The sequence below is a fragment of the Gastrolobium bilobum genome, unplaced genomic scaffold (genome assembly GCF_033153095.1).
Source record: "Gastrolobium bilobum isolate Gb01-03AN ecotype WA unplaced genomic scaffold, APGP_CSIRO_Gbil_v1 utg3166, whole genome shotgun sequence".
Taxonomy (NCBI): domain Eukaryota; kingdom Viridiplantae; phylum Streptophyta; class Magnoliopsida; order Fabales; family Fabaceae; genus Gastrolobium; species Gastrolobium bilobum.
In genome coordinates, this window is record NW_026895608.1 from 49,126 (window position 1) to 121,214 (window position 72,089).

Below are 72,089 nucleotides of genomic sequence, written 5' to 3' on the forward strand. Positions count from 1 at the left end.
GCGCCTGCCTAGTCACTAACTGCTTTCCCTTGCCCTTATCAACAAACCTCCTGTCCTTCCAAGAAGTAGGAGCAGGAGTGGAACCACCTGTTCCCTTGCTCTCCTCAACCTTGGCCCTCTTGGCCTTGCTTGCCACGCAAACATCCTCGATGTCCTTACACTGCTGAACCAGTGTACCAAAGTCCCTCGAAGCAGCACCAGCAAGATGCTCAGCAATCACCTCACTAAGTCCCCTGCGGAACTTAGCTGCCAGAAATAACAGAGTAGGAGGAACCATCCGGAAGTGTGCAAACTTCACTAGCTCATTAAACTTAGCCAGGTACTCATCAACAGACATCGAGCCCTGTACCAAACGATCAAACTCTCCCTGCTTCCTCTCCTGCGCATCATAGGGAAAGTATCGGCCCAGAAAGCATTCCTCAAAGAATGGCCACGTCATGACACGACCCTACCTCTCAAAAGCACGAGAGGTGTGTGTCCACCACTCATGGGCATCGCCCTCCAGCATGTAGGTCGAGAACATCAGCTTCTGTGGGTCTGTACACTGCATAACCCGAAAGATCTTGTCCAGCGACTCTAACCATCTAGCAGCACCAATAGGATCTAGAGACCCCTCAAACACAGGTGGCTTATGCTTTCTGAAAGCATTCAACCGGCGATCGATCACATCACGATCCTCAGCAATCCCCACAAGGGGCTCCCCCGTCTCAGCGGCAAGAGTAGCACTGTTGATGTGACTATGGCTCTCCTCCTGAACACTAGATGGAGGCGGTGGCGGTGGTGGCGGTGGTGGTGGAGCCTGGCCAATAGCAGGACCAGCTCTCATCTCCTCCAACATGACTCTCATCATCGTCATGTTCGCCATCCTGTTCGCCTCGAGGACTTCCTCAGTGGTCCTCCGGTTCGCTTCACGAACCTCAGCTGCGGCTATCCGGTTCGCCTCGCGAACAACTTCCATCATTGCCGCGTTGGCCACTCTAGCGGCCTCCTGATCGGCTAACCTAGCCGCCTGCATCTCAACCAATGCAGTCAGGATAAGATCAGATTGATCCTCAGAAGTCTCTCATGTTCTCCCGGACCTTACCATGACTCTGCACAAGTTACACAAATTATGAGTTGATCAGGCCCACGCAATGTGATCACATATACATCATCATAATAAAATTCGGCGGAGTAAACACAAAGACAGACACAACCAAACATCCTAGCTATTGCAATACATACAGGCTTTTCCCTCGAACCATTGCTTTGATACCATAAATGTAACACCCCGTATATATCCGGTAATGTTATCATAATATCGTATTAAGCTGCGCTTAATTAAAAATGCGGAATTACTTTTTCTTTTCAATTATGATGCCATTAACATTACCAACTTACTTAATAATCAATTAATAAAACATCGCCTGTATGTAATTGCAATAAAACAGCTAACTGAAATACCTCATAACATAGATAATATAAGTGTGGCTCTAGTCACGGAACTACAACAATGTAGACCGGACCATCTAACAGTTTATACAACTCCAAACTACAAGTACTAACAGAAAGTGTCATGGACAATCCCCATGCTCACTCAAATAAGGCAACATGCCCAACATCAGTCTCAACAACAACATATCATAAATAGCGGAAAACATAAACAGCATCCAAATCCAGTCATGCTAACATATAAGCAGAAACAACATAATCAGCTAAGCTCCGGCCTCCCGCCGCCTGAGGCATCAGTACCCATACTACCTGATCCTGAAATAAGCATTCCCCAAACGTGGGGTAAGATCTCTAATCTAGAAATCTCAGTAAGTCAGTGAGTCCTCAAGGATCTTCCACCCCAAGCTGACTTACATGTGCAATATAAGTTCAAAAGCAGTTTATCATTTATCATTTCTAAAACAATGCAATGCAGCAGATAATCATGTCATGTGTGTCAATACTAATCTACTGGCCAGAGACAGTGCAGGTATACGTCTATCACCTACACACCGTGCAAGTACCACTTGCATTCACCCCGGTACACCGTCTTGTATGGCGCTACATACTCAGGCTTCCCGTCAAGATGAAACAACACATGCATATTAAAAGCCATTACATGTAAAGTTCAATCAACATATCAAATATCCAAAAGCATGTACACAGCATGCATAAACCATACCCCCATGGGACATGGTGGAACCACAACATGGCTAAACCGATGACGCGAAAGCTTACCTTGCAAGCTAACTCCAAAAGCCAAGAGTCCACAGCTCAAATTCCAAACACAGCAGATTCACAATCTGTTATGGACCAACAATACATCAACAACATGCACTACAAGCATACAATATTAAGACAACGCATTTTCATTACGTTTTCAAGTCTTAAAGCTTCTAACAAAGTCACAAGCCCTTAATCCCATGATTCTGGCTTAGTCCGTTAAAAACAGAAGTTCAACTTCATCAATCTAGGGTCTACAAACCCCCAATAGCCTACTGTATGCACAGCACAACTACTGTTCTGCGAAATCCCAGAATATCCGGATATTCCTCGGGACCATATCCGGATATGCAATATCCAGATATCTCACTGGACATATCCGGATATGCAATATCCGGATATCCAGAATCCCATATCCGAATATCTAATATCCGGATACTCAAAACCCATATCCGGATATCTAGTATCCAGATATCCCAAAACCCCATATCCGAATACACATATCTGGATATCCCATATCCGGATATTCCACGGGCCGATATCCGGATATTTCACGACAGAATGCAGTTTCTGCATTTTCGTGAAGATATCCTTCCAAGGTTGGGTTTTTACCGATTTTAAACACCTAAACATGCATTTCTAGGTGTGTTCGACATTACCCCACAACAAGTTATCATCTTTTAACCTTAACATGCATCAAGCTTTCATTTTTAAGCATTAAACTCAAGATCAAAGGTTGGTAATCATACCACAGCTCAAAAACAGCAGAGGGAGGTGCTCTTGGAGCTCACTAGAAGCTCCCACAGTTCTGACTTCACAAGGCTACGAAAATACACTTCAAGCTTGTCCCTTTATGCCAAAAGGTGGCTTCTTGAAGCTCAAGAAGCCAAGAACAAGGCTACACAACCCAAACTCAGAACAAACAGCCCCAAAAACGTCCCACAAACAGCAAGCATCAACTCAAAAAGCTCCACCACCCCCTCACAATGCTCTCAAGCTTAGTGTTTACAATTCTCAAGAAGAAGACTCACAACAAAGATGGCTTCTTGGTCCCTTTTCATGAGCAAAGGCCAAGACTTTCAAGAGAGAAGAGAAGGCTGGAGAGAATCAGCAAAAGAGTCACGTAGAGGCTGAGTATGGCCTAGGGTTTTGTGCCCTTAGGCTTATATAGGTCCACTTAACACTAACCACATTGTGTTAACTTTAATTGCTACGCTTAGCATTTTAATCCCAAACTTTGGATTCTAAAACTACACATTTTTCCAAGAATTTACATATTTTTCTTATAATTTTCTGAGCACTTTTCCGGTACGCGCTTTTCCAAGCCAGTACCGGTTTCCAGCACCAGTTCTCATTATCTGGACTTGAAACTCGTTTTACAAGTCCTACATATGATTCTAGTAATTATCATGCACTTACATTAATTTTCCGGGATACTTTTTCGGCACGCATATATACCGACTAGCAGAACCGGTATCTGCACTTTTCTTCCGAAAAGCGACTTTCAGCATTCTTAATCACTTATTACGATTATTAAGCCTCATAAATAATTATTAGGGTCAATTATGGAATCATTTCCTAATTTTGCATAATTAATTACTTAAATACCTTAATTAACGGTGCAGGTTCTTACAAGAGCCACTTTCAGCCATTGGATGAGAAATATATTGGTATAATCCTAATTATTGATTAAGAAGGTGCCACTGATATAAATAGATGTATTCTCCATCATTTTGAATCAAGTCTAAAAGAAAAAGAATATTAACTAAAAATAGAACAAGCCTCTTCCATCCAATGTTGTGAAAACCGGACTGGACCGACCGGGTCGACACGAAACCCGGTGAACCGGTCATCTGATCGGTCCGGTTATCACATTGGATCGGTCAAGTATCAGACCCGATACGACCCGGTGTGACCCGACCGATCTTGGTGAAAAACCGATGACCCGGCCTGGGTTTTTAAAAAAAAAAGTGATTGACATATTTGAGTGATCTTTTACTTATTTGAGTGATATGTTATTTGATTGATCTATTACTTATTTACTTACATAAGTTACGTACCTACAATCTTAATATTATATCAATTATGCACTATGCAGGAAATTTTGATTTGATAATTAAAGATGTCGAACCTGAAACATCAATATAACAAGCATTATGTGTTTGTTTGATCTTTTATTGGACAATAATGTATAATTTATTTATTTTTATATTAAAATATTTAGAATTGATATTATTATTTTTCAGTCATTTGAGTATATTTATAATTTTTTTAATATAAATTATAAATTTATATATAATCATCGGGTCATGCGATTCAATCAGTAACCCACTAATTGAACCAGTGATCCAATACCTTAACCAAGTCATTGACCGGGCCGCTTTTAATAAAATTGCTTCCATCTAAATTTCTTCCTTTCTCTACTATCCTCCTTCGCACATTTTCAACCAATAACTCTATTACTGTAGACCAGTCCCTGGTTGATTGGTTTGAAATTGATTTACCATTTTTTTTTCTATTGGTTTTTGACTTGAGTAATTTATAATATTGTATAATAGAATCGGTTCACCAATTTTTTTTTATCGGTTTTTGGCTTGAGTAATTTATAAAATTGGGTAACTGAAGCGGTAAATTGGCTAGTTTCGTTTTTTGCAAAAAAAAAAAAAAAATGGCAAGTTTCCATTTCAATTGACCAGTCAAATTGATGAATATAAGTCTTATGTATGTTGACGGATGGCTTAATTACATGATTCTCCATTCAATGCTATCATAGTACACATTTTATATATAAGAGATACGTAGACTCATATGACATTAAATATAGAGAAGTGAGTGAAGTAAATTAATTGGATGAGTTATATATTCTTAATAGGTACTGTAGCACTTTCGTCTTTTGAAATTTATCCGCATATTAGAAGATTTGAACGATGGAATATGTAAATAATAAGACATAGATTATTCTACCTACTTTTTTTTCTGTCTACCATTCTAAAATACCGTTAGATAAGAATTTAAAGAGGAGAGAGAAAAATAAATATTAGGTAGGATTCTGATCTAATGGTAATTTAGAGTGGTAGGCAAAAATAGGCAGAAAAAATAGTAGGTAGAATAATCTATCACAAATAATAATATATTTATTTTTCATTAATAATGCAACAAAATTAAACTTCATAAAAAAATAATTTTTGAGAATAAATTTTCGGATGTGACATTAAATCATGGCAGAGGATCTCAGATCTAGCTAGAAACAAACAATTAATTTGTATCTGGATAGTTCAGTATCATACTTTCCAAACTCCCTACATTTTAAATCATAAATCCCACAAATTGGTATCATAAAGAAAATGACTCCAACACTGATCTCCAATAAGAAAGTCCCCAGCTTGTGTGGTCAATGATGTAAGCTCCTGATCATTCCCATTAATGTCTTTCATGAGCTTCCCATCATTATCACCCAAGTGAAACATGTCATTCTCTGTGTTGCCGCCTCCCTTGTCGTCCATTACTGTTTCTACAAGAAAGTCCCCAGCTTGTGTGGTCAATGAAGTAACCTTCTCATTCCAATTATGGTCTTTCAAGAGTTTCCCATTTTGGTCACCTAAGCACCATATATCGTTCTTTACGTTGCCTGCCTCATGGTCATGGTCCTTCACCGTTTCCCACCACTTATCTGAACAATTATTGCACTCTGATTAAGGGAATTTTATTCCCTGGTCCCCTTTTTTTTTTTCTTCTCCCTCTCTCTCCTCTCTCCTCTTTCTTTCTCTACTTTTTTGTGTCTTGGAGGACCAATGGACTGGGAGTTTTACATTTTCTCTCCTGATTAAGCTGCATGTGTTTCAATAGCACATTGTTTGGCCTTACTCTCATCGACTGTTACGATCCAATTTGTAAGGTATGGGACTTGGAGTCCCACATTGATTGTATGGGCAACTAATGTGGAGTTTATAAAGCATTGGGCACTCTCACCTTTTGAGCTAACTTTTGGGGTGGTGCACTTCAAGATTCTTATCAAATGGTATCAAAGCCTTCCACTATGTCTCCCAGTAACAATCGAGCGGCACGGGTGGTGACGTCAGCATTGCAATGATCGCTCGGGGCTAGTAAAAGACTAGCACAAAGCCCATGCCCGCGTGGGCGTCGGGGCTGCGGTGGTGGAATGTTACGATCCAATTTGCAAAGTATGGATCATTGGTTGTATGGACAACTAATGTGGGTTTATAATGGACACTCACATCCTTTGAGCTAGCTTTTAGTGTGGTGCACCTCAAGGTTCTTATCATCGACCTTCACAAATCTCCTTCTTGACAAAGTTAGAGGCTGAGGCTTCATCACTATGTTAGGTTTCACTGTTTCCTTTGGCTTTGCAATGATGTCTTCCTTATGAGAGGATACATTCCTTCGAACGCGCGGATGGGTAATACCCGAAATAGTTATTTTTGATACTATACAATTTGTATAGTATTATTGGTTGTATGGGCAACTAATGTGGAATTTATAATAGACACTCACATTCTTTGAACTAGCTTTTAGTGTGGTGCACCTCAAGGTTCTTATCATCGACCTTCACAAATCTCCTTCTTGACAAAGTTAGAGGCTGAGGCTTCATCACTATGTTAGGTTTCACTGTTTCCTTTGGCTTTGCAATGATGTCTTCCTTATGAGAGGATACATTCCTTCGAACACGCGGATGGGTAATACCTGGAATAGTTATTTTTGATACTATATAATTTGTACAACCAGATATACAAACAATATGCATGGGATTGCAATTTTTGATACTAGCAATGGCGGATAAGAGAAATTCCTATAAATAATTTTATACTTACGTATTTACAAAAAGACTATTTTCAAATTCGAATGTGATTTTCTAATAACAAAGAAAAAGTATTACCACGACTCTAGATCGAGCATGTTAGATAAATACTCTTATCATATATTAATAATATAAAAAGTTCAATATTGTGCTATATATAGAGTTGTCAGCTATGCACAGAATCTCGTGCAGCCTTATACAAGAAGCTGATTTTGTGAATTGAATCTTTGACCTCCGAGGTGACATGGCGTCAACAACAATAATTGTGCCAATGTTCCCTTCTCTTGTCACAAATAATATGAATACTCATACATAGTAACGTGTATGAACCCAACCTGTTTACCAAAAGTTTATGCATTCTCATCGTCAGATCAATTTCGTCCACACTGAATTCTCCTCTCTTGATATTTGGTTTTAGATAATTCAACCACCGAAGTCTACAGCTTTTACGGCATCTGTTTAAGCCAGCATAAATATTCAAGAAAATTTGAGCTTCTCTTAAATAAGTATCTTCTTCATAATCTTACAATTAATGTTCCATTACTTTCATGAAAGCAATATTATTTACCTGCCCTTATAGGAACTAGGTACCATTTTCCTTCTCCATATTGTTGCACACATGCCCAAAGAAGGTCATCTTCCTGTTTAGTCCATGCTCCTTTTCTGATAGGATTGCAGATCCTATGTGGTAACTCAAGGAGAGAACAAGAAGAAACAGAGGTGAATTCAAAAACAAATTTGTATATTCATCAGATAAAACTTCACAAATGATCCGCTTCCTATCTATAAGCCACGGATCACTATCAATCTGTAACTGAATTGGAAAATTGACACGTAATGTAAATGTTGTAACCACTCAATGCATTCTGTAACAGCTAAACAAATGACACTTAAGTCCTAACAAGTAACAGCAAGGCTTGGGCCACCGCCTGATGACATAGAGATTGGGCCGATTACACAAGGTAGTCCTTGGCCCAGGAAGGAGGCCCAGTCATCCTCTTAGGCTTAGGTTCCTCCATCATAACATTGCCTCCACCTGCAGTAAGAACCTTGTCCTCAAGGTTCATTGTGGGAAGAGAAAATTCTGGGTAAAAACTGATAAGATCATCTTCATACTCCCAAGTAGCATCCTCAGGGAGAGAGTTGGTCCACTGAATTAACCACTGCCTTCGATCACCGTGAGTCCCTTGAATAGTCCGAGTCATCACTGCTGCTAAAGGCAACTGGACAGGATGATTTTCCTTATTAATTGAGGGCAAAGGAACAGGAACAACAGACCCATCACCTCTGAATGGTTTGAGAACAGATATGTGGAAGGAAGAGTGGATTTTGCAATTTTCAGGCAAACCAACTTGATAGGCCACAGGGCAACACACGCACAATAGGATAAGGACCAAAATACCTTTTAGAAAGTTTTTGACACTTCCTATGAGCTATCGTGATCTTTCTGTAAGGCTGCAACTTGATTAACACCAGATCACCGACTGAAAATTGAAGATCCTTTCTGTGCTTTTCGGCTTGGACCTTCATGCGATTTTGGGCACTCAGTAATTGATTCCTAAGATGTCTCAATAAACCATCACGATGGCTCAAAGTAGCATCAACTGCCTCCTCACGAACTGACCCTTTAACATAAGTTGGGATCATGACAGGAGCTTTGCCATAGAGAGCTTGAAAAGGAGTCATGCTAATTGAGGAGTGGACAACAGTGTTGTAATGAAATTCAGCCCAGCCCAAGTATACTGCCCATTTGTGGTTCTCATCATGGCAAAAAGCTCTAAGATATTGCTCCAAATATCTGTTAGTTACTTCAGATTGCCCATCTGTTTGTGGGTGATAGGAAGTGCTAGTACGTAAACTTGTCCCACTGCATTTAAATAGCTGAGACCAGAATTTACTCAAGAAGATAGAGTCTCTGTCTGAAATAATGGTCTTTGGAAAACCATGTAATTTGACCACCATATCACAGAATAAAGAAGCTACCTTTACAGCAGTGTAGGGATTAGCTAAGGCCCCAAAATGAGCAAATTTTGTCAATCTATCGACCACCACTAGTATAACATTGAAACCTTTTGACAATGGCAATCCTGTGATGAAATCCATACTCAGGTCTTCAAACACACCATCAGGAATAGGTAAAGGGTGAAGTAAACCCAAGGGAGGAGAAGTAGTGTGCTTAATCATCTGGCAAGTGGAGCAGCTCCTCGCAAGATCCTGGACATCCTTTCTCATTCCTTTCCAAAAAAAAGAAGCAGACAATCTCAAAAGAGTACGAGAAATACCTGCATGACCTCCAACCAAAGTGGAATGAGCCTCATGTAAAAGAAAATCCTTCAATGCTGAAGCAGTGCCCAACAAATACCGATTTTTGTGATATAAGATGCCATCTCGGTCAGTAATTTCTGAACCTATCAATTCCTGATTGTTCAATTTGAGCCGAATGTCAACAAGCTCAGGATCAGATATGTTTTCACCTCGAATCTGATCTACCAAGGAAAATTGAACTTCAGACAATAGTGCCAAATTGAAACTGGGTTGCTCTTCATCAAAACAACGTGACAGGGAGTCAGCAACTACATTAGTTGCACCAGGTTTGTACTCAATAGAAAAATCATAGCCCATTAGTTTACAGGCATACTTTTGTTGCTCCACTGTTTGGACAGTTTGAGTTAGCAACTCCTTCAAACTTCTATGATATGTTCGGATGATGAACCTTGCTCCAAGCAAATAGTGCCTCCACTTCTTCACTGCCTCAGTTAAGGCATATAATTCCCTGACATAAGTGGAAGCCACCCGCATCCTTGGCCCAAGCTTCTTGCTAAAAAAAGCTATAGGATGGTTATTCTGTTGAAGGACAGCCCCTATTCCCAAGGATGATGCATCCGTTTCCACCACAAAGGGAGAGGAAAAATCAGGAAGAGTCAGAACAGGAGTCTCAGTCATTGCAACCTTTAAGGCTTCAAAAGCCTTGGAAGCCTCCTCAGTCCACAAAAAAGAATCCTTCTTCAACATATCAGTGAGAGGTGAAGCTATAGCTGCATACTGCCTAATGAACCTCCTATAATATCCAGTGAGACCAATAAAACCTCTCAATTGTTTGATTGTCTTTGGATGAGGCCACTGTTGCATTGCAGCTATTTTCCGGGGGTCAGCCTTCACTCCCATGCCCGAAACCAAATGCCCCAGGTACTCTACTTCAGCCAATGCAAAAGAGCACTTACTCAGCTTCACCATGAACATATTATCCTGCAAACAACTCAAAGTCAGTACAAGATGGCTATAGTGTTCCTCAATTGACCCACTATAAATCAGAATATCATCGAAGAACACTATAATGAACTTGCGAAGATATGGCCTGAACATATAATTCATTGCAGCCTGGAAGGTAGAAGGAGCATTGGTTAAGCCAAAAGGCATCACCAAGAACTCGTAATGTCCTTCATGAGTTCTGAAGGCAGTTTTGGGAGTGTCATCTGGAATCAACAAGATCTGGTGGTAACCACTCCTCAAGTCCAACTTGGTGAAAATATTGGCTCCTCTAAGCTCATCCAATAGCTCATCTATTGTTGGAATGGGAAAACGGTCCTTGATTGTGATATTGTTCAATGCTCTATAATCAATGCACATCCTCCATGAGTTGTCATGTTTCTTAACAAGTAGTACAGGAGAAGAGAAAGGACTCCTGCTTTCCTTGATAAATCCTGATGCTAACAACTCAGACACTTGTTTTTCTATTTCCCCTTTCTGATGGTGAGCATACCGATAAGGACGAACATTGACTGGCCGAGCCCCTTCTAGCAAGTGAATAGCATGATCACAACTCCTAGGTAGTGGCAAGCCCTGTGGCAATTGGAACACAGATTGGAATTGACGCAGAATGTCCCAAACAGCAATGGGAATTTGCTGTTTCAAGTCCAATAGTTCAGGAAGAATTGTAGGTCCCACAAGGTCAGCTTCCCCTGCTAATCTCAAACACTGCTGGTTAACAGAACTAACCACACCACCAACAGATTCCCCTTGTAGAATAACCCTACCTCCCGAAGACATAAACTCCATAGATAATTCAACATAGTCATGTATAACTCTGCCTAATTGGCTCAACCATGAGATTCCCAAAATAATGTCAAAACCAGTTAACTCAATCACCCAAAGGTCCACAGTAAAAGCATACCCTTGAATCTCCAATGGAACCGCCAAACATTTTCTGTCACAAACCATAAACTCCCCATTCCCCAGAAAAACACGCATTCGAGGCACCTTAAGTGTTGAGAGTCCCATATCCTCCACCAATTGCTTCTGCAAAAAATTGTGAGAACTGCCTGAGTCCACTAGGATAGAGACCATCCTGTTATGGAGCTGCACTCTAAACTGAATAGCTCGAGGATTCTTGTCACCCTTCAAGGAATGGAGAGCAGCTGCATGAGTAACTTCAGGAGTGCCTTCAGGTTGCCAGACAATATGCTCATCAGCCTCCTCAGCAATTTCCTCAAAATCCCCCACCAATAAGAAAAACTTAGATTGACATTTATGCCGAGGGTTCCACTTTTCATCACAAGTGTAACAAATCCCCAACTCCCGTTTCTTAAGTAATTCTTCATGACTGAGCTTCTTGAAAGGTACAGTGGATGGCAAAGCAGGAAGGACAGGCTTCGAGCTGGGCAAAATAGTGGTGAGTGGTTTAGGTTGTTCCACCGTGTAAGAACTCTTAACACAACTTTTCTTAGTCCCTGGTGCAGTGAAAGAGGAACGCAACTCCACAAAATGAGCATCATAAGTGATGGCTAACTGCATTGCCTGATGGAGAGATGTGGGAGAATGAAGTTGAATTGCCCGTCGAAGATCGGGTAAGAGTCCTGACACAAAAAAACTCATGAGTACTGCATCAGAAAACTCAGTGACCTGGTTGATTAAGGCCTCAAAGTTCCTAATGTAATCATTCAGAGTCCTATCTTGTGTCAATTTCGACAGAACACCTCGCAAATCAGTGTACGCAGTACCGCCAAAGCGTTGACGAACTGCTAACTTCAATTGATCCCAAGACTGGATGGAACCGCCATTGAACAGCCATTGAAACCAAGGACCAGCTAGTCCTTCCATGCGCATCCCAGCCAACTGAACCTTCAACGCATCTAGAACCTGTTGCAAGCCGAAGTAAAGTTCCGTGCGAAAAATCCAACTATTTGGATCCGTGCCATTAAAAACCGGTAACTCCATGCGAATGGATTTCATGAGGAAACGTGGATCATCAGAAGCAAATCACGGCTGAGATGTGCTGCCTGCATTATTACCAGTAGAAGAATGCGCACCAAGTGGTTGATTATTGGTGCCAACCACCGCTGCATGTATGTCTTGCAGTTGGGCAGTGATGCTAGTGAATTGATTTTGATGATCGGTGAAACGTTGCTCCACCCGAGTTTGGGACGCCCCAAGCTCATCAGCCAATTCTTGAACGCGCATCGTGAAATCTTACTGAGCTCCAAGGAGATGAAAGCACCAATGATAGGATTGCAGATCCTATGTGGTAACTCAAGGAGAGAACAAGAAGAAACAGAGGTGAATTCAAAAAGAAATTTGTATATTCATCAGATAAAACTTCAGAAATGATCCGCTTCCTATCTATAAGCCACAGATCACTATCAATCTATAACTGAATTGTAAAATTGACACGTAATGTAAATGTTGTAACCACTCAATGCATTCTGTAACAGCTAAACAAATGACACTTAAGTCCTAACAAGTAACAGCAAGGCTTGGGCCACCGCCTGATGACATAGAGATTGGGCCGATTACACAAGGTAGTCCTTGGCCCAGGAAGGAGGGACAGTCATCCTCTTAGGCTTAGGTTCCTCCATCATAACATTTTCTCACTAATAAGGATCCTTCCATTAACTCAATGGCGGACGGAAGTTGTTGCAAGTTGCACACACAAAGTTGGGTGGAAAAAAAAAATTTACATGGAATGTGTGATTCAAGTCAAATGTAAAAAATAAAAAATAAAAAAAAATAGAAAGATTAAAAGGAAAAAGGTAAAGATAGGCCCAACCCAACCAACTCTTACATAAAGCTTAAATTCTAACTCATTGCTTTGTCTTTTTTTTTTTTTTTACATAAACTTTATTAGATCCAAATCTTAATAGACATCAACCGTTCCTGAAATTCAATCTTTACCAAGTGGATGAGAATCGTATGGAAATTTTCACCTCTTTTGTGAAACAAAAGTGGCCAACTTTGTTTCACAAAAAAGGTGAAAATTTCCATAAAAAAAAGTGGCCAACTTTGAATCAAATAGACATCTTTTTTTTTTTGTATATATAGGAAAGAAAATAGACTACAGACATACAATTCTGGGCACCATAGTACCCTTAACATCCCCATCAAACAACTCCTCACACCCAGAAGGCACTCGCTCATACCACTGGGTATCCTAGCCACCAATATTACCAGACACAGCCAACCAGTTAGCTACCGAATCAAATAGACATCTACAAAGATGAGTTTTTGATCGATTAATCCCTTCAATTATACTATATTTTACCAATGTCTTTTTGTGGTGTTTATTTTTTTTAAATTATCATTATCGATTATTTCCTTAAAACTTTGGTTGATTCACCAAAACTTTACTTTTGAAGTAGAAGCAAAAATTGAATCATGATCATAATCTTTTAAAAAAAAACAACCCTAAATGTGCAGACATAAAGAAAAATTTCTGGAGATGCTTTGAACTGCAAACACGCACGCACCTAAACCTGTAAACTAGTGTCCTTCTATCGTTTTCTTTAAAATCTGCCCAGCTCTATCCCCATTCTACTCAACTATTTAAACACATGTTTTCCAAATGACACTCAACCAGTAAACGTGCAACGCCTACTGTCCACAAAACCAAAAGACTTCGTATAAACGCCCGGTACCACAAATGTAGCATATACAGTAAGGGAAAACTGTTTTTCGGTAACGAAGATAAAATTATTTTTAACAACTCAAAACAATGTCATTTAGAGGCACCTGATATAATTTTATGAGTAAATATATTTTTGGTTCCTAACAAAAAATACGGTCATCACTTTAATCTCTTAAAAAAAAAAAATTAGTTAGTTGGTCTCTAACAAATTCAAAGTGGACACATTTAGTTAAAATCGTGGTCCCTCACAATTTTAAAAAATACCCATATTAGTCCTTCAAAAAGACTAAAATGGGTCCATTTAGAATTTGTTAAAGACCAACTGACTACTTTTTTTGTAAGGGACTAAAGTGGGGACCGTGTTTTTTGTTAGGGACCCAAAAAAATATTTACTCTAAAGAAGAAAAGTTAATAGTTAATCTCATACAATAATTAACATACATGAAAAGATGATGCTAGATATACCATAATTAGGAAGACAAAAAATTGGGATTAACATTTCTCCAAGAGAAAAAGTTATCTCTTGCGACCCTTAAAGTTTGGAAAAATAAATATAGGGTATTTTAGTAAAAATTTTATACAAAAGTTACCTTGGATGTATTTCTTAGCTCAAATTTTAACAAAATTCATAGGATTTGCTAAAAAGTAAAAACTTGGTCTTATATTTTTGTAAGTCTCGGTCAATCAAATTTCGATTTGTAACAACTGCAACAAAATCGATATTCAATTGAAGCTGATTTATTAAGACAGTTAGTTGAATAATCGCAATGACTATTGCATAAAGCTTCTCCATCTTTGAAATTTGAATCCTCGATGGTAGAGGTGAAAGTGGACTCGACTGGACCAAGCTTTGCCCCAAAAAGCCCAAGCTTATGCCAAAAAAATTTAATTTGGCCTGTCTTAAGCCTAGTACGAGTCTAACTGTACAAAATAACAAATGGCCTGACCTAGCCCATTAGTCTGTTAATTTTTAACTTCCAAGCAGAACCATGAATCAACTGTACAAAATACTCAAATTTTGTTGCTAATCCAAAAATCATAATTTCAACGTCCAAACAGAATCATGAATCACAAAAAAACTCATACAATCTGCATTTAAGTCACTTTCAAAAGCAAAATGCTCAAACTAAATAACATATATTTCATCAGATCCAACAAATAAATCCATACTATGTAAATTAAAATAACTAATGAATCCAACAAACACATCATGATGTTTGTAACAAGTATAACCTCTCCCAAAAACTTTTTAATATTTTCATATACACAATCTAACATGCTGAGATGTTGGTTCCTCTTACATAAAAAATAAAATCAGTTATCTATTAAAATATAATCAAATATAATTAAGTTTTAAATAATTGTAATTAATTAATTTAAATTTTTTATTTTTTCTTTAAGGCATACTTATTCTATTTTATTTTATTTAAAATAATAAATACAATATAAGCCGATCTGTAGGCTTATAGACCAGACCTTGTGAAAGTGAGCTTACGGCCTTTATATTAAACAAGTTTTTTTCAAGGCCAAGTTATAAGTTCGACTTATTTTACGAAATATATTATGTCAAATCTAGCTGACATACACCGAGCCGTAGACCTCTGTAGGCCGGCCGGCCCCCGTTTCACTCGAGATTCCATCCCCACAAATCTTTTTGTTCCCCGTGCTTGGTTTTCTCTCTCATAGGGCTAGGTTTCAGTCATTTTCAACGTTTTAACTTTTGTCTCCTTCCTTTCTTGTTTTCTTTCCCGACATTAGCTACCAAAATTAGTAATATTTGGCTGTTAGCAATCATTGAATTGCCGCTTCAATAATAATTTACAATTGTCAAAATTGCATTTATTTCAATCTCTATCATATACGGAGAAGCAGAGATCCCTATTGAAAATTAAATTCCGTACATGAAATCAATCCTCACGTAGAAAGTTTGAGGTAAGAGGTAGAGTAAATACAAATATTATAAGTGTAAAAGAATAGTTTCTCACAATTATTATCCTTATATAGAAGATTTATTATATATAGAGAAGCGGGATAATGAATAATGAATTTATAGCGGTATAAGGTTAAGATGTCTTCCACTCATACTTAGATGTCTTCTATACTCTTACTTAGTGATTGATCAAACTAGCTTATACCGATATAAAAATAAGAAATATTAAATTTATTTTTTTTGTTGTTGATCCACTTATATTCATTTAAGTTATTTTTTAAATGCAAAATAAAAGAATGACTATTGGCCGAATTTCTTTAAATGAAATTATAGTTGGAATTAAAAAAAAAACCTAATTCTTTTGACAAATAAGTATATCTCTATAAATATGGTCAAATTAATTTTCTTTTTATTATGTTTTGTTTACTTTCACTTCCTTTGATTATAACGTGTATAACTTAACTCTAGGTAAGGTATTTACGGACTTTTTCTCAAAATGAAATTATAGGAAAAAATCTCTAGATTTATGCACTAGATATTGTATCATGATTTCTAAGAAAAAAATTTAAATATCTTTTTGAAAATAATATCAAAATCTTCAAATTAACTTTCAAAAATTAGATAAAATCAAATGAAATCTTTCAAAAAGAAAAGTAATCTCAAATTAACTTTTTATTTTCCAAATCAAAAACCAAATCAAATCAAATCTTTCAAAACTGAAAACTAATATCAAATTAACTTTTTTATTTTTCAAATCAAAAACCAAACCAAATCAAATATTTCAAAAAATCTATTTGGAATAAAAATAAAACTTTTAAATCTTCTTTCAAATCAAATCTTCTAAATGCAAACTTGAGAAATCTCAATAAACTCAATTTTCAACATTCCTAAGACTCTAATTAACATTACAAATAACATACTCTTGAGTCTTTCTTCACTTGGAAATTTTGACTTTGATGTTGACTTTGCACATTTGTATTACTTCTTCACTTTTGCATGTTGTCTTAGATCTTCTAACTTCATTTAGGACTTGTTGTACTGCCTTCTAATTTGTGCATCTATGTTGAGCTTGTTGGTGCTTTGTAATCATCAAAACTTCAAATATATAAGCTTGGAGAACCTATGGTTCAACATGAGGACATGCGCCTCATTTTGAACACAACTCTTTTCTCTTTCTAACTTGGTTTGACAACACATGACTGTGGGTGTTCAATTTAAGATACGCGAATGCATTCTTGGGAAAGAGATTAATCATTAGCTAGATTTAATGGTTAGGTTGATTAACCCAATGAACTTGAGTCGAACGGGTTGATACTCCACGATTGTGCGAGTAGATGCGCCGTATTAGACCAAACGCTAGGAGATCTTTTAGAGAGGGGTTCTTAAGTGAACGCAGGGATTCCGATTCGCTTAGGTCAACCACGATTTGATAATTATTTGTTCAATGATGGATGTCCTTGAAATTCTAAATCTAATTCTTGGGTTGGTTGTTTTAATTTGATTATTCTCGTTTCTTTTTTTGATTTAATTTTCATTTCCGTTTAAATTGATAATCATATTAAAATCTCTCATTTTAGTTTTCGTTTTTCTTTAGTTTCCATTTCTTCTTAGTTTCTCTTTTTATTTAGTTTCCGTTTTTGTTTGGTTTCCGTTTTTATTTTATTACTGTTTTTTATTTAGTTCTTATTTCATTTAGTTTCCGTTTCATTTTATCTTTATAACTGAACAATTAAGTTCCTTGCAAGCAATAGACGACTCAGGTTGATGTACTGCAAAATTTTAATAAACTTAATTACATGAATCTCCATTCAATGCTATCATAGTACACATTTTATATATTAGAAATACGTAGACTCATATGACATTAAATATAAAGAAGGGAGTGAAGTAAATTAATTAGATGAATTATATATTTTTAATAGGTGTAGCACTCTAGTCTTTTGAAATTTATCCGCAAATTAGAAGATTTGAACTATGGAACATGTAAATAATAATATGTTTATTTTTCATTAATAATGCAACAAAATTAAACTTAATAAAAAATAAATTTTTGAGAATAAATTTTCTGATGTGACATTAAATATTAATCATGTCAGAGGATCTAAGATCTAGCTAGAAACAAACAATTAATTCGTATCCGGATAGTTCAGTTGAGATCCTCTCCCATGATCGATCCATGTTCAGATTTATCATACTTTCCAAACTCCCTACATTTTAAATCATAAATTCCACAAATTGGTATCCAAAAGAAAATCACTCCAACACTGATCTCCAATAAGAAAGTCCCCAGCTTGTGTGGTCAATGATGTAAGCTCCTCATTCCCATTAATGTCTTTCATGAGCTTCCCATCATTATCACCCAAGCGAAACATGTCATTCTCTGTGTTGCCAACTCCCTTGTCGTCCATCACTGTTTCTACAAGAAAGTCCCCAGCTTGTGTGGTCAATGAAGTATTTATCTCATTCCAATTATGGTCTATCAAGAGTTTCCCATTTTGGTCATCCAAGCAGCATATATCGTTCTTTGCGTTGCCTGCCTCATGGTCATTGTCGTGGCCCTTCACCGTTTCCCACCACATATCTGAAAGATTATTGCACTCTGATGAAGCTGCACGTGTTTCAATAGTACATTGTTTGGCCTTACTCTCATCGACCTTAACATATCTCCTTCTTGAGAAAGTTAGAGGCTGAGGCTTTATCACTATGTTAGGTTTGACTGTTTCCTTTGGCTTTGCAATGTTGACTTCCTTATGAGAGGATACATTCCTTCGAATATAAGTATTCCAGTAGTTTTTCACATCGTTAGAAGTTCTTCCAGGAAGTCTTCCAGCAATCAGGGACCATCTGCATTCACAAACCATTCTTAATCAAACACGGCTCAAGTCGACAGATAGAATAATGAGCATATTCACTCAAGTTGACACATATTCTTATTCACTCCCCCCTTAAACTCTGACCAGTTATGGCGGATGAGAGAAGTTTTTCGAATTTTAACCCGTGATTTTTTAATAACAAAGGATAAGTATTACCACGGCTCTAGAACTAACTTTTTAGATAAATATTTTTAGGGTTTTATTTTTTCAATGTTGCATGATACAAATTGTCTCATGCAACACACAAAAAAGTGGATGAGATTTTTTTTTTTTTCTCTCTCTTTTTTTAGTGGGTTCCATCTATTTTTTTTTTGTGTTGCATGAGACAATTTATCTCATGCAACATGAGAAAAATAAAACCCATATTTTTATAGGTTTTACTATTCTTCTATCACATAAGAGAACATTCTTTTCCTGCACACTGAAAAATAACATGGGGTCCATTTAATTTTTTTTTTCTTTATATTTTGATGGGTCTCGTTGCTGGTTTGTGAGTGTGACATAAGAAAAAAACTTTGCTACAAAAGGAGACTAATAAATCCCTATTTTTATTATATATAAAGAAAATAATTATATCATGTTAAATGAGATAGAGATAAGATAGTCGAGTCAATTATTTTTTTCTTTTTTTTAAATAGTGGACCCCACTATCTTATCTCTGTTGCATCAAATAATTATTTTATATATCATGAGATAAATAGATCCTTATATATAAATAGGAAAAATTATTTCTGTTTTTACTGTAAAGAGAATTTTTGTGCAGCCGTATACATGAAGCTGATTTTGTGAATTGAATATTTGACCTCCGAGGTCACATGACGGCAACAACGATTGTTGTGCTAATGTTCCCTTCTCTTGTCACAAATAATTTGAATACTCATACATAGTAAGGCGCGTATGAACTCAACCTGTTTCCCAAAAGTCTATGCATTCTCATCATCAGATCAATTTCGTCCACACTGAATTCTCCTCTCTTGATATTTGGTTTTAGATAATTCAACCACCGAAGTCTACAGCTTTTACGGCATCTGTTTAAGCCTGCATAGTTAAAGAAATTTTGTACTTCTCTTAAATAAGTATCTTGATAATCTTACAAATAATGTGCCATTAGAATCATAAAAAGCAATATTAATTAGTTACCTGTTCTTATAGGCACAAGGTGCCATTTTCCTTCTCCATATTGTTGCACATACGCCCTCAGAAGGTCATCTTCCTCTTTACTCCATGCTCCTTTTCTCACTAATAAGGATCCTTCCATTAAACTACAATAAGATGCTTTGATTGATTTCCACAGCTGCAAGACTTGCCCACACCTACACCTCTAAACCAGTGTCCTTCTATCGTTTTCTTTAAAGTCTGCTCAGCTCTATCCCCATTCTACTCAACTATTTAAACACGTGTATTCGACATCACACTCAACCAGTAAACGTGCAACGCCTAGTGGCCACAAAACCAAAAGACTTCGTGTAAACGCCCTGTACCACAATTATTTCTAACAACGTCGTTCTGAGGCGGTGGAATATAATTTTATCTCCTCGACCCTTAAAGTTTGAAAAAATTAATCTCATATAATAATTAACATATATGAAAAGTTGATGCTACATATATATACCATAATTAGGAAGACAAAAAATTGTGATTAATATTTTTTATGCAAAAGGATAAAAAGTTATCTCTTTGACCGTTGAAGTTTGGAAAAAAAGAAGAAGATATTTTAGTAAAATTCAATATACAAGAGAAAAACAAAATTTTCAATGGAATTGATATATTGCCTATCTATTTAATCTCCTATTGCAAGAGAAACATTTTCCCAAAATTAAACTTTCTTAATATGATCTATTATATATCCGTGGTTTCATTAATTTCTTTTATATAAAATTTTTAATGGATTCATATGTATTGTTGTAACTTTTTTACTTCGGAAATTTGTAAAGCATTGCATTTTCTTAAGGAGAGCTTTAGCTTGGTCGCTACTTGTTAATTAGTTGTTCTAAAGAATAGGAGGAAGAGAGTATAAAATAACAAATTCCTTATATGGAGTTTGACTTAGAGCCTGTTTGGTTCACTTTTTAAAAAAGCGACTTTTATCTCTTCCTTATTTTAAAAGTGCTTTTTACAAAAGTTAAAGCTATTTATATTTTTATAAAACTATTTAGTTTTTTAAAACAATATTTGGCTTTTTGTAGAAGTTAAAATTTTTAGCTTCTGAAAAAAGTAAGTTTTTGGCTTTTTTGTGACTTCTACTTTTTTTAAAAGTAGACATCCAAACTAACTAAAAATGAGAAGTGCTTTTTTTAAGAAAAAAGCAGCTTTTGAAGAAAAAAAAAGTTCATCCAAACGGGCTCTTATTCTTAATGAGACATGTTTTATTATAAGTACCCGAATCATCATTTCACAGATAATTATTTGACATATATAAAGTGGTAGGAAATGTGATTATATATGTTATAAAAGTTTGAGTAGTATCAGCAGTTTCCATTAAAGTAAATGCCAACTCGATGAAATTAACTTGAGAAAACAAAGAAACAATAGAACATCTATGGGGTTACCCTATCTTATGTGAAAGGGGCGGCATACAACAGAAACTTCAGTCTTGAGCTTTTGAGTAATTCTTAATTAGAAATGGCTTATTATAAGCAGACAATGACATGCATGATGGTAGGAAATGCACCTATAGCATAAAAGTTTGAGTTGTACTAGCACTTTCCATTTCTAGAGTGATTGATCTGTGTATAATGCAATTGAATGAGATTAACAAAACAGAAAAAAACAAAAATGTGCACAAAACAAAAGAAAAAGAAAGAAGAGAAAAAATATTTATATGTGGTCACCCCAAATTTGTAGACCTTGATATGGATATTACTTGAATGTGGAACCCTGTTGCCAGTAATGACGACGAAGTTGTCCGTTTCGAGGAGAAAGAGTTTTCAGTTTGATAAAAAAATAATGTGATAGGAAAGGTCTTCTTCAATCGCAACCAAGTGCCTTCTACAACACTCTATTGGAGGATCAGACGTGAGAAGATAACCATTTCCACTTGTAATCAATGTTGGATATATTAAAAATGTAATCCAATAATATGTTCACATATAAGCCCAATAGATATAAGCCCAATAGTTTACATTATCTTTAGGAAATTCCTAAGCTGGAGGTAATATTGTTGAGCATTTCAAAATTTGATGTCTCTTGGAAGCACTAACTCTACCTCTAAACCCTTATTTCTCAAACCTATACCCTCCAACAATCTTAAAGTATCAGCTTTGTATGTCGGATTTGAGTGAGTAAGGTGTCTATTTGAAGATCTCATCAAGAGGAACTCATATTTTAAATCATTTTCGTGATTCAACAGAATGATTTTGCAGGATTTGAGTTTGAAAATACTACAGCTGCAACTTTTCGGTCCGGATCATACAAATTTCAGCCTGTTTCAAGAAGTAAAACCTACTAGGATTTATTCTACTCGTTGAGACGATCGTTTTGAGTGATCACTTGCCTTAAACGGAGGTCGGACAAGGAGATATGGCCATATGAAGTTTCATGTACATTTTCATGCGAATTTTTAATAACCGGAAAATATTCCTATGAGTTTTCGGCAACAAGGGTAGTCCATTTTAAGGTTTTTAGGCGCTCCAAATTCATTTTTGATCTCTTTTTGTGGAAAACTCCAACTCTAGACTGATCAAAAGGTCTTTGATAGGTTGTAGCTTGGCCTGGTTTGGTTAGAGGCTGATTAAGTTGGAGAGACTGAAATCCTAAGATTTTTTTTTCTTTTTATTCCTTCTCAGCTCTTCAATTCTGTCATTTTGACATCTCAGGGATTCTTTTCCCTTTTTCACTATCTTACTTCTTTTTGTTTCCCTTCTCGTTTGAGCTATATTTTTAACTTCTCAGACCATTCCTCTTTTTCTTTTACTTAACTTTTTCTTCTCTGAAAAGGACCTTGATTTTTGTTTTTGTAATTAGCATTTCAATCTCTCTCAAGGTGTGTCATTGGAACATAGTTAAGTAACATTCAATAGGTGTTTGAACAATTGGTCTCAGGCTCAAAGGGGTTTAACAATGGATAGTCTTCTAGGTAGGAAATTTGGCTCTAAGCTAATAAGAATAAATGCCCTTATCATATCAGTCATGCAAGCAAGCCAGAGAAACAATTCAAGTTCAAGAAAAAACCTACTACAGTGAGGCCTCTCTGAATAATTAATTCTGTTTGGGCTTAATCCTCACAGCTGTAATTCAAACTAGAATCTAGTTTCCAGAATTCACATCAAAAATTATTTCACAAAATTTTACCAAAGAACAGCTATACAAACAAGCAGGCATCATTCTCAGGTTATATAAGACACATGAATGCTTCACAGATATCATGCTCTTAATGATTCAGTTCACAATAAGACTAAGCCAGCTTGTCAACCTGAGATTGCTTGTACAGGGATTCAATCTATCCTTTTTTTTTATGAATAAGAAATTTAAAAATTTTAAATAACAGCAAAAGTTGAAGTATCTCCCTTTTTCCAGATAGAATTTTTGTCTCCTTTTTGTTGTGTTCCGCAGTTAGCAGGTCTCGCATATAACAGTATGCAACTCAATTCCCAGATTTAGAATGTTGTTGTCCCCAGCAACAAACTATACTAGTCGAATAAGCTAATTCTGCCATGAGAATTTTATGCGTGCAAATAGAGGGATTAATACCTTTTAAATCAGAAATATACCACCCTATGGCAGTCTTATGAGCTTTTAGAACTTTAACCAGCTCCTTTTCTTGGTCAGAAAAGAGTCCCGTATTAATAATTACAGGATATGTCCCTCCATTCCCCAAGAATACATATTTCAAAGTATCAGGCAAAGTTTTCAATTCAACCTTGAGTGCCTCAACCTCTATATCATCAGCTCTTTCTTTAAGCACCTCCACATCAACCTCTTTGTCTTCAAAGGGCACATGATCACGGGCTCTCAACTCATAATCAATCTCTTGAGGACGCATCTTCTTATGTTGCTCGTGAAAAACTTCAACCTGAAAACAATCACTATTCTCGGCTGGTCTTTTCATAGCCTCAAAAACATTATAATTAATTTCCTCATCGTGCATCCTCAACTTAATTATTCCCTGCTCAACATCAATTAGAGCACGCGTTGTAGCTAAAAATGGCCTACCTAAGAGCAGAGGCTTCTCACTTCCTGCCCCCGTATCCAACACCACAAAATCAGCAGGAAAGATAAACTTGTCAACTTTGACAAGAACATCTTCTATGATCCCATTAGGTGTCCGCACAGATCTATCGGCAAGTTGAAGAGAGACTTCTGTAGGTTTCAATTCTTCAATTCCCAAAGACTTATAAACAGAAAGAGGCATCAAGTTGATACTAGCCCCAAGATCACAAATAGCTCTACCAATGCCAACATCATCAATAGTAATGGGGATATTAAAACTCCCCGGATCACGAAGCTTAGCCGGAATCTTTTGCTGAATAAAGGCACTACATTTCTCATTAAGTGTCACTGTCTGGCATTCCTGTAGCTTATGCTTCTTCGACAAAAGATCCTTCATAAATTTTGAATAACCATGCATATTTGCCAAAGCTTCTGCAAAAGGAATGTTTATGTGCAGCTTCTTGAAGATGTCTAAAAACCTGTCATAATGCTTGTTAGAAGCCTCTTTCTTGAACCTTTCTGGGTAAGGTACTTGAGACCTTATATATTCAGGGCTCAGTTCGTGCTTTTTCTCAATCACAGTAGGTTGCTCTTCACTCTTTTCTTTCTCCATAACAGCTTCTTTGTTTTTTCCTTTCACAATTATCTCAGCCTCTGGTTCAGCTGCTTCTTTATGCTTCTCCTCCTCTTCCGTACAATCTAGAATTGGATTTTTAAGGAGTGCTACCACTTTGCCACTTCTAGTAGTAATAGCCATGCAATCTTCCTTTGGATTGATAACTGTATTACTGGGAAAAGTACCTGGAATTCTTTCTGAAACTTGCTTTGCAAGTTGACCTATCTGATTTTCCAGGTTCTTTATAGAGGCATTTGTATTTTTGTTGTTAGCTCTAGTCTCCTCGATAAAGGCATTAGTGTTCTGAGCCATCTCATTTGAAGTCTTGACCATTTGAGCAAAAGCTTTTTCCCACTCAGCAGGCTCTCTTTGTTGATTCTGTGAAGGTTGAGCACAATTACTAGGTTTATAATCCATGCCAGCTCCTTGAGTTCTTCGCTGAAAATTGTTACCACCTCCACCAGAAAAATTATTGTTTCTCTGAAAGTTTGTCTGCTAAGGGCGCTGGTCATACCATAATCCATTCACCTGCATTTGTGGAGGTGAATCATCTGCATTAGGGCATTCATTGGATTCATGAGCTTCCTGAGGAGTTGATTGAACTTGAGACACTTGAAATTTTTCAAATTTTTGCTCCAAACTGGCAAACTTTTTGGATAACAGTTCAGCAAGCAAAGTGTCATTGTTTTCTTGCTTTATCACTCCTCTTTTTACTGGAGCTGGAACGCTCTCATTTTCAAATCTTGCCAACTTCTTTATCAGATCGATAGCTTGCTCAGATGTACTCTCCCGAATAGTACCCCCAGCTGCACTATTAATCACCATCCTTGTTTCAGGAGAGATGCCATTAAAGAAGATCGCTACCTTGCTGTCATCGTCTCCTTCATAGTGTGGACACTTCCGGATAAGTTCTTGGAATCTATTCCAGGTTGCACACAGTGATTCTCCTTCAAGTTGGCGGAAGTTTGTGATTTCATTCACCAGCCGATTATACTTTTCCATAGAAAAGAAATGGGCAAAGAACTTGTTTGACAAATCTTCCCATGTAGAGATACTGTTTGCTGGTTGCCTTTCTATCCATCTGAGAGCACTTCCCTTAACAGCAAAAGGGAACAGTTGGAGCCTGATAGCATCAGCAGGCACTCCATTGTGCTTTGTAGTGTCACAGATCATCAGAAATCGATCTATGAACTCATGAGGATCTTCCTCTTCAGCATCAGAATACTGAGCTCTTGCCACCAAGGAAATCAATGATGGCTTCAACTCAAAATTGTTTGCCTCCACTGTTGGCCAGACTATGCTTGAGTTTGGCCTATTTAACACCGGTGTCAGAATGGAATCTAACAATATTGGTTGTGGATTATTTGCATTGTGGCCTCTGCCACCATGAGCATTGTTGTTTCCTTCCATCTCTTGTTTCGGTTGTGCAGGTACGCTTTTCAAATCCTCCCAAATTATCTGCCTAGCAGCCTTCCTCAGTCTCCTCTCAGTCCTTGAAATTTCAGGATCAAGCACAAAGTCTTTAAGTGGAAGTCTACCTCGCATAAAACTTAGAAAAATTTGTCAATAGCACCTGTAAAACGCAAAACAAGAATAATAATAAAAAAATTAAAAAATTTAAAATAAAATTCAATCTCAAAGATCAAAGGTTATTTATAATATTGAAATTTTCAATCCCCGGCAACGGCGCCAAAAACTTGATGCTCTCCGGCAAGTATACCGATCGCACAAGTAGTAAAGTAGTAAGAAAGATTGTCTCCACAGGGATTGAAAACCAAATACCACAATAACCAGTCCCCTTAAGTCGAATAACTCAGTTGTTTTGGGAAAATTGAATTAAAGTAATCATGAAAAATAAGACTTGTTTTTGGATTTTTATATCTTTGAGAATAAAAATAAAAGTAACAATGGTGTTTGATTTAAAACGTATGAGAAAAACATTGCAGTTAGGGAACACTCTCCCTATGAACCCCACTTATTACTTTGGATTGATTTAAAATATTCAATTATATAATTTCTCAGATAATTATTATCTCAAAATATTAATAGTTAAATCCCAATCCCTTGGCAATTTAACCCTTTAACCTCAATTGGAATCCTAATCCCTTAGCAACCCCTCATGAGAATTAAGAAATGAACACAATAATTCAAACATCTGCAATTAACATACATCTATCCCTAGCATGCATATTAATTGTTATCTTACCCCCTTTCAAGATGAGAAACCCCAATATCCCTATTTAGGGTTCTGACCCTCAAACTATTTTCAACTATCAGATTGATCAGGTCTAATAAAGAAAATATCAAATACGCACAAGGTAAGATAAAGAAATTTATATAAACGAGTAAAATAAATCAATCTGTCATAACAAGGGTTCACATAGGGTTTGTGACCCTAACTACAATAAAGAAACTTAGCCAACCATATTCATGGCTAGTAAAACAATATTCAATATTCAATGGGATGAAAAGAATGAAAGATGAAAGAATGAAGATGATCAAAAATCCTTCTCCGAAGCTCTTCTCCTTCAGCACGACGGTCTCCTCTGGTCTCGATACCTAATTCTGTGCTGAGCCTCCTTTTTATAATACTCTTTTGGGCTTTCCAAATTCACCCTTTTGGACCAAACATCATTTCAGTCTCGCACGCTGACGCTCTCAGCGTCAAACTCACGCTGTGGGCGTGGTTGCCTTTGGATTCCCACGCTGTCAGCTTGCCATCCACGCTGTGGGCGTGGGAAGAAGGATACTTTTTCACGCTCTGGGCGTGGAATCCACGCTGTGGGCGTGAAATCCACTGGTTCTTTACGCTACCAGCGTGACATCCACGCTGTGAACGTGGGTCTTTACTTTGGCAAATCCTCATTTTGCTCCAGATTTGTTTGCTTTTCCTACAAGTTAAGCATAAAATCAGCTAAACAATTCTGAAATTGGAATTTAAGCAAAGCAACACTAAACGTTGCCTTTTTACTGAGAATTAACCCATAATCTTTCTCTTTTTAGCTTGAATTAACCCGTGTGCTGAAGGCACGTAACCATCCTTTTGGATAAATGATCTCATTCCAAACTTGATGCTAGATTATTTGACTTTGAGGAATTAGTAGCCTCTTGGTCTTGTTCTTATTTGAAACTTGACATCACATTACTAGTTTATTGTAAGTGACTTGACTATTGGTCCTGTTCATTGAAACTAGACAATGGTTATTCTCTTATAAATAGACTTAAGTTGAAGGCTCTTTGCAAATCAAACTGTTTAGGCCTTGTTCATAATTTATGAAACTGACTTGATGCTTATAAACATTATATTATGATACTTTACGACATCAATATATGTTTTTTTTCCTGATAATATCATGCTAAGTTCTTTTAGTAGAACTAGACATCTTTGGTAGATTATTCAACTGATTGAATTCATGATAATATGAAATTCATATTTGATATTCTACAAAGGATAGAAGAGAATGAGGAGAGCTTAATGAGAGGGATATTGTCCAAGATCACCTCCTTGATGAATGAATATATCACTTAGAGTGTGTGGGGACTGTACAGTTCACCCGTTATTGCCCATTTCGATGGAGTCCATTTATTTGAGACTTACATTTTGCTATCTTTAGTTTATGAACATTATTGATTCAGAACTGATTTTGAGACTTATTTTGGATGTTGGGATTTGGATGAGTTTAGATTGAATCTAAAACTCCAAATATTCATTTTGGTATGTTGGTCTCAGAACAGATTCATGATAATGATGATTTATATATTTAGATTTCAAATGATGAATGAGTTTAATATCTTACCGTTAAAACTCTTTGATTAATCCGAGTTAATTGTCTTGGACTAGATGTGAATGATTCATACTTATTTGAACATTACAATGGTCATTCTATTAGATTATGTTGTATGGTGAACATAGGAGAAGATTATTGGATATATTAATGTTGTAACCAAATAATATGTTCACATACAAGCCCAATAGCTTGCATTATTTGGGTCCATATGGGCTAGAGCCCAATAGCTTGCATTATCTCTAGGATTTTCCTAAGCTGGAGGTAACACGGTTAAGCATTCCAAAACTTGATGCCTCTTGGTGTAATACTTCAAGCACCAACCCTACCTCTAAAACTTTCTCTCTCAAACCTATAACATCCAACAATCAATTATTTAGTCAGTTAGTTAGTTTGTTGTTATATATGTAATCAGTTAGTTAGTTTGTTAAACTTTCATTGCACTGCTATCATGTTGTTGCACCCACTTCTTCTCCTTCGTTGCACTTCTGTTGTTGATCAACAATATGAGTTCACCAAAATTTTAAGAGAACTGTTGATAGAAGCTGATGTGCTTTCTGTTAGAGGATCTTCGTGAGTCATAGCTATACTTGTGTATTTTATTATTGTGCAACAAGCTCTTAAACAAGGTATTCCCCTCAGTGACCCAATCATTTGGGCCCAATAAAACTATTATCATTCTACATGAGATAAGTTTCTCCCCTACATACCCTTCGATAACTGTGTCATCTTTTTCTTTTCTTTTCTTTTCTTTTTATTTTTTCAGGTGGTGTAGCCCACAAATTTGTCTCTATGACATAAGATAACTTATCTCCTTTAACATGAGATTAATAAAACTCATATATATATATATATATAGGGCTTTGATTTTCTCATGTTGCATGAGAATTCAATTCTTATGTTGTGACTCAACTAGTTCTGGGTCCCACACTTATTGAAAAAAGAAAAAGAAAAAGAAAGCTTTACACGCAAATTGAAGAGACACTACATGAGAAAACACTTCTCATGCAACATGAGAAGTGTTTTTCCTATATATATATATATATATATATATATATGGGATTAAAGTTTATGCTGTAACTTTAGATAACTATATCTGTTGTTTACTTAAACACACCGTTTTGGTATTTTTTTAACTAAAACAAATTATTATCGTGCAACTCTTCCAAATCGTACCATTAACATACTGTTTTCGTCTATCTCTTTTTTGACACACCGTTTTCATCTTCTCTGTCTCTCTCGTCCAATTTGCAAGCAAGATTGAAGCTTTTTTTTTTCTTCACCACACTAGTGTCTCTTTTTCTTTATTACATGGTTGACAAAATTTATGTATTGAAAGGTGATTTTTGGGATCTGGCAGAAGCATAAACTTGTGGACCTCTGCAATTCTTGCAGTTTTTTTGTAATGGGTTGGAGATACAAGGTTGGATTGTTCCTCATAGGTACTGTGGTTATCATATGGGTCTCCTCCGTTGAAGTATGTTTAGCCATGTAAATTAGATTTTCTTTTGAGTTTCGGATGTAATTCATTTGGTAAATAGACCGTTTGTTAAATCACACAAGAATCAATTAGGATGCTGTTGTATCTGAGAGATGGATGCAAGTTGATGTTTTGGCTTAATGTGACTTGATTTTGAAGCTTCCTAAATCCTAAGAATCAACCTTTGGGAGTGTCAACCACATAATAAAGCAAAATAGACATTGTGGTGAAGAAAAAAAAAGTTTCAATCTTGCCTGCAAATTGGACGAGAGACAGAGAAGACAAACGAGGTGAAGACGAAGACGGTGTGTTTAAAAAAAAAAAGACGAAAACAGTGTGTTAACTTAATGATTTGGAAGAGTTGCACGATAAATAATTTATTTTAGTTAAAAAAAAAAAGATCAAAACAGTGTGTTTAAGTTAACAGCAGGTATTATTATCTAAAGTTACAGTAAAAACTTTAATCCCTATATATATTAAAAGTTTGTTATTCTAAGGGATTGATCTTATATCCTTTTAGCAATTTATAACTATGTACTAAGGGTAATACATAGTTATAATATTAAAGATGTACTTTTTTCATATTCCACGTCAGCAAATAGTGTCTGAAGAGAGAGAAAAAGTATAACTTTGATATTATAACTATGTACTACCGTTAGTACATAGTTATAAATTGCTAAAATGACGTAAATTACATCAATTAAAAGGATATATCATTTTTCCATATATATATATATATATAAGAAAAATATTTCTCTATCTCTGGTCACTTCAAAACTACGTTGTTTTATTTTTTTATTTTCTTATATTAATTGATTTACCTTTGAATGGTTATAATTTTCTTTTTCTCTCTCTTTCTTTATCACCCATTGATCTATCTTTGTATGGTTATAATTTAGTGACCGAAGATAAAATTATCTCAAGTGACTTGAGAAATGATAAGCAATATATATATATATACAACTTATTATTTTTCAAATTGCTTGAGATAAAAATTTTTTTTTTGATAAAATGCTTGAGAGATAATTTATTGTATCGACTAACGTATATATTTCATTAATTATTTTGAAAGTGACTTGAGAAATGATAATATATATATATATATATATATATATATGACTTATTATTTCTCAACTGTTTGAAACAATTTTTATTTTTATTTTGATAAAATGCTTGAGAGATAATTTATTGTATTGACTATACGCACATATTTCATTAATTATTTTGAAAGTGTAGATATAATCGAGACTTGCAATAAACTTAGTTTGCAATTTGCATCACACTTCACAAAAAATCTGGCTGATCAAATTAATGAATGCATTTCAACATTTTAACTTTGGGATTCTATTTTTTTTTGTTGGAGATAGTTATCTCCTACTATAGACACATAATGTTGTGGGGCCCACTATTTAATAAAAAAAAGAAAAAAAGAAAAATAGTGACACAATTTTTAATGTAAGACAACATAAGAGAATTATCTCATATAAAATAAGATAATGATTTCTTTTTAACTTTTGTCTCCTTCCTTTCTTGTTTTTTTCCCGACATTAGCTACCAAATTTAGTAATATTTGGCTGTTAGCAATCAGAGAATTGCCACTTCAATAATAATTTTAAATTGTCAAAGTTGCATTTATTTCAATCACTATCATATACAGAGAAGCAGAGATCCTTATTGAAAAATGAAATTTCGTACATGAAATCAATCCTTATATAGAAACTTTGATGTAAGAGGTAGAGTACATACATATATTATAAGTGTAAATTGTAAAAGAATAGTTTCTCACAATTATTATCCGTATATAGAACATATGTATTATACATAGAGAAGCGGCATAATGAATTTATAGCGGTATAAGGTTAAGATGCCTTCCACTCATACTTAGATGTCTTCTGCTCTTACTTAGTGATTGATTTATGGGAAAATATTTCTCTAGTCGTCGGAGATAAAGTTATCTCTAGTGAAATCAAAAGTTATCTCCCGATACCGTTTTGAGCTCACTTGAGATAACTTTATCTCCGGGAACTGGAGAAATCCTTTACCCTTTATGGAAAAAGTATTTCTCCAATTACCGGTGATAAAGTTATCTCCAGTGAGCTCAAAATAACGTCGTTTTGGGTTATAAGATTAAAAAATTATAATGACAAGGACTAATATAACCCTGTAATATAATATAATTACAAAAACACCTTGATTTTTGCCCCAAAATGACGTCATTTTGAGCTCACTAGAGATAATTTTATCTCCGGTGACGGGAGAAATCCTTTACCCTTTATGGGAAAAGTATTTCTCCAGTCACCGGATATAAAGTTCTCTCCTGTGAGTTCAAAATGACGTCGTTTTGGGTTATAAGATTAAATAATTATAATGACAAAGACTAATATAACCTTGCAATATATTATAATTACAAAAACACCTTGATTTACGCCCAAAACGACGTTATTTTGAGCTCATTGGAGATAACTTTATCTCCGGTGACTGGAGAAATCCTTTACCCTATATGGGAAAAGTATTTCTCGAGTCACCGGAGATAAAGTTATCTCAAGTGAGCTCAAAATGACATCGTTTTGGGTTATATGATTAAAAAATTATAATGACAAAGACTAATATAACCCTGCAATATACTATAATTTAAAAACACCTTGATTTCTGTCCCAAAACGACGTCGTTTTGAGCTTACTAGAGACAACTTTATCTCTGGTGACTGGAGAAATCCTTTACCCTTTATGGAAAAAGTATTTCTCCAGTCACCGGAGATAAAGTTATCTCCAGTGAGCTCAAAATGACGTCGTTTTGGGTTATAAGATTAAAAATTTATAATGAGAAAGACTAATATAACCCTGCAATATATTATAATTACAAAAATACCTTGATTTCTGCCACAAAACGAAGTCGTTTTGAGCTCACTGGAGATAACTTTATCTCCGGTGACTGGAGAAATCCTTTACCCTTTTATAAATTATTGGATACAAATAAGTCATGGGTAAAAGATTTCTCCAGTCACCGGAGATAAAATTATCTCCAGTGATCTCAAAACGACGTCGTTTTGAGACAAAAATCAAGGTGTTATTGTAATTATAATATATTGCAGGGCTATATTAGTCTTTGTCATTATAATTTTTTAATCTTACAACCCAAAACGACGTCATTTTGAGCTCACTGGAGATAACTTTATCTCCGGTGACTGGAGAAATACTTTTTCCATAAAGGGTAAAGGATTTCTCCAGTCACTGGAGATAAAGTTATCTCGAGTGAGCTCAAAACGACGTCGTTTTGGGACAGAAATCAAGGTGTTTTTGAAATTATAGTATATTGCAGGATTATATTAGTCTCTGTCATTACAATTTTTTAATCATATAACCCCAAACGATGTCATTTTGAGCTCACTTGAGGTAACTTTATCTCCGGTGACTAGAGAAATACTTTTCCCATATAGGGTAAAGGATTTCTCCAGTCGCCGGAGATAAAGTTATCTCCAATGAGCTCAAAATAATGTCGTTTTGGGGCGTAAATCAAGGTGTTATTGTAATTATAATATATTGCAGGGCTATATTAGTCTTTGTCATTATAATTATTTAATCTTATGACCCAAAACGACGTCATTTTGAACTCACGGGAGATAACTTTATCTCCGGTGACTGGAGAAATACTTTTCCCAAAAAGGGTAAAGGATTTCTTCGGTCACCGGAGATAAAGTTATCTCCAGTGAGCTCAAAACGACGTCGTTTTGGGGCAGAAATCAAGGTGTTTTTGTAATTATAATATATTGCAGGGTTATATTAGTCTTTGTCATTATAATTTTTTAATCCTATAACCCAAAACGACGTCATTTTGAGCTCACTGGAAATAACTTTATATCCGGTGACTGGAGAAATACTTTTCCCATAAAGGGTAAAGGATTTATCCCATTACTGGAGATAAAGTTATCTCCAGTGAGCTCAAAATGACGTCGTTGTGGGGTAAAAATTAAGGTGATTTTGTAATTATAATATATTGCAGGGTTATATTAGTCTTTGTCATTATAATTATTTAATCTTATAACCTAAAACGACGTCATTTTGAGCTAACTGGAGATAACTTTTTCTCTGGTGACTGGAGAAATACTTTTCCCATGAAGGGTAAAGGATTTCTTCGGTCACCGGAGATAATGTTATCTCCAGTGAGCTCAAAACAACGTCGCTTTGGGGCGAAAATCAAGGTATTTTTGTAATTATAATATATTGCAGGGTTATATTAGTCTCTGTCCTTATAATTTTTTAATCCTATAACCCAAAACGACGTCATTTTGAGCTCACTGGAAATAACTTTATATCCGGTGACTGGAGAAATACTTTTCCCATAAAGGGTAAAGGATTTATCCCGTTACTGGAGATAAAGTTATCTCCAGTGAGCTCAAAATGACGTCGTTTTGGGGCAAAAATTAAGGTGATTTTGTAATTATAATATATTGCAGGGTTATATTAGTCTTTGTCATTATAATTATTTAATCTTATAACCCAAAACGACGTCATTTTGAGCTAACTGGAGATAACTTTTTCTCTGGTGACTGGAGAAATACTTTTCCCATGAAGGGTAAAGGATTTCTTCGGTCACCGGAGATAATGTTATCTCCAGTGAGCTCAAAACAACGTCGCTTTGGGGCGAAAATCAAGGTATTTTTGTAATTATAATATATTGCAGGGTTATATTAGTCTCTGTCATTATAATTTTTTAATCCTATAACCCAAAACGACGTCATTTTGAGCTCACTGGAAATAACTTTATATCCGGTAACTGGAGAAATACTTTTCCCATAAAGGGTAAAGGATTTCTCCCGTCACCGGAGATAAAGTTATCTCCAGTGAGCTCAAAATGACGTCGTTTTGGGACAAAAGTCAAGGTGCTTTTGTAATTATAATATATTGCAGGGTTATATTTGTCTTTGTCATTATAATTATTTAATCTTATAACCCAAAACAACGTCATTTTGAGCTTACTGGAAATAATTTTTTCTCCGGTGACTGGAGAAATACTTTTCCTTTTATAAAATTATGTCAGTGACATCAACAGCTAAAACTAAAAAGGTAACTTATACTGATATAAAAATAATAAATTTTTTTGTTGTTGTTGATCCACTTATATTTATTTAAATTATTTTTTAAACGCAAAATAAAGAATGACTATTTGCCGAATTTCTTTAAAAGAATGTATAGTTGGAATTAAAAAAAAAAACCCCAATTCTTTTGACAAATAAGTATATTTCGATAAATATGGTCAAATTAATTTTCTTTTTATTATGTTTTGTTTTCTTTCACTTCCTTTGATTATAACGTGTATAACTTAACTCCGGTGATCATTTCTAACTGTATCACTTGACCCCAAATGCAAAAATGTTCTTATTAAAAAAAACTATTTTAAAATGACTTTTTTCAATAATCACAGCTATTATTTTTTTTGGTAAACAATAATCACAGCTATTTTATGTTCGAATTAGTATTTAAAAACTGCTTTTAAGTATAAAGAAATATTTTTCCTTTTCTCAAAAGCCTGGAATCTTGACTTTAAAAAAATGTTTTAGATTATTTTGTAACTTTTAATTTTTTTTTTTTTTTGAAACATCGGGAAAGAGTAACTTTTGATTTTTTAAAAAGTTGCATCCGAACAAACACATTAAGTGAAAAACACTTCGCCCACTAAAAAAAAAGTGTTTGGAAAAAAAAATCCATCCCCACGGATCCTTAAAAATATATTTAAAAATTATAATTTTTTATGATTATTAGATTTATTAAATTCATACTTTTGAATTTTCATTTTTCATTAAAAGAGTAAATTACTAATCTAATTCACTATTCAATTAATTGGACAATTTTAAGTCATAAGTTTAAGGAGTAATCAATATTAAAAATACTATAAGAATAAATCTTGTGCAACAACACTATCGTCAAAGGAAAATTGTTTTATCTAAAAGATATAACTTTATATTATTAAATCTTAACCGTTAATTTTCGTCAATTAATGGTTGTGATTTATTGGAATTTATTGTGAATTATTAATTAATTAATAAGTTTGACCCAATAAATTTTAACCGTTAATTAACGAAAATCAACGATTATAATCTAAAATAACACAAAGTTATATTCTTTAAAATAATACACATTTTTTCCATCATCAAATTGGGGATTAATTTATTTTTTTTGGTAAATAAATAGGGGATTAATTTACTTTAGAGTAAATCGTATACATTTAAATTATTCAATAAAGGAAAAAATGTTTATCTTTTTAAATAATAAAATTTGTGTCATTTTACTCTCATAAAAACGTGAGATCCATACCTTTATTTTTTTTGTCTACGTTCTCTCTCTTTAATGATTTATCTCTTTTTCTCATTTAAAATGACATAACTTTACATTCTTTAAAATGATATTCACTTTTTCCTTCAATAAATAAATTTCTTCTAAACTGATTTGATTCCAAAATACTAAGAAAATAAACTAAAAAAAAAACGAAATAGAGAGAGTATGATGGACGTAAGAAAATAAACAAGTTTACCGTTATCATTTGTACAAGTGATAAGTTACTTCTTCTCTTTGATTAAAGAATTTGAGATAGCTGCTATTTTTAAAACAAAATAAACACCCAAACAATGAAAGAATCTGTGAGAAAATGTTGTCCCTGTCTTTTCTCTCAGACATTGATGTCAGTGCCTTTATTTCTCGACACAACAATCCAGTGGCTATTGGAAGAGGTGAAAAACCTAGTAGTCTAGGACGCAACGGATATAGGAAAAAAATTTAGCACTTAAAAAAATATTGTTATTATATGATAGATCGAGATGTCCAATCATAAATTGATATGTTAATATTGAGTTTATTTGTCCTCTCTTAGATATCTATGAGAGGTATCTTAAAGATCAGAGAATCACTGTGCACTATAATATAAACGACATAGCCAAAGGTTGGTGTGTGTACAGTGACAAACTAAGAGAGAGGATTTTGAATGTGTATATCTTATTAGCTTAACCCCTTATTTATATATAGGTTACCTTGCAAGAGTGTACTTTTGGGCCTCTTAGAAATATTGAGGACCCAAGTCCAACTGCTTAGCTGTCTGGATAAGATCCTCATTAATAGAAGATTTCATTCCTTTTGTGCTGTCCTTTATTATACCTTCTAGAATATGAGTCTTTATCATGTCCATAACATTTGCCCCACAACCCGATAGTCTGGTTGTCCGGGCTGCCGGGTTGTAGTAGCGGTTGTCTACACATTTAATGAACTTGTCTTCTTTTTTGACAATTTTCTTTGGGTTGGAACTTTTCTTAGCTGATTTAATTTTTAGTATTTCTCCCTCAACCTTTTTGGCTGAGGTAGTAGCTCAGACTGACTAATCTTGCTTTTTAATCTGCTTGCCGAGATTTTAATTCATGGAGATATTGCCTTATAACCCGGTAGTCCGGTTGTTCGGCTGCCAGTGTGTAATAGCGGTGATCTCTGCATTTGAACTTTCTTTGCATGTTTTATTCAAGTTGGCATAGTCGAATTCTTGCTTTGACTTGGCATCTTCGTTGAAGCAATTTTCTCTGCTTGCAGTCGCTTTTGTATTTGACTTATTTTGTTATAATGTTTAAGCTTTGAAACCGGCGATGTTCACCGTGGGTTTCTCATCTGACTCCGGCTCTTTTCACTGCAGCTTTTTACCGGCGGCATTAATTTGAATTGGCTTTTTTCCTTCTTTCTTTTGAACTCGGCTTCTTGTCGATTTCTTCCGTTAATGGATGCATCTTCAATTTATTTTAGCTTGGCTCCATTGCCATTAACTAATGGAGGTATTATCTTCATCTCTTTTCTTAGCCCGCTTTCGATTCTCTTTCAAAATTTGGACTTGGCTTTTTTGGACTCTGGCACCAATATCTTTTATTAGCAGTGTTTCCTCCTTTTAACATCGAGCTCGACTTCTCTTTTTGAGGCTTTTGTTTTAAGCCTGGCTTCTTGCACCGTGGCTTTACTGATTCAAATTAGATTTTCAACATCATCTGAAGTAAACGACCTGGCCAAGGTCTTTCATGTGGATTTCGCTCTTTTTTATTAACCCAATTTTATTTAACTAGGTTTAAAAATATTAAGGCGTAATGGTGACCTGATAAAGGTCGTATCAATCTGCCCTTTATTTTTCAAGCCTAATTTCTTTTATCAGAACTTGCACATGTGTTGCTTATATTTGTCAACACTTGGACACATAGGCGTCCCTCTATTTTCGATTGTCTCGGCGAGAAAGCACAGTCTTGCATTCTGTTAACCCTTTTTCTTATCCGGGTTAACATACATTGCTAGACGGGCTTCCAATACCTTGGTTCCATAATATTTAACTTGGCTTCTTTTCAGACTTTTATTTATACCTAGTTTTATATACCGTGGTTTTATGTTTAACTTGGCTTTTCGCCAGAGTTTCATTTTTCAAGGCATCACGATGACTTAACTAGTGTCACTCCAATCTGCCTTTTGTAAGCTTGATTTTATCTACCATCATTTACATACATCCACTTAGAGTCGCTTCGGGTTTGGAAGCGTCATTCCACTTTCCCGATTTCTTGCCTTTTGCCTTTGTGATATAGTGTGCATTTCCTTGAACCCCGCTTCGTACTGTGGTTCGCACAAAGATGGATTTTTGTTTTGACTGTGGCTAATTTCACCGTGTTAATTTGTGAGTCATTTCGAATTGGGGTGTGATCCTTTGACAGGATCACTATCTCTCCAAACTCGTCTTCATCTTTACCTCTGATCTGTATCTCAGATCTTTATCCAAGATTTTTATCCTGGGTCTTTACCCTGAATTTTATCCTGGGTCTTTACCCCGAATTGGGGTGTGATTCTTTTTCAAGATCACGTCTCTCTAAACCCGTCTTCATTTTTATCTTGAATCTTTGTCTCAGATCTCTATCTCGGATCCTTTATCCTAAATCTTTACCCCGGATTTTTATACCGGGTCTTTACACCGGATTTCACACTGGGTCTTTATCTCGAATTGGGGTGTGATTCTTTCTCCAGTGCAAATTATTGAAGCTGAATCAAAGAAAAGGAAAGAAGGCTTAGCTTATGCTCTTCACTTAGTTTGGTCCAATTTTGTTGATCAGCATGATGAAGCAACTACAGTTGGTGAGACGAGATCCATGTTTATATTTTTTATGCAAAGAATCCTTATTTTCATTCTTTTTCTCGAACTGCTGCCTTATGGTAAATTATGCTGGTGCTTGATGAGCCAGCTTGAACTTTCTAGATTATATCAGCCACAAGGGAATTTTGCAGATCGAATAGAATATTTCTGTATTAAAATTGACCAATTCAGCTAGCATGGAGCTGCTATAAGCTTGTCAATATTCATAATAAGAAAAAACTTTTCTTTATGGGACCCATCAAGTTGAAGTTCTTCTTGTTGTTGATTTGATACTGGTTTTTTGAAGTAAGCATGAAGTATAGAGGCTATAGATATCCCTTCTTGTTCCTTTAAAGATTCAGATGAAAATTTATCCTTGGATGCTAAAATAGATTATGAACCTAAGTAATATTATTAGAGATCATCCATGCATGCTAAAATAGCCAGGAAAAAATCATTAGAACTCTTTAAAAATAAAGAAGAACTAGCTTGAGAATGAGAAAACCAAGAGAGCAAAGTGTGGAAGAGAATTTGGCAAACCGTTGGTGGGAGGCCTATTTTAAACCATATTGGGACTTGTGCAATTTACAAATAGCATTGGGGGGTAAATACTCCCCCGTTTGGGATAACACGGAGGTAGAACCATGTAGACTTCTTCAGCCAAATCTTCATGTAAGAAAGCATTATTGACATCCAATTGTATAAGATGCCAATTTTGAACAACAACAAGAGGAAGTAACAGTTATACTGTTGTAATTTTAGCTACAGGGGAAAAAGTCTCCATGAAATCCAAGCCTTCCTATTGAGTGAAGCCTTTGGTAAACGGCTTGGATTTGTATCTCTCTAGAGTCCCATCAGAATTGTATTTAATGTGATAAACCCATTTGCAACCAACGAGGTTCTTGACAAAGGGAAGAAAGAAAATGAACCAGGAGTTGTTGAGTTCAAGAGAAAAAATCTCAGCATCCATGGCAGCAGAACATTCGGGTAATTGAGGAGCCTCATCATATGTAGTGGGCTCATAGTGAAAAGAAAGGGAATTAACAAAGGTTTGATGGCATGGGATAGTTTGGAGTAGGATAGGTGGGCTAAAATGTGATGATTTATAGATGTGGAACAAATATAATCAGAAAGGTGAAGATGAGGTTTCTTGCTACGGACAAGTCTAGGTGAAGGTTGATGAGGAGCATCTGTGGTGAGAGGAGGAGATACAGGAAGTAGGGAAACAAGAGGAGTGGAAGGATAAGGAGAAGTGACAAAAGGAAAAATGGATTCATGGAAGATAACATCTTTGGAAATTATAATTCGGTTAGTCTGTAGATCAAGAAGTTTGTAGGCTTTGTAGCCCAGAGGATACTCAATGAAAGCAGCAGGACATGAGTGAGGATAGAACTTATGTCTGGTGCGAGATAAGGTGGAATAAAAATATAGACAACTAAAGACACGAAGGTGATTATATGAAGGAGGTTTGTGGCTAAGGAGTTCGAAATGTATCGTATGATTAAGGAGGGAGGATGCAGTTCTGTTGATTAGATAAATGGTAGTAAGAACACATTCATGCTAGTATGTTAGGAGAATTTGTGATTGGAAATACAGTGCACGAGCGACATTCAGGATGTGCTGGTGTTTACGTTTGATGACGAGTTTTGTTAGGGGCGTTCAATGTAACACCCCGTGTATACCCGATTTGTTATCATATCATCGTATTAAGCTGCGCTTAATTAAAAATACGGAATTAACTTTTCTTTTCAATTATGACGTCATGATTATTAGCCAAGTTGATTAATTAATCCTTTTTCAAATAATGCCTGTATGTAAATTGCAATTAAACAGCTAACTACACTGAATAACTCATTACATAAATAAGTGAGTATCTAAATCACGGAACTACAACACGTAGCCCGGACCATAATCCCGATACATAATACAACTCGAGTCTAAGTGAACATAGTCAAATCAGTGTGGCATGGACAACACTCATGCTCACCAAATAAGGAAACAAAGCCCAATAGAGTCTCATATCAAATAACATGATAATAAATATAGACAGGTCAGCATCCAAACATATCATCAAAAAGCATAAATCTCAACTCAGCTCTGGCCTCCTGCCGCCCGAGGTATCAACCCCCGAGTTACCAGAACCTGAAAATGTGCCCCAAACATGGGGTGAGATCTCTAAAAAGAAATCTCAGTAAGACAAGGGGTCTTCAAGGATCTCTCCACCCCAAGCTCACTTACATGTGCAATATAAGTTCTAAAAGCAGTAAAACAATATAAGTTCCAAAATTAGTTCAATGCAGCACATAATCATGTCATGTGTGTCAAAATATCCTACTGGCCAGAGAAATGCAGGATTTACATACGTCTATAACCCACAATCAGTGCAAGACACCACTTACACCCACCCAGGAAAGAGATAGAGATCTGGCGCTACCGTCCCTCTTGCAGAACTAGGGCAAAAACCTATGACAAAGAAGGTAGAGGCTCCATGAGAAGAATCTGAGCTCGTATAGAAGAGAAAGATTCATTCAAGTCCCTTAAAACCTGCATAGCATAGTCTTGTTGCATTGAAGCATAAAAAGAGAGTAAACCACAACAAGTGCAAGGGAAAACAAGAGAGTAGTCTTGGATCTCATCCCAGAGGGTCTTCAACTTGGTGTAGTAAGTGTTAACATCAAGAGCATCTTGATGCAAAGACGAAATCTGTTGCTTGAGCTGAAAAATTCGGGGACTATTGGCTTAATGAAAAAAAATGTGAAGCCAGCAAATCACCATTGAATTGGTGGAGAAGTACATGAAGCTATCAGCTATTTCCTTGGAGATGGAGTTGAGAAGCCAGCAAATCACCATTGAATTGCATCGATTCTAGGCAGCGAAGAGTAAATCAGATGAATCTAGGCGACTCAGAGAGCCACCGAAAAAACATGCCTTATTCTTGGTAGTGAGAGAAATAAGCATAGCACGATGCCAAGAATTAAAGTTGGGGTCGGTGAGGGTATTGGAAACTAGGACCAGTCCCAGATGGTCACCATTGTAAAGAAAAAAACGGCTACCAGAGTCGTCTATGGAGTTAGAAAATGAATTGTTGTTGGAACTGGACGAATTTAAAGGTTAGGTTTTGAATTTTTGTTCCCCCGAGCCATAGAAAGGGAGATAAAGGTTAGGGAATATCTTCTGATACCATATTATGATAAAAGAACTGAATGTATTTCATTTCTCTTATCAATTTTCTGTACAATGAGTCTACTTATATACAACTGAGAGAGGGAAAAAATTAACATAATGCAAGGTGTGTATGGTGCTAACAGAATCCACTACTTGCGTAACAAACTAACAGAACCAAAAAAATAATACAAAATATATACTAATAGGTTTGAACCGGACCAAAACCGGGATCAACCTGTGTTGAATTGATTTTATGTTGAATTGCGTAAAATATATACATTTTGCAAGCAATGAGATTCAAACTTCAGTCCCTTTGTTTGAGAATCGGATGGCTTACCAATAGACCACTTTTATTTGTTGGACATAATGTTCATAATTTAATATTTATTATATATTATTTTGAAGTCTGGTTGAACCCGATTGAACACGGTTGAACCACTGACCCAGTACCTCGACTAAGTCGATGACCGATCCGAGTTTTAAAACACTGTTTTCCTTGACTTTTCTTCTTTGTTCCTTTGATCACGTCTGATAAGATTTGATACTAATAAATGTCATTATTATGCAATCGATTTCTTTTCTCTCTTAGGCCATTAGGCCAAGTTATTGATCAAGTTGATATATTTTTTTCCAAACCATTTGATGTATTACATAACAATAAGTTCAATTAATCTAATTCTCTTTTTAACTAATTGATTCCATTGTTAAATATATACATATATATATATATATATAGGGCCAAGATCCTTTGATACCGGTGTCAAACTTTAAATTTTGACACCAAATCCTAACTATTGATTTACGTCAATCAACGGTTATCATTTATTGGGAATCAAACTTATTAATTAATTATTAATTTCCAATAAATTATAATCGTTGATTGACAGAAATCAACAGTTAGGATTTGGTGTCATATTTCAAAGTTTGACACCGATGTCATATATAGGGGCAGGATCTTCTAACACCGGTGTAAGAATAATAAATCTTATACTCAATTTTAATCGTTGATTTTGGGGAATAACACAATCAATCTTAAGTGTTTGATTGAGGGAAATCGATTGCTAAGATTTATTATTTTTACATCAGCGTAAGTTGATATTGTCTTTTATATATATGAGAAAGGTTATATTTATTATTATTTTTCTCTTATAACCGCTTACAGCCATTTTATGGTTGTTGGATCGAAATCAATTTAACGGTTACAAGAGAAATTGTTTTGTAAATATAACATCCCTTATATATATATATATATATATATATATATATATATATATATATAGATACATACATATATATGTATGTATATATCTATATACATACATACATAAATATGTATCTATATATATATATATATATATATATACATACATATATATATGTATCTACATACATATATATATGTATCTACATACATATATATATACATACATATGTATGTATATATATACATACATATGTATGTATTTATATACATACATATGTATGTATTTATATACATAAGGGCATCATTGACTGCTCTGTAAACTGAAAAGGCTGCAAAAAATCTTATGAAAGTGAATCAATATTTGCTTCAGACCTTAATGACTAAGATGAGGGTAGAGAGAAATGCTAATAGGAGAGCTGATTCTCCTCCACACACAGCTACTGTGACTCCTACACTTACACCTACTCTTACTCCTCAGTAGGGTGAGAGTGAGGCTAGTCATCACACTAGTGAGGCTAGCCAGCATACTGTTGTTGTTGAGCATGTTGATGAGGTGGATGCGGAAGAGAGAAGACTGTTCTCTTTCAAGAAGAATAAGCCTCCTACTTTTACTGGCTCTGAGAAACCTAAGGTGGTTACTACCTGGCTTCAGGGGATGGATAAATCTTTCGGGTAATGAGATGTCGTGATCCTCAAAAATTGAGGTACTCTGTCTATATGCTAGAGGGTGATGTCCACGAGTGGTGGTTATAATAACCCTAATTATATGAATTTTAAATTATAAGAATTTGGATACTCATATTGAAGGTATTCCAGTCAGGTGAATTTTCATCTGTTGTTTTGACTCGGACGCAGTAATAGAATGTAGAATAGCTCCAGTACAGTGAAATTAAGTTAGAGAGCTATCCTGATGATATGAACATCATGAATGATGTAAGCTAAAAATTTGATGAAGTTTGATACTTATATTGAGGGTATTCTGAACAGTTGAGTTTTCAACTGTTGTTTTTTACTGCCGACGCAGTAACAGTCTGTAGAATAGCTCCAATCTAGCAAATCTGAAATAGAGATCTAATCTAATGATATAGACATCATGAATGAGGTTAGTATATGAAATGGTGAAGATTGATACTCATATTGGGGTATTTCTGAAAAGTCACTTTTACCGGATATTTTGTACTGCTTTAGCAGCGTCGGTAGAATCCCGGAACGGAAAAAAGATGAGAAAATGGAAATAAAGACCAACATATACCTAACAAGTCATAATTAGACCAATAATGTTAAAGTGAAGAAGATTATGAAATCCAGGTACAGTTAAGAACACCGGTAAAGCATACAGTGCAATTAAACTGCGGTAAGTGAATCTGTGATCTACTAATCAAATTCTTTAGTTATGAACATGATAATTAGACAAAATTAATGTTACTTACTTAAAGTTAGAGTCATGGGTGTTTCCGGATAGAAATTTGATAACCGTTCAGAGAAAAATTACACCAGGTGTCACTAAATGACAGAAAGTCACTTAATGACATAGCAAAACTCCTAAAAACATAAGGAGACCCTTCCCCTTCCCTTCCCATCAGCAGCCCACTTTACTCTCTCTACCTTGGAGGTTTTCAAATTTTCTCCACCTTCTCTCTAAGATCCCACCACCTAAACTTCATCAAAATCCAAAACACTCTTCACAAAAGTTGTTCCCCTCATCATCCTCTTCAAGAATATCCTATTTTTATTTTGAAAAGCCAAATTTTCGTGGTGGAAACCTTCCCATACAACAGCGATTTTGGAGTTTCTTCATGCCATGGAGATGTTATTTTGAGTTCTCTTGGAAGAACACTCCTTGGTGCTTGTTTCCTTGAGTTTTAGTGTAAGTCTCTTGAATCTTTTCCTTGAAAAATCCCACCTTTGAGTTGTGTTCTTGAGTTCTAACTTAGAGTCTTTGTTAAAGGTGTGTTCTTGGTGGAAAGGATGCATCTTTGTTTGAGAAAAGTGGAAGCTTGAAGCCTTGGAGCTAACTTGAAGAAGTAAGCATGGTTACTTGGAAAAATGGTGACCAAAACTCTCCCACACCCACCTATATGATTTGGCCAACATGTGTTCTTTATGGGATTGATGTTGTAATTTGATAAAAATGAGTTCATGATGTTGGAAAGTGTGAAGAATCATGAGTTGAACCTAGGATAATGTTAAAAATGCAACCGTTAAGCTTAAGAACACTAATCTTGCTTAAGGATGGAATTTAGACGCTAATGGCACTATCATGTCAAATCTGACCTAATGAGTCTAATTAGGATTTTATGTTTAAAATTTAATTAAATAATGGATTAGTGGACTAATTAAGTGTAGGACTTAATTAATTAAAGAAATGGTGAAGTAGATAAGCTAAAAACCTTGTTTAGAGCACCTAAACAATTCAGCCAATTAGGGATCAATTAGGGTTAGTATGTTAAAAATTGGTTTAAGACCTAATTAGGATACTAATCAAGGGTTAAAGTGAGGTGAATCATGCATAATGGATTAATTAACTATAAAAATCCTAAAATGGACCTAATGAGGGTTTAGAAGCACTAATTATGTAATTAGTGAACCTAATGAACTAAGACCTAATGTGACTATGTGAGAATGTATAAGTGACCTAATAATAGAAAAATATTAAAATTAAAGTGATTTAGAGTTTCTAACGAAAGATAATTAGGATTTGCTAATTAAACACACTTGGGGTTAAATGACCAGTTTTTAGGCTAACTTTGGGAGAGCATATCTCCCTCCACAAAGGTCCAATAGGGATATGCCATACATCATTTTTAAGCTAGAGATGTCAGCTATGTGGTGTCAGAATTTGGTACCATTTGAATATGTTTAGCATTCTGTAGGTATGATTGGGAGGCCATGTGCAAGGGCTGGACATGGCTGCAACTTCCACGAATTGTTTCTCCCTCTGTTCTTACTCAGATTATTCCCATAATATGGAGAATTAAAGATGAAGGTGTATAGTTATCTACATAAAAATTTGAGAGCAATTGGTTTAGTAGATTTTCCAAAATCTCAGAAATGGTAAAGGATGTTTAGGACTCTGTTCGGAGTTGGCAAACAGCTTTGTTTGTCCAACTTCAAATGTTGATAACTAGAGCTAGAAAACTCCAAATGAGGCATGTGATATTTGGAAAGGTAATTGAGTCTAGATTAACATACTAAAAGATGATAATTTTATAACAAGTGAGTTGCGTAAAATGACTAGAAAACAGAAGCATGCACAGTTATGGAAAAACCGTAAAAGTGATATTTAGGCTAAGCGGGCTTTTGGGAACCCTTAGTAACTTATAATAATTAAATATATGGCTCAGACGAGTTGAAAATAACCTAAGTTACCCTTGTGATCCTAGAGTGTGATTCTAAGGTTATGTAAAGTGCTAAAACTACATGATTGATTGTGTAATAAGTGAATACTTCATAATGCACTAAAATATGTAATTATGTAATAATTGGTCTAGACTTGTGATGGGCATATTATTTGCATGTAAGAATGAAATGTGGAATCATTAAGAGAATGAGTATTAATAATGTAAATGATTCCTGCTCTAGGTTTGCCTAGAAAGCTTGGCACTTGAGAGTGTACTGGAGCATACGTATTTGACTATTGGAGTTAGGTTGTTGATAAGCTCAGTGAGGTAAGCTCCTAGTTCTAATTGACTCCTCTCTCTTGTGGCCCCACCATGATGGTGGACAATATGGTTGTATTGTATGAAAGTATATGGTATGATGTATATATGCATTCATTCACATTCATATAGATGTTATATGATCTTGATGGTATGATGATGCACTGATGATATATGTTATGAGGATCCTGGCCAGTGATTATGGTATGTAGGCTGCCTATGACTTGACTCTGGGGGCTGTATCATACAGAGGTTGTGTTGACTGTCTATGGCTTGACTCTGGAAGTCACATAGGTGTAACTATCTATGGCTTGACCCTGGAAGTTACACAAGTGTAACCGTCTATGGCTTTGACCCTGGGGTTGCACAAGGATGATATGATGATGCTATGTTTATGTTGTATGTTTGTATTATATGCTTTATATCTGACTTGTCATGCAAGAAGTGGGCTCAAGGGATTAGAGGATCATCTACGAACCTTGAGCTTACTGAGATATTGTTATCTCATCCTGTTTGCGGACATCATTTCAGGTACCCAGAGCAGTGGTGATGCCTCTAGGTGTAAGGCCCCCGCATTGGAGTAGTTGATGATGCAGCTGATCATGTTATATTATGTTGAGACTTTATGATGGAATATAGATTCGTTAACATGCTTAATTATTGTATTGAGATTATGTTATGGATTTGTTTAGGCTCATGATTGTATCCTTAAAGCCATAGAGTATTTACTGATGTTATGTTTAGAATTAATATAGACCTAATGTATGCATTCAGTTAAATGGGGCATGGAGCCTTATTGTTTGTATTGACCCATTGAGGGGATTGCAGTCCGTGTGGGACTTGCAAGCTATCTGTTTAATTTATTATATCTGTCAGGTGTGTATGTGTGGGACCAAGTTCCCAGTTACCCGAAATACAGCTGTTATGCTATCCGTGAGACTCTGTCAGGAATGACACATGATGTCATATCCGGATGATCAACGGCCACTAGTTATGGCCAATGGTTTTAATTAGTAAACTTAGATGTTAATGTTACGCGATTGCAATATATCAGATGAACGCTTTGAAAATATTTTAGAAAATATTTTGGAAATAGTTTACTCGTATTTTTATAAGATGTTTTATTATTCGTTTTAAATAAAGTCTTCCGTTGTGTAAGCTAAATATCATGTATGTTAACAACCGGAGTACTACGGGTGTTACAGTGGTGCAATTCTTCGAGACCGTTTGTGATACACAGCCAAGAGCTTACTTGGACTTTATTTGAGCGTCTGTTGCACGAGAGGTACTTTCCTAGGGATGCTAGGGAAGCTAAGAAGGGTGAATTCGACCGACTGGTTCAAGGTTCCTTATCTATTGATGAATATGCTGCAAAGTTTAATAAACTAGTGAAGTTTGCTATTTATGGTTGGACTCTGCCTACTACGAAATTCTTGGCTGGTAAGTTTTAGAGATAAGTTATATTTATAACTTTTTTTCTCTTACAACCTCTTACAACCATTTTGTGGTTGTTGAATCAAAATCAAATTAACGGTTACAAATATATATGGCAAAATGATTTGTCATGTGACTTAACCTAAGGATTGGTCAAGTTACACTATGTACTACAGGTAATACATAATTTTTCACTTTCTTCAGAAATCATGTACTACTCGTAGTACATAGTTAATTTCTGAAATACATTATGTATTACCTGTAGTACATAGTGTAACTGGACCAATCCGTAGATCAAGTCACATGACATCCGCTGAACCATATATATATATATATATATATATATATATATATATGGAAAAATGATTTGTAATATGACTGCATATAAGCATTGGTGCAATCACATAAAAACTACGTCGTTTTGGGTGGGATAAAGGAAGTTCACGTTTAAAATTAATTATAAAAAATGAAAATATTATATTTATTTTCACATTTGTATAGTTATGACTCCCCATATTTAATGTTTTATATTTATTTCCACCTTTGTATGGTTATTATTCCCCATATTTAATGCTTTCACATTATAAAACGACGTAGTTTTATATGACCGCACCAATCCTTAGGTACAGTCACTTTACATCCACTAAACCATATATATATAGGGATATGTTATTCTTACTACCATTTTTTCTGCCTACTTTTGCCTACCACCCTCCAACACCGTTAGATTAAAATCTCAAGAAGAGAAAGAAAGATAAATGTTAGTTAAGATTCTGCTCTAATGGTGTTTTAGAGTAGTAGGCAAAGGTAGACAGAAAAATAGTAGGTAGAATAGCCTATCCCATATATACATATATATATATATATATATATATATATATATATATATATATATATATGGAGAGAGATGATTTGACTCCAGAGAAAGACTTATAAGTCTTAGTCCTCATCTCAGCCCTTGATTTCCGTCCATCCAATGGTTATAGTTTAGGAAATCATATTAATTAATTAATTATTAATTACATTACAAATGACAACTGTTGATTTCCGTCCATCAACGGCTGAGATGAGGAGTAAGACTTAAAAGTCTTACTCTGGAGTCAAAAGAGCTCTCCTATATATATATATATATATATATATATATATATATATATATATATATATATACATATAGGGGAAGGTTATACTTACAACCTATTTTCTATACAACCTCTTACAATCATATATCTTAACCGTTGATTTTCGCCAATCAACGGTTATCATTTATTGTGATTTCATAATTAATTATTAAATTTAATTTGCGAAAATCTTAACCTTTGATTGACGGAAATCAACGGTTAAGATATATGGTTGTAAGAGGTTGTAAAGAAAATAGGTTGTAAGTATAACATTCCTTGTATATATATATATATATATATATATATATATATATAAAGATAGAGAGAGATATATCATTTGACTCTAGAGTAAGACTTATAAGTCTTACTCCCCATCCTAGCCGTTGATTTTCGTCCATCTAACGGTTATAGTTTAGGAAGTCTTATTAATTACACTATAAATGAATACCGTTGATTTCCCTCATTTAACGGCTGAGATGGGGAGTAAGATGTAAAAGTCTTACTTTGGAATCAAAAGAACCTTCCTCTATATATATATATATATGGCGAAAACATTTCTCAAGCTGCTTGAGACAATGTTCTCTCCGGCTAATTGAATCTATGTCGTTTTGCATTCAGATTTTAAGTAAAATAATAATTTTGTTTTCTAAACAGAACATCGACTATTCCATCTTCATTCCCTTTTAGTCAATCAGAGAGCTCTTCGTTCCCAATATGAACCACATTGAAGAGCTTGCTAATGGTCGATCAAATTGAGAGCGTTCTTCTCCTTCGTTGCTGGTCAATCTTCCCCTGAATCATTTTCCCTCTCAGTTCTTGGACGTTCACTGCTCTCTCTACCATTTTCCCCAATTTGCGAAACCTATAGGTTATCGATGCTGACTGAGATGGATTTGTTGAGCATAGGCGAGGACGATGGCCGATGTAGATGATTATGCTTGTCACAGAGTAGGGGAGCCTGCTGCTGCTACTACAACCAAGAAATCTAGGGTTTTGAGTTTGGCCTATCACGTTCAGTTCTGTTTTGAATTCCTTAATTCATTTTGTCTAATTTCTTGACAGCAATAGTAGCCAAAATCCCCTTGCCAATTGTTATCTTATTTGTTGCTTGCACAAGCTCTCCATAGGTGAAACTGCGCAAATTGCTCTATGAAACAATTTTACTGGTAGAATTTTTTTTTTGGTTGTAGTACAAGAAGAAACAAATACATATTGCAGTAAACTAATAGCACAGTTATCAAAGTATCTTGATCTTTTTTATTTTACTTCACTTGTACAAAATGGATATTGAGGACACCCTGATGAAACATTATTTTTCATCAATTTTTTATCATAAGCAATCTTGCAAGCAAGAGGTCTTGCAGTCTTCTAAATTGTAAGGTTTATACAATTCATAATCAGATGTAGGCCAATAAGTGTTTGGCAATTCCTCCATAAAGTATAGATTTTCAAGTTGTATGCGGAGCATTCAGGGCATGAGCCTGTGCCGTTGGAAGCAACAAATATTAATCAAAAATGATAAGACATTATCGATTTATGTTGTTCAATTTCATTTTAATTTAGGTTGTAAACGTTCTCTTCACATCTATTAAAAAGAGTTGATTTTAAACTCATTATTTGTTTTTTTTCAGCATTACAAAAATAATGTGAGTACGTAGAAGCTCTTTTGAGCTGATGCTCTTCATAATTTTCTCATGAATGTTTATTTATCAACCATGGAAAGGATAAAAGAGTCGTATTACACTGAGGATATTTATTTCTTTTTTCTATGCTTTTGCTGCCTTTTCTTTGTTTTGAGAGACCTCTGATCCTTCTTCGTGATGTTGGACAAACAGAATGATAGGGGAAAGGGAAAAAGATTTGGGGGGAAGATAAAGATAAACAAGGGTAAAGAAAAAGGTAGTTGACATAACTCAAGTAATCTTAACTTTTGATTCCTAAACTACAAATCAAAGTACATGTCAGTCCTTAAATGGACCAACCTGATTTGATTATTAAGCAATATTGCACGGCATAACAAAATAGCATGGAAAAAATACAAAAAAAATATTTTGCCAAAGATACAACACTAACTGCACGACAGAACTAGATGTCTCATAATTAAATCTCTGGAACTTAAATACAAAAAAATAAAAATATCTCTGGAACTTCAAAGGCACATGACCAAATTGGATGTATGAAATATAATCAGTCTGCAGGGGATTCTTTCATATAAGCAATCAGATCAGCACGTTCCTGGGGCTTCTTATGAACAAGAAATACCATCTCTGTCAAGGAAATATACTGCATAAAAAAATAACACAAAACATGCAGATCAGTGACACATTGATATGGAAATATTCTAAAATCCCCCATTCAATATTAGCTTACTACCATGTTATTCAAAAGTGCACTACACCGGCTACAAAAAAAAAAATTAAAAGCCATAATAGAAAATGATATAAAGTAGGGTGTACACAATTTCAAATAAATTGAATAAGTTGCTACAACTTCTGCTCTCCAACAAAGCTCCTAAAGATTTGCCTCAAATATGAAAAAAAGATAATAAATACAAGTATAAGATTGACATGATATATTTAAAATAAATAAAAAATCATAAATTAGAGCATACCAAAATGAAACCATGGAAATATGTGCAAAACTAGTATTCCTTTTGCGTCTCTCTTGCAACGTCCATCTACAAGTGAAACTTAATAAAATTTTCATCAAGTTTAAAGAGGAAAACACATATATTAACTTCACACATACCTTTAGCTTCTGACAACCAGTTTTATAATGACCTTTTCCTTGACAATAACTGCAAGTCCTTTGTTGTTTAGTGGACATTTCCACGCTCGATTTTATACGTGAAGCAACCCTTGGACGCCCCCTTAGTTTTTACTACTTGAGTGGGATCACGCACATCACCAATATTAGGAATTGGTGAAGGAACGGTTTCGAGAACCAGTTCATCTTCAGTTCTCTTTTTCTTTCTTTCCAATTGTTGTTGTAGAAATTCAGCAACCATATCATCAAGTCTTCTAATCTCAGAAATAGAATCACTTGCTTCAGAAACAGCCATAGTGAATTTAGACTGAACTGATCACAAAGACCATGCACTAACTTCATTAGTTGTTGTTCCAACATGAATGCCGACAAAATTTCCAATCCTATAGCTTGTATCCATTGTCCATCTAAATGATCAAGTCTCTTCACACCTTGCTTTGAGCATACATAATTCCACCTAAATGGCTGTTGTGTTTTAGTATTCCTGTTACACCACTGCTTACGTATTCCAAATCCTTTACTTTCTGCATAATCATTGTAAAAGTCGTAAGCTTCTTCTGTTGTCTTAAAGACTCTACCTAAAATAGGGGTATACATGAATCTACTATCATCAACTTCCACAATTTCATGTATGTTATCTCCCTACAATCACCATCTTTGTCTTCCATAGTTTCACATTGATCATATTCCCCAAAATCATCATTGTCTTTCTCCAAATCAACAACATTATCACAATATATTATACTACCATTCAAGTCAATGTCTTTAATAGTTGTTATTTGTGAGTGATCCATCTTGAATATATGAAAAAGTTTGAACAATAGTTAGTCATACACTCTTACATAGGCATACTGAATATCATGTACAAAATTCAAGTAACAGTTAATCATTTACCTGACCATTAAAACGTGCAACCAAAACAGCAAATGATCCCTGATATTAGGGTTGTGCATGGGTCAGGTCGGGTCAAGTTTTTGTCCGACTCGACCCAACTTGGTTTTTATAGGTCAGGTATTTTGACCCGACCCGCTTTAAATTGATCCAAGTCGAGTCTGACTTGGATTGGATTTTGTTGAACTAGTTCAGAACCAGTTTGGATCTGACCTGACTTGGTTTCTGAAGTGGGTCAAATCTGACCTGACCCGTTTTTGACTTGGTTTTCTCACAAAATTTTTACGTTGCAAAAGACGAAAATTTCGTCACAAAATTATTTTTTCGACGAAATTTGTACAAAAAAAAATTTTCTATTGAAATTTAGTTTCCGTCGATATTTTTTGATGACGAAAATATTTCCGTCGAAAACTTTCGCCAAAATTTGAAATCTGTAAAGAATTTTGATGAAATTTTTTGCCGTCGATATTTTTTGCCGTCAAAATTTTTTGATGACGAAAATTTTTCCGTCGAAAACTTTCGCCAAAATTTGAAATCTGTAAAGAATTTTGATGAATTTTTTTGCCGTCAAAATCTTTTGATGACGAAAATATTTTCGTCGAAAACTTTTGCCAAAATTTGAAATCTGTAAAGAATTTTAACAAATTTTTTTGCCGTCAAAATTTTTTGATGATGAAAATATTTCCGTCGAAAACTTACGCCGAAAATTGAAATCTGTAAAGAATTTTGATGAAATTTTTTTCCGTCGATATTTTTTGCCGTCAAAATCTTTTGATGACGAAAATATTTCCGTCGAAAACTTTCACCAAAATTTGAAATCTGTAAAGAATTTTAACGAAATTTTTTGCCGTCAAAATTTTTTGATGATGAAAATATTTCCGTCGAAAACTTACGCCGAAAATTGAAATCTGTAAAGAATTTTGATGAAATTTTTTGCCGTCGATATTTTTTGCCGTCAAAATTTTTTGATGACGAAAATGTTTCCTTCGAAAACTTTCGCCAAAATGTTAAATCTGTAAAGAATTTTGATGAAATTTTTTGCCGTCAAAATTTTTTGATGACGAAAATATTTCCGTCAAAAACTTTCGCCGAAATTTGAAATCTGTAAAGAATTTTAATGAAATTTTTTGCCGTCGAATTTTTTTGATGGAAATGTGTTTCGTCAAAATTTTCAATGGAAATTGTTTTGAGGAAAATGTTTCATTTGAAACTTTCGACGAAATTTAGATTCTCTAAAGAATTTAGACAAAATATTTTTTATGTCAAAATTTCTTATCGAAATATATTTGTCAAAAAAATTTACGAATATTTTTTTACAAAAATGTGTTACGTTGAAAATTTTGATGGATATATTCTTTAACAAAAAACTTGACGAAAATATTTAGTCGAAATTTTTTGATAGAAATGTGTTTCGCTAAAAAATTCGACGAATTTTTTTTTTGTCAAAAAGTTTAACGAAAATGTTTCCGTCGAAAACTTTCGCCGAAATTTGAAATCTGTAAAGAATTTTGATGAAATTTTTTTCGTCAAAGAATTTCGATGAAAATGTGTTTCGTCGAAAGTTTTTATGAATATATTTTTTTGTGAAATATTTTGACGAAATTTAGATTCCGTAAAAAAATTTGACAAAAAAATATTCCGTCAAATTTTTTTACCGATATGTTTTTAGTCACAAATTTTGATGAAAATATTTTTCGTCAAAAATTTTTGCGAAAATTTTTATGAAAATATTTTTCATAAAAAATTTTGACGTAATTGTTTTACGTTAAAACTTTTCTTTTAATGTGATTGTGATTTTTTTTTTCACATAATGGGTATGGGTCAAGTTTTGGGTCAGTGGGTCAATATTAAAACGAGTCAGGTCTAAAACTGATCCAAATAAAAATGGGTCAGTATTTAAACCAGTTCAAAAAATATGGGTATTTATGGGTCGGGTCAAGGTCGGATCAAGGGCAGGGCAAGTGAACCAGTTTTTTTGCACACCCCTACCTGATATAGAGTCCAGTATTACTCCCTGCATAATTTTCTTATGTGTATAAGTACAGATTAAAACCAAGAAAGTAACTGGGTATGAAGTGATATCTAAGAACCGATACTTTGTAATTGGCTCTTATCTAAGTTCCTGCTTACTTTGTAATCCTCTGCTTATGTTTGCCTTGCCATCATTGGCCAAGTGTTATTACAAAAAATCTTATAAGTTCTAAGGCACAGAAGATCTTCTGGCTTTATAAAGGGCAAATTAAGGTAAGAATTTGAAACAAGGTAAGCTTTGTCATATATTAAGGCTCTTAGATAAAGGAAGAGAAAGAGGGGAAATAGAATACATTTATTTATTTTCAAATCTGTGGTACATTTACTCAATAATCTTCTCCTTTTTTATAGAGCTAATACTCTATAATATGCTTTGATAGTTACAGTTCCCGTTATGGTCAAAGTCACGGAACTCAGAGCAAGGTCTCTCCTAAACTCATCTTTGGGAAATGATGCTAGTGGGGCAGGTGGTTGCTCCACCATCTTGATCAGTTCTTGTGATGTAAGAATTGAACTCGAGAAAATGGGTTGCAAGGAAACTATTTTTTGCCTCTGAGTGCAACGTCTAAGATGTGAAGACCCTCTTGAAGCATCAAAGAATGTTGAGATATATAGTCCCACATTGATTGGATGGACAACTAATATGGCCTTTATAAGGCCTTGGGCACTCTCACCCTTTGATCTAGCTTTTGGGGTGGTGTATCCCAAGGTTCTTTACATGGTATCAGAGCCTCATCGTCCCCCGCTTTAAAAAAAGTGGAATTAAAATAAAAAAAAGCACAAAAAGGTAAACCAAAAACGGGCCTGTTCAATTTCCACGCTTCTAGCCTAAAAAGGCTCTTGCGTGAGGGGGCGTGTTGAGATATATAGTCCCACATTGATTGGATGGGCAACTAATATGGCCTTTATAAGGCCTTGGGTACTCTCACCCTTTGAGCTAGCTTTTGGGGTGGTGTATCCCAAGGTTCTTTACAAAGAAAAATGCTTCCACCATATATTGTCCCATAATTTCTTTTACCATTGCCATTCTGAAGTTCTAAAGTGCATATATAATTTCATATATATTTTTCTCTTTTTTAAAACATAGCAGGTTGTAAGTTATTTAATCGATGATCATTATAGGCAAAAGACAAATTCTTATGATAAAAAAGAAGTATCTATTTTAGGCTTAGGACCATTAACGTTGGAAGATGTGATAACTTATTTAGATAGACTCTAGGCCTACCAATTCATGTAGCAAGGAGTGTTATTCAACTACGTCTTCTATGATTAAAGGCAAGAACAATATGAAAATATCCACCCAAGCAATATGTTAATGGTGGCACCATAATTGAACATTATTAGATATTAAGTATGAGGGTAGTTTAGTATTTTAATGATATTCTAGATCTCTCTCTTTTCTGTTATGCTCTTCTATATAAGAGCTCACTTATTATACAAATTAATTACCACAATCAATGAAATTAATATTTTTCCTTTTCTCTCTTTTATCTTCTAATATGGTATCAGAGCATTTTTATCCTCCATGAATGGAGATTCCGCTGCAATCACTATTTTTTTCCCTCTTTGTTTCCTTTCTTCCGGATCTGGTCCTGATCTGTGAGTTTTTTTTTATCATGAGAGCTACTCTTTCTCCTTCATTTTTTTTTTCTATCTCCATCTTTTTCTTTTTTTTGGTTTCGGGTCGTCATTTTTTTCCCCTATCTGATTCAATTTTTTTTGGTTCGTTCCTTTTCTTTCTACCTTCCCGGCGTCCTCTCCTCTAGATTTCACAGATCTGGTTCATTTCTTCCCCTTCTCAGATCTGGTTTGTTTGTTTTTCTGGCATCTCCTTCTTCCGGTTATGTTTAGGCCGTGCTTTCTATTCCGGCTGGGTCTTCTTCTGTTTCGATCATCTTCTCCGGTGACCTTTCCAGATTTGTCGAGTTTTCGTCTAGATCTCTCTCTTTTGGTTCGGGCATATTTTTCTTCCAGATCTAAGTATTATCAGTCTAAACCCGATCCGCGCTTTCCTTCCCTTTTCTTCTCCGGCCAGAATTGGCTCCTTGCCTCCACTTAGTACCGTTCAGCTGGCACCGTTCAGCTTCAAGGTCTCCGTTTGCCCTTGTCAGAGTTACCGTCTCATCGTCGATCGCTTGGTTCTGCTCGCATGGTTCACCATTCGGGTTCTTGTTCGTGTTGGATTTTTCTCAGATCTATAATTTTTTTCTCACCATATCTCACTATTTTTTCTTCTCTAGTCTTTGATCTGCATTTTTTTTCTTTCTCTTGTTAGTCGTCTTCCAACTTTGTCAATCTGGGTTGCTGATATATTTTTAGATCTCTCTACTTGTCTCTTTCACTTCTCATTTTGCAGGTTTGTGAAGATTTATGGAGCTCATGGATTTTATTGCAATATATCATTGTAGTTTTTGATGGATTTTTCTTTATGTAATTTTTTATTTTTCTATACTGTGTTGGCTTGTATTTGGTTTTGCCATTGTTTTGGCTTTATTTTGGCTTCTTATTCAGGGGGAGCATTGATCATGTTGCTGAATTTCATTTCAGAACAGTTGATTTTGCCAATGTCCATCCCAGCAGTTCATATGAGGTTGCTGACGTCCATCCCAGCCCTTCCTTCCTTTACTGATGTCGATCCCAACACATTATAGCTGATGTCCATTCCAGCACTGTTTCTTTACTAGCTGATGCTCATGTTATTTGGTTATTACGTTTTCTTGATTTTTCTTGTTCAAGATGGAAGTTCTCTTTGTTCACTCTCCATCTTGAGGGGGAGTATTAGATATTAAGTATAAGGGTAGTTTAGTATTTTAATGATATTCTAGATCTCTCTCTTTTCTGTTATGCTCTTCTATATAAGAGCTCACTCTTGTACAAATTAATTACCACAATCAATAAAATTAATATTTTTCCTTTTCTCTCTTTTATCTTTTAATAAACATGACAATATTACACGGTGAGAAAATCCCAAAATACCAATCAATATCCTGTCGTAGAAAATCCCAAAATACTAATCAAAATCCCAAAATACCATCAACAGCATTGTAAACCCCGTGTATACCCGGTTTGTTAACATTCATCGTATTAAGCTGCGCTTAATTAAAATGCGGAATATCTTTTTCTTTTCAATTATGACGTTATTATACTTAGCCAAGTTGATTACTTAATCAATTTCATAAAATATTGCCTGTATGTAAATTGCAAAAAGACATCTAACTGAAATACCTCATAACATAGATAAAGTGAGTATCTATGTCACGGATCTACTACACATAGTCCGGACAATATCCTGATACATTAACACAACTCCAAATAAAATAAGACAATAAACAAGTCTACGTGGCATGGACAATCCCTATGCTCACCAAATCAACAACATAACTGACAAATTCTCAACATATAAATCCATAAACTGAAGCTAAAAGCATAAGTCAGTAAACAGGATCCAACTTCCAATCATAACAGCATATCAGAAAAGCAGCATAAACATGTAACATCTATCAGCTAAGCTCTGGCCTTCTGCCACTAGAGGTCTCAACCCCTGCATTACCTGAACCTGAAATAAGCATTCCCCAAACGTGGGGTGAGATCTCTAAACCAGAAATCTCAGTAAGACAAGGGTCCTCAATGATCTTCCACCCCAAGCTCGCTTACATGTGCAATATAAGTTTCAAAAGCAGTAATTTAATATAATTTCCAAAACTATGCAGTGCAACAGATATTCATGCCATGTGTGTCAATACTATTCTACTGGCCAGAGAAATGCAGGAATACGTCTATTACCTACAGATAGTACAAGGAACACCGCTTGCACCTCACCCACAGCCTCACCATATTGTATGTACCACATACTCAGGTTTACCGTATAGGTGGAACACCACATGCATATCATAAAGGCACTAGCATATAACAGCTCAACAGCTTTCCAAAACATCAAAAGCATGTAAACAGCATGCATATAGCCATATCTGGATATCAATATCCAGATATCAATATCCGGATATTCACAACCAAATATCCGGATATTTCGCGACAGAACCCAGATTCTGCATTCCGCAAAAATATCCTTTCAAGGTTCCATTTTTAACACTTCCAGAAGCTTAAACATGCATCTTAAGGTCCATTTAGGTTCATATGACAGTTGGTTACTTGCTTAACTCATTTACATGCAAAGACACCTCTTTTAAGCATTAAAACTTAAGATCAAAGGTGGAACAACTCACCCAAGGCTCAAAACAGAAGCAAAGGTTGCTCTTGGAGCTCACCAAACCACTCTTCTAGTACTGCCTTGTACAGAAAACGAAAATGACACTCAACAAGGTTCTCCTTTCCACCAAGAAAGCTACTTGGAGCTTCAACAACTCAAGAACAAAGCTCCAACAACTCAAGAACAAGAACTCAGCCCACTCCTCAACCAAGCAGTGGCTGGAACTCAGAAAGGAAACCCACAACTCCTCACAATGCCAACTCTCAAGTGTATAGAGGCTTAAAGATGAAGAGAAATAAGAGTAAAGGTGCAAACTTGAGAGATTTTCAAGCCAAAGAGGTGAAGAAGTGAAGGTGGCAGCAAGGGAAGCTCACACACCAACAAGGAGTCACGTAGGAGGCTGTAATATGCCCTAGAAATCTGTGCCATTTAGCATTTATAGCCACTTAGGAATTAAACACACAGTATTAACTTTAATTGCTACGCTTAGCACTTTAATTCCAAACTCAGGATTCTTAACCTACTTAATTTTACAAGAATTTTCATATTTTTATTATATTTTTCGGAGCACTTTTCTGGTACGCGTTTTTCATAGCCAGTATTAGTTTCTGGCAGCAGTTCTCATTATTTTAACTTGAAACTCGTTTTACAAGTACTATATATTATTCTAGGAATTATCATGCACTTATTATAATTTTCCAGGATACTTTTTCGGTACGCATTTATACCGACTAGCAGAACCGTTATCTGCACTTTTCTTCCGAAAAGCGACTTTCAGCCTTCTTAATCACTTACTATAATTATATAAGCCTCAAATTAATTATTAGGGTCAATTATGGAATCATTTCCTAATTTTGCATATATAATTAATTAATTTCCTTAATTAACGGTGCGGGTTCTTACAAGCATCATGAGAGGTGGGTGAATGCCCATTCCAAGAAGCTACCAATAATAAAGAGCATAATAGTTCATAAGAAAATGCAGAATAAAGTGACTTAAAAAAAGTAAATGCAAGTTTGCAAACTAAAAAAAAGAAGAAAACATAATTTCAAGAAATGACATTCTGCCTGAACAATTAACATCATCTACCCTCACAAAAAAAACAACATCTATGATTTCTTATCTTATCATCACTATCAACAAGGATAACTAAAGAACATGATAGATTAGGGCACTGATGAACTAGAGTCAAATACCTGTTGTTGGTTGAGCACGGGCGCCGCAGCAAATGCTGGAGAGAGCAGTGAACGTCCAAGAACTGAGAGGGAAAATGATTCAGGGGAAGAATGACCAGCAACGAAGGAGAAGAACGCTCTCAATTTGATCGACCATTAGCAGCGCTCTTCAACGTGGTTCAGATTGGGAACGAAGAGCTCTCTGATCGACTAAAAAGGAATGAAGATGGAATAGTCGATGTTCTGTTTAGAAAACAAAATTATTATTTTACTTAAAATCTGAATGCAAAACGACGTAGTTTCAAATAGCCGAGGAGAACATTGTAACAGCCCGTTACGTACCGGTATTGTTAACATTGATTTTGATATTAAGCGCAGTTACAATCACAACAGTTTATTTAAAAATACAAGTAAACTTTTTCCTTTTCATTACGTAAGCATCTGAAAATAATATAAAATGTAATGATATAAACTGTGATCATAACTGAAATCTATACGAGGAATTAACATTACACACGCTTAACTATCATACAATGTTTACTTTAAGTTGCTAAGAGCTTCCCATAAACCAACTTAGCATAAATCTTGCTTTTCCACTTTTCCTAACATTGAACATGCTTCTGTCCTTTCATTATTGGGCATGATCCACACATTATTAGATTCCCATCTTTTAGTATGTTAAAATAAATTCAATTAACTTTCCAACAAGGTATCACACACATCATTTGGAGTTCTATAACTCCGGATACGTTCATCATAAGTTGATCCCTTAAAACTATAAACAAACTCTAACAAAACAGGGCAGCATCTTATAAATTAAACTAGTAATGATATATATGCTCAATGATACTAAAAATTTATCATGATATAGAACTATGTTTTAGCTTCATATAGGTCCAAACCTCACTCAATTTGGAGCCCTATAGCTCAAGTTATGTCCATTTTACTACATCATGTATGAGCTGGAACGTGTGACGTTCCCCCATACACGGGACGTTCCCTATACATATCAGTCGTTCCCTAAGGTCATTCTCACGAGTCATTTCCCTTTTGGGTCGTTCCCACCATTTGAACATAAGGCATTATCATCCCCAAAACAACATATGTTCCCGTTCCTGCTATCGAAATATCACTTCCATTTTAACATTTCAAGATTTAGCAGCATTAGTTCTAATCCAAACTGAGAGTGATCTACTGCCCAGAAAATTCTTAATTTTGGATACAATAAACTAGATTCTTGGGGCTTTAATTTTACATAACATAAGCCTAATTTTAGTAAGGAACATGGGAGATATGAATTTTTGAAAACCGTTTACAGAAGCTGTGTTCTACAGTGTGGAACAGAGAAGTCTGTATTCATTTGAAAACTAGGCAAGTTCTACTACTCCAAATAATACCAAATGTTGACACAACATATCTGACATCTCAAGCTTGAAAATGATATATGACACATCTCTATTCGATCTCTGTGGAGGAAGATATGATCTCCCAAAGTTAGCCTAACAACTTTCGTTTTAATATAAATTTCGGCGGCACCTCCTTTGTTTATTCAATCTATCCCACTTTATCAAAAGTGTGTTATTATGCCTCAAGGGTACCTAATAGACAAGGTTGGAACTCAAGGACCAACAATGTCTTGGTGCTCTTACAACCCACAACAATTTAACATATTCTCATCCATTTATGATTCATTACATACTTTATCAAAACTTAGAATTATTACAATCGTATTGTCCCATTTGCTTGCATTCTTACAATAGATACATAATCATAACTTAAATTAGGCATATTTCCCTTTCATCAAATACATGCTTTACATATTACACAAGGTCCATGAGTTCTCATTTACAATTTTTCAAATGATAAATAATACAATTAAATATTCCGAAGTACAACATGATAAATCAACAACTAGACTTAGGCAAATTATGGCATGAACAAGTATACAATATGCATAATCCTAAATCAATATACAATGTTCATGCCCTAAGTCTAGCCTATGCCAAAGTGGCCTCAAAATGCAAAAATCCTCCAATCTCCAAGTGCACATCCTATGGGCCTCTTACCCACAGCTCCAGTCCCACTGCAACTACCTGAAATGATGCCCCAAACACGGGGTGAGATATACGAATATATCTCAGTAATCCAGAGGTTCTGGAGAATACTCCGCCCAATGGCTCACTTCGATGCATATAAATAATATAAAATAACCATTTTTCAAAACGGGATAAAGCAAGGGATTTAGAGAAACTGGGGAATATAGGAATACAAAATACGACGCAGCGGGAATGGTAACTACCAATACCACGCAACGTCCTCGGCATATAAGCCTATGGGTCTCATCCAAGTCGTGTTCCTAGAACATCCAACCAAGGTACCCCTCCCATCCGCATACACCCGAGACTTCCTAGTGTGCTCCTATCCGGATCACACACCACGACCCTGGGTCAACTGGAACTCCATCTCGGAGACCTATCCAGTGGAATTCTGAAACGCCCGAAGGCAAAAACTGTCTACTGGCCAGAGACTTCGTACATATGTACCCTCATAAATACTCAATGCATGCTCATGTCATTCTACATTACTCATATACATTTCCTACCATCACCCTCAACGGGCATGGTGGAACACACAAGGGGGTCAAGCCCCAGTACAAAGAGGTTACCTATTAGAAGCTCCCAAACTAGGTAGCTTCAATAGTTAGTCATCTACATTCATGTTCGAGGAAGGCCACCTACAATGATCACAGATACATGACCATCAATTAACTTGTCCAACAAGCACAACAAATAACATATTGCAATCCCTCCATCACACTATAGGTTCGACCACAAGGCCCAAATATTACCCAATGTGTTTCCATCACACCCAATCAACTCCATGGTTACACAACCTTTCTCAACACCAATACAATTCTCATTTACCTTACATTATCACTTAGCATCACACTCCCTTAATCGTTCCCTCTAGGCCGAAAATACATATCAAGGGGGACAAGGTTTTCCACTCCATTCATATGTGTTACACACTCATTTTACCTTATTATTAATGATTCAATGCATCCATAACTCATTTACATCGTTCCTTAACACCTTATTTTACAACAACTCCTAGTCCATCCTTTAAAATTTGTCTAAGTTACCAAACTTTATCGTAATAACTTTTATTGGTTCAATCATCGTCATTCACCATTGTGAGCATTGAATTCCAAAGGGACACTACCATTACATGCCTCCAACTACATCAATCAACTCACACATATTCAAGATTTATACCCATTTTCAATCCATCATCAAATCAAGTCAAGAGTTGGAGTACTTACCACAAATGATCTCCAAGGACTCTTAGGATGTGTTTTCAAGCACCAAAGCAAGTCAAGCCGCCTCCAATGACCCACCAAAGCTTCAAAAACGTCACTTTCTAAAGGGAGGATCTCTTCACACTCTTCTCCCCACTTTAAAATAAGGGTAGAAATGTGTTCCTCTCAAAATTTTACACAAGTTTGGCTTTGGAATCGTTCGATTCCGTTGAGTGTAGCTTGAGTTATGAATTTTCTCAAGTTTTAACTCTTTTCTTCAATGGTGGAAGGGGGGCTGTGGGTTTTGAAGGAGAAAGTGAGGAAGATGATGCACTCTCACTATTTATCATGTGCCCTAATATTTCACTTAAGTGAGGTAGACTCCACAAGTGCCACCTCATTTAAAATCACTCAAAAACACCACTAATCTTTAATTAACTCTCAAATCATCCAGTTAATTTTTGTTCTAATCACCAAAGCATCATTTCAACCTTCACCAAAGTTATTTAATAATACCCTCAATATTATTTTTGGATTTCTGATAACTTTTTCCAAACTACATTTTTCTCCAAAAATAACTATATAACGTTCCCAACCCAGGAACGTCGTTCCACCATGAGAACTTTGTTCCCCCTTTTGGAATAACCTACTGAATATTGTTCTTACCTTGGGAACGTTGTTCTCCCTCTGGGAACAACTTACTGAATACCGTTCCCACCATGGGAACGTCCTGCTGAATGTCGTTCCCACTCCGGGAACGACCATTATTCAACAATTTTTTTTAAAAAGTGTTTATCCACTCCAAATTTCGTTCTGAATCCATTTTCATCATTAGTTTCATCAAATCAAATGTAATTTTATCATCTCACAGACTAAGGTTGGGTATTTGCAAAATTATCATTTTACCCTTCGTGTGTAATTTTACCTGGATTTCAAGATTTTTCCTAAATAAATCCTCTAACTAACATTTTAACTATAATTAAATGTTTTAAAACTACGAGGTGTTATAAACATTGTCTCAAGCAGCTTGAGAAATGTTTTCCCCTATATATATATATATATATATATATATATATATATTTATATAAGACATGATCATTTGACATCAGTGTTAGTTTGACACTAAATCTAAATTATTGATTTTCGTCACTCTAACGGTTATAATTTATTGGAAATTAATAATAAACTAATAAATGTGACTTAATAAATTATAATCGTTAAATTCACGGAAATCAACGGTTAAGATTTAGTATCAAACTTTTTAGTTTGACATTGATGATAAAGGATCTTGTCCCTGTATATATAAATCTGACTTAATAAATTATAATCGTTAGATTCACGGAAATCAACGGTTAAGATTTAGTATCAAACTCTGTAGTTTGACATTGATGATAAAGGATCTTGTCCCTATATATATATATATGTGTGTGTATTGGGGGTATTACAATTAAGGAAGACTTAATTGTATATAATTCACTTTTTCCTTTTGGCTTCCTCATAATTTTTGTGTGGTCGGTAACGGCACAAGTACGTGCATCCAACATTTCCCTTAAATTTGAGTATCTGTTATTATATGATCATGCAAATCATGCATGCTATAGAATTCATCGCCGTGGTACGACAACATGCACTTTGAATTGCATAACTTGCAACAATAATTAATAAACAAATAGTTTTACTAGTCAATATTACATATATTATTCTTTAATTCACAACCTCCATGCTCCCTATCAACATGACCTGTATTTATTAATAATAACAACATTTAATTTTGCTATTTTTGAGCAAGCAATTTGTATAACACGGTCTAAGTGAATATGTGAAACGAAAGCCAATTATATCAGCTAGATGAAGTGGAGATTATGGCAAGCATACTCCTTCCATGCCACCTCTGGTTTGGCACAAGTGCTACACGAGGAAACCTACTAAAGAAGCACAAGTTGCATAATCATTGTTGTGCAAAGGCATCATCTAGCTCATGGAATTTCGGGCGTAAGAATAATACTTTCTCCTTCAATTACAGAAGCAGTAGTGCTGGTGTTCCCCTTCATGAGTTGCCTGGGGTATATAAATATATGCATATTTATGTTACATGTATATCTCACCTTCTTCCTTGCATCAGTTGCATGTTCTTTGTGCTTTTGTTGTGTGCTTAAGGTTGATCTTAATTGGTTTTGCAGGCTCCATTTGATCAATATATGGAAGACGTTGGAAGAGTAATCCAAGCTATATTTCCAGAAAAATCAACAAACCAGCAGCTCAACAAGGTACTACCATTTGCAGATTGATGGTGCTTAATTTCATATTTCTTGTTCAAATGATAATTTTTTTAATTCTAATCGGTAGATTAAAGGAATACCCCACATCTAGTTTCATAGTTTAGATATAAAGCATATATCTCTAATTAAAATTTATTCTTACCTCCTCTAACTTTTTAAAGAGAGTTGTTATTTAATATGGAGATTATTTAGAGTGAACCGGGACCACCATTTTTTAGGTGGTCCCTTAGTGTAAATAGGAGGGTAAAATTGGAAAAAAGAGAAAATAACAGGAATAAAAAAGGAAAGAAAAAATTAATGATGTGAGAGGGAGTACAAAAAGATTCAGTGGTCCTGGACCATAATAAATATTTCCCTTAATATGGGCTAATTGACAAATGTAGTACAGTTTTCAAAAAAATTTATTAAAATATTATAGTGATGACATCTGTCTTGTTTGTGAGATCATACGGTAAAATTGATCAAAAGTAATCAAATTACTTTCTTTTAAGAATGTACTATATTTGTCATTCTCCTAACATGACATCTAAACCTTGATGACCAAATTCTTATGAGTTCAATCCTTACCATGTTTGAGTAGTGTAAGTAAATTATAATTTAAACATACGATTCAATTAAGTTAACTTGTCATTATCGATCCTTGTTTCAAGGCCAACGATGATCCCATGAGGAGCTATGTCAGAGACAAAGAAACTCAATTTTTAGATGATCATTTATCTAAACATGTTTCCGTTAATTATGTATACAGGAAGAGTGGAGAGTTAAGATGACTCCGATAAAAGCCTTGTTCTTAACATGTCAACCAATTATATACATTACAGCTAGATGCTTATCTGAAGGGGAGGATTACCCACCTGAGATTCCTGGGCATATCATCAAACTTATAGAGGTTCAGACTGTAAGTACTTTATTAAATTTTAAGTAACATATATTTTTAATTTGGTCATGCTCAAACCGCTTGTTCTGAACCCATATAACTAAAAGTAAATTCTTTGTGTAAATAAAGAGTTAAACCCATACACACTTATGAACCCTAGCCTCTCTTGATGTTGATTTCATTATACACGCACCACCTCTTTTTCCTTTCTATTATATTACATGGGAAAACTATTTGTGCTTTACAAGGATATAAGTTGTGTGCTTTTAGTTTTTTTACTTTATGTACTCCGAGTACATAGTTATAACATGAAAAGTTACTTTTTTTCTCTCCTCAGTCACATCAGCTCTCAGTCACATCAGCTGAAGTGAAAAGTGAAAAAAAAAAGTACTATTTCATGTTATAATTATGTATTATAGGAGTACATAGAATAAAAAATTAAAAGAACACAATTTACATCCTTTAAAAGTGCACGCACTGAATCCATATTATATTATTTTCGGATAGTGATATGTGACCACCTACAATTGTCTCCTCCATAAACACCTTTAGTTCACTTATCCAACATTAATCACGATTCTCTTGGATCAAACACGGCTAAAAGCACTTATCTTTTGTAGACAAGGTGGGAGCTTCAAGGTTTGCATTCTGATTACATACCGTTAGATTTCAACATCAATGCTAGCGGAGCTTTATACCTGGAAAGGCAGGGAAGGCATAGCTGGATGAAGAATCAGATAGATATTAGTTTAAGCCTTGCTTTTCCTCCATTACTCGCATGGGTTCCTGAACATGTCATGCAAAAGTTTGTGCACTCGGTTAGAATTTCTTTAGTCACACTAAGCCTTTATGTGGTACTGTGTTTAGTGCATGTGCCTGCACTTCAATTTTGATTAGACTAATCTGTGAAGAGATTTTGATTAATTGATTAACAGGTTCTCAGAAATTATGTGGAGGATATCAATAATGGATTTGCTGTCAGATTATTGGCAGATTATAACTCGTTCAAGAGGGACAAGCCCAAAAATTCGGTGTAATTAGGTGCAGCTTCACTAATCATCAAATTTCATAGGAGCAAGAGTTATGCTGATACAAATAAAGTCTATTTCAAGGTTCCGTACTATTAGATGAAAAGGATTCAGAACATACTGTGCACAAACTTCTTTTTAAGATTCAATTTTTATTTTTGGTAATGCTGGAATGACTAGGCAACGGGCAAAGACCAATTTTTTACCTCGTAGGAATTCGAAGCTAGAATCAAACGACTATATATAGCATTAAATTTTATCGGAAGCTACAATAATACACACATATATATATATATATATAAATGAAAAAAATATTTCTCAAGTTATTTAAGATATATTTATCTCCGGTTATCCTAAAATTACATCATTTTAATTATTTATATCCTTCTATTATATAATTGATTCACTCTTTAATGGTTATGACTTATGGTTATCTTTTTCTCTCTCTTCTTTTATTATTATTGATCCATTTTTGTATAATTATAATTTAGTGGCAGGAAATAAAGTTATATCAAGCTTGAGATTGAGAAAGGATAAGCCTTATATATATATATATATATATATATATATATATATATATATATATATATATATATATATATTTCACATTAAATATGAGAAATCAAATATACAAAGGTGAAAATAAATATAAAATATTAAATATGAGAAATCATAATTATACAAAGATAGAAATAAATATAATCGTTAGATCGACATAATCGATCTAACGGTAAAATTGATTGGTAGTAACACTAATTGATTGTTACAATATCCTACTCCTATACGATAATCTAAAAATTGAGTTTCCAGACATATCTCCTCATGGGATCATCGTTGGCCTTGAAACAAGGATAATGACAAGTTAACTTAATTGAATCTTATGTTTAAATTATAAGTGTCCAATCCAATTAAATGTTTGCCAAGAAGAAAAAGGGGCAGCACTTGCATTCTGACAGACGCAATAAGATAAGTAACATTCAGAAAATCATTTAATGAGTTTGAACGGACATTATGTGATCGTGGAATTTGTGAACTTCAAATTTTGGATTGTAGGGTTGTCAGCTCGAATTCCTTAAAATCCCAAAAGTATAGGCATAACATAAGGCATTGAACAGTGTCTTCAAGTATATCTAACAAAACTAAACTGTAAAAAGATTATCCAAAAAAAAAAAAAAAAACTAAAGTGTAAAATAGTTTTTTTTTTTTTTTTTCAGATACACAAGTGTGAAAGAGTTATATACCATCTAAGGTGTATATAGTGTGTATTTTGAAAACAGAAAGTGTGAAATTAATTACGGTTTACATTTTTATAAAATACTTTATAAATATGTGAGAAACAACCCCTTTAATTTTTTTCATCAGCACATGGTTTATTCAAATTGAGAGGAAAATACATTAGTAGGTTTGTAGGTGAGAGAAATCATTAAATTTTTTAATGAAATTTTTTTCCAAATTTTTAAGAACAATTTTTTTAAAAAAAAAAAAAAAACACAGTTCTTTCACCCTTGAAGTTCAAAACTTTGTGTAACCAATTTTTATCTCTTGAAGAAGTTTAATTCTGCAGCCAATTTTTGCGCTATTAAATTTACTAGGTTTTAACCACTAGAGTTAGCGTAGTGGTGTGGTGTGTGTAGTGTTGGATTCTCATTGTAATATAAAAAAAAATTCTAAAAAAATATTATTCGATCCAGAAGGGATCTAAGTTAATGTAGAATGTGGTCACTACCGGTATTTATCAGGTGACAGCATCACTCACTGCGGGCTGAGCCAAATCAGGCTACACCAACTTGGACCATTTGTTTTTTATTTTATTTTGGGCTACAATTTTGTTAACTAACTTGTTGGGTTTGCCCATTTTAATATCTTTAACTCATGTTTTACCAAATGAGCAAGCTCTCATTGTCTCATAAAACACTCTAATGGATAATGCTAATCATATGTAATAGCTTTTATCTTCTATAGCATGTGGGTGCAAAACAAATATTTTATTCGGATCAGAGAACTATTTAATTGTGAAAATAAATTTAATTTTAAGAAAGAAAAAGATGTGTAAATAGAAACTCATTACTTTTTTTATACGAAATCAAAGCCAAAGATGAAAAGGCCCTGGGGAAGTATTGCCCACTCTCCTGATGCAATTTACTTGGTGATGTATTGGGAGTATCTGCCCAATTTCGTTCTCTTGTGCGCCAATGAGCCCATTTCTTCACCTAAAAGATTGAAAGGAGGAAAAAGGACCAACCAAGGCATGTTCATTACTCTCTCTTTTTTAGTACAAAGCATGTTCATTACTTTTAATGCATCTTAATAATACAATCTCTATCAATTTTTACAGGAGACGAGTCCTTGACTGAGTAGCCCATATAGATTTTCCTTGTCACAATCCAATTTGTTTTAGCCTTTGTTTGGGAGTTGATTTTAGGAGGGGGAAAAAAAGAAAAGGAGGATTTTAGTAAGCTCTTCCCTTGTTTGTGAGTTTAAAAAAATGAGGAAAAAAATTTGAGAATTTTTACTAAACCCTCCAAAACCCTCATTCTTCTTAAAATTAAAGTTTCTCAAATTTGGGGGAGAAAATGTTAAAAATTACTTATCTACCCTTGGCATTAAAATGCAAATACTACATAAATGTAAATCATTTTTAAATGTGACATTATTAGAAAAGTCTCAAATATCGACAGAATTTATCGACGAAAAATATTTTATCAAAAATAGTGATGAAATTTTTGATGAAAATCATATACATCAACAAATTTTCGTTAAAATTAATGACAAAATTAAATACACAACCAGATTTTGCATTAATCACTAACATAAATTTTTTACGAAAAAAAAAATCCAATCAAAATTATTGATAGAATCTAAATTCTGTCGAAACTTTCAACGAAAATATTTGTGTCCAAAATTTTGATGAAACACATTTTCATCGAAAAGTTTCGACGAAAAACAAATACGTCAACTTTTTTTACAAAAAACATTTCCATTACAATTTTCCTCAAAAATTTTGGACGAAAAATATTTCCATCAAAATTTGTGAATAAAAACATTTCTATAAAAAAATTTGACAGAATTTTTTTTTGTCAAAATTTTATACGAAATCTAAATTTCGTCAAAATATTTCACAAAAAAATATATTCATCGGAATTTTTGACGAAAAAAGTTTCCATCAAAATTTTCAATTCAAAACATTTCCATCGAAAAATTTTGACAGACAAAAAATTTCATCAAAATTCTTTAGAGAATTCAAATTTCGTCGAAAGTTTTTGTCGGAAACATTTTCGTTAAACTTTTTGACAAAAAAAAAAAATTCGTCAAATTTTTTAACGAAACACATTTCCATCAAAAATTTGCAACAGAAAATATTTCCGTCAATTTTTTTGATAAAAACATTTCCATCAAAATTTTCAATAGAACATATTTCTGTCAAACAAATCCGACATAAAATATTTCCGTAACAATTTTGGACGAAAAATATTTCGATTAAAATTTTTGACGGAAAAAATATTCTGTCAAAATTCTTTACAGGATCTAAATTTCGTCGAAAGTTTCGAATGAAACATTTTCCTCAATTTTTTTGCCAAAAACATTTCCGTCAAAATTTCCGTGAGAACACATTTTCATCGAAATTTTGAACATAAAACATTCCGTTAAAATTTTTGACGAAATTCTTTTTTCGTTTAAAACATTTGATGGAAACTAAATTTTGTCGAACATTTGAATAGAAAATTTATTTTTGTAAAAATTTTCATCGGAGAAAAATTCCATCGCTTTTCGACAAAAAGTGTTCTAACGAAAAAATAATTTTGTGATGAAATTTTTATCATTTTCAACATAAAAATTTCATCGAAAATGTGATCTTTTTTAGTATTGTGAAAAGTACATAAATAATTTTGTTAGAAATTTTAAATTTAATTTAATTTGTAAAATATAATAATTATTTTAATTTAAAAAAAGATAAAATGATAAAAATATCTCATTAACCCTCCGTTTTACACCATTACCATTTTTTTAACTCCCAAACAAGGGATGAAAATACTCTTCAATTTCTTTCCCTTCCCTCCCCCTTGGGTCCCCTCCATTCCCTTCCCCTCC

The 72,089-nt window shown here is 34.8% G+C and overlaps 3 protein-coding genes across 3 annotated transcripts; 1 reads left to right on the top strand and 2 right to left on the bottom strand.

Annotated features, from left to right (window-relative positions):
* Positions 1–5,504: 5,504 nt before the first annotated feature.
* Positions 5,505–12,223, bottom strand: LOC133284249 (uncharacterized). The gene is made up of 4 exons (XM_061481242.1): positions 8,412–12,223; positions 7,969–8,296; positions 7,601–7,823; positions 5,505–5,863 (listed from the first exon to the last, which is right to left on the bottom strand). The coding sequence occupies exons 1-4, from the start codon at positions 12,221–12,223 to the stop codon at positions 5,505–5,507; spliced, it is 4,722 nt and encodes a 1,573-aa protein (XP_061337226.1).
* Positions 12,224–18,056: 5,833 nt separating this feature from the next.
* Positions 18,057–19,968, bottom strand: LOC133284257 (transcription factor MYB1-like). The gene is made up of 3 exons (XM_061481254.1): positions 19,851–19,968; positions 19,619–19,748; positions 18,057–18,681 (listed from the first exon to the last, which is right to left on the bottom strand). Exons 1-3 carry the CDS (start codon positions 19,966–19,968, stop codon positions 18,057–18,059), a joined length of 873 nt encoding a protein of 290 aa, XP_061337238.1.
* A 45,710-nt stretch (positions 19,969–65,678) lies between these two features.
* Positions 65,679–68,009, top strand: LOC133284266 (uncharacterized). Its single transcript, XM_061481264.1, has 5 exons — positions 65,679–65,879; positions 65,997–66,083; positions 66,844–66,993; positions 67,593–67,790; positions 67,908–68,009. The coding sequence occupies exons 1-5, from the start codon at positions 65,679–65,681 to the stop codon at positions 68,007–68,009; spliced, it is 738 nt and encodes a 245-aa protein (XP_061337248.1).
* Positions 68,010–72,089: the final 4,080 nt, after the last annotated feature.

Coding starts and splice junctions, on each gene's coding strand:
- LOC133284257 (XM_061481254.1), bottom strand. CDS start 19,968: ATGGAAGGATCCTTATTAGTGAGAAAAGGAGCATGGAGTAAAGAGGAA. Junction 19,749..19,850: donor CCTTGTGCCTATAAGAACAG/GTAACTAATTAA, acceptor TTAACTATGCAG/GCTTAAACAGATGCCGTAAA. Junction 18,682..19,618: donor CATAGACTTTTGGGAAACAG/GTTGAGTTCATA, acceptor TTGTGAATGCAG/ATGGTCCCTGATTGCTGGAA.
- LOC133284249 (XM_061481242.1), bottom strand. CDS start 12,223: ATGGAGTTACCGGTTTTTAATGGCACGGATCCAAATAGTTGGATTTTT. Junction 8,297..8,411: donor TGTCAAAAACTTTCTAAAAG/GTATTTTGGTCC, acceptor CAAACCATTCAG/AGGTGATGGGTCTGTTGTTC. Junction 5,864..7,600: donor CAATATGGAGAAGGAAAATG/GTACCTAGTTCC, acceptor ATAATTGTTCAG/ATAAGTGGTGGGAAACGGTG.
- LOC133284266 (XM_061481264.1), top strand. CDS start 65,679: ATGGCAAGCATACTCCTTCCATGCCACCTCTGGTTTGGCACAAGTGCT. Junction 65,880..65,996: donor CCCTTCATGAGTTGCCTGGG/GTATATAAATAT, acceptor TTGGTTTTGCAG/GCTCCATTTGATCAATATAT. Junction 66,084..66,843: donor CAAACCAGCAGCTCAACAAG/GTACTACCATTT, acceptor TTATGTATACAG/GAAGAGTGGAGAGTTAAGAT.